Source organism: Microtus pennsylvanicus, chromosome 5 (genome assembly GCF_037038515.1).
Source record: "Microtus pennsylvanicus isolate mMicPen1 chromosome 5, mMicPen1.hap1, whole genome shotgun sequence".
Taxonomy (NCBI): domain Eukaryota; kingdom Metazoa; phylum Chordata; class Mammalia; order Rodentia; family Cricetidae; genus Microtus; species Microtus pennsylvanicus.
In genome coordinates, this window is record NC_134583.1 from 138,223,953 (window position 1) to 138,296,041 (window position 72,089).

Sequence of the window (72,089 nt, forward strand, 5' to 3'; positions counted from 1 at the left end):
CTTTTAAACACTGCTTGACCCATCTCTACCTAGCCTCTTCTAGGCTAACTCTCGCACCTGGACTAGCCCATTTCTTATCATCTGTGTAGCACCGGTCTTACCGGGAAGATTCTAGCCTAAGTCCATCTTGGGTCGGAGCTTCAGAGCTTCATCGCGTGTGTCTGCCCAGGAGCCGGGAGCATGGCGGACGTCTGCTCCCGAGAGGAGCGCTGTGGAGTCTGAGCTCACTTCCTCTTCCTCCTAGCGTTCTGTTCTGTCTACTCCTCCCACCTATCTTCTAACCAATGAGATGGGCCAAGGCAGTTCCTTTATTGCTTAGCCAATGAAATCAACAGATTGACATATGACACTCCCACATCAACAGCTCTTACCTGGAATGCAAGGGAGTCGGTCGTGAGGGCCTGATTATCCTGAAGGTCCCAGGAGAAGTTCATACGTGCACTGACCACGTCAAAGGAACGGAGAATCTGAACTGGTAACCGAGTGCTTATCCATGCCTGGTCCTGTGCTACACTCTACATGCTATTCTCAACAACTCTCCAGTATAAGCTCAGGACACTCCACAGAGGCCAGAGTGTCTGCAGCCCTTGTGTGCCCAGAGCCTGAAGTCATATTCCAAAACTGAGCTTTTCTATGATCGTGTCTTCATTCACACCGTAACTTAAAGACAGGGTTTCATGTACCCGAACAGATAGTTTTCTATGATCATGTCTTCATTCACACCTTAACTTAAAGACAGGGTTTCATGTACCCTGAGCAGATAGTTTTCTATGATCGTGTCTTCATTCACACCGTAACTTAAAGACAGGGTTTCATGTACCCCGAGCAGATAGTTTGAACTCATCACATAGCAAAGGATAAACTTGATTTTCAAATCCTCTTGCCTTCACCTCATGAATACATGTGATGGATAACCAGTAACTACAACCTGCAGGCCTGGATTACTTAAGGTACCACATATGGATTATTTTCTGTGTTCGGCAAAGCTGCTGAGTCACTAACAACCATGCAATGTCTAAGATTTAGTCTATAGTGTTCTCTATTAGATTGCATTAACTCATCTTCGCGTGTACCAGAATCACTTCAGAGGGAAAAGAGAGGAGGTGTTCAAGAACTGTTTCTCAGATATTACCAGGGTAGGAATCCAAAGGAACTCAAGCTTCACTGTTTCACCACTCCCTGTGACATCCACAATCACTTCTAGTATCATCCACCTTACAAATAAATACAATGGTATACTATCCATCAAATAATAAAACCTCGAGAGCTGAGACATTTAGCCTGGAGATAAAGTGATATATTAACTTCTTGATCAAATGCCAGAGCTTACAGATGAAATGAAACAGACATCAATAATTACAGCTTGTACTGTCGTTGGTTTCTAAAGCTCCAGGTTCAATGAACAAGTAATAACTGGACAGACACACCCTTCAGGAATGAGAGGTGGGAAAGGATTACCTCATTCCATGCCTGTAACTAAGCAAGCCCCTCACAGCAATTTAACAAGAGGTGGCCCAAAACTCAGGAGGTGCTCAGGTGGCACCATACACAGGGAGAAACCTGGCACAGGAGCATTTACTAGGAGGGGAAGCACTGCCCAACCCTTCCCTTTCTTTCCTGAATATTATTACCCTAAAAAGTCTGATCTGAATGTAAAAGACACATACTAAACACCCAATGTTCGAAAATGCCTCTCACATGGAAAATTTTATTGCTTTTTCTTGAATTTAAAATGGGATTACTAATATCAATAATATATAATTATGTCTCAGTTAATTCTTAATTTTACAAGCAGACCTGAAAACATAAGGTACTCTGTGGCATTTCATAAATTGTCCCACCAGAGCCAATAGCTGGGTTCCAAAGATCAGATTCACCAAAGCCAGAAAGGCAAGAAGCTACTCAGAGGGCACTGCTGTGGTTGAAGACCCTGGCGACAGCAACAACCACCCACAGAACATTCACCAGTGAGCAGACGCAAAGGACAGATGCCACAGAGGCAACTACTTTATCCCAACCCCAAAGCAAAGAGCAATGATTCCCAAGTTTCTTTATGGCCACCACAATCTGCCACAGTCGTTCTTCACTGAGGTCAAGGGTCCCTTCCCCAGTCAGTCTGCTGAGTATGTGAGACGTGAGGAAATTCTCCTTTCAAGGAGGGCAGTATGGAGAAACAAAACAAATACACACGAAAGACTGTACCTCTGCATATTTATCAAAGCCTACAGAGTACTCAATCGCCAAGGTGGAAGATGCTTAGTTTACTTTAGTATCTTATGGTAAAGAACATATATGCTCAAGGCTCAATGAAAATGTTATAGAAGATGGAGGTGAAACAGTCAGGGGATGGGAAGGAACGCTGTACATGCTATCTTCTAGACTTGAAGGCCAGTGTGCATATGAACCCACGAGGCATGCACAGGATCAAGCCAGTTAACATTCCAACACAGATGGGAAGAATTCATGAAGACCCACGCCTAGCTGAAGAGGTACTGGCAGGGGTTGGCTGTTGGATGAGGACATTTTTCGGAGTAGCGATCATTTGTAGGTTTCCCCAGCTCTGGTGGAACTAATCACACCCATATGTATGCAGGCAGCACTAATAAGACTCAGTAGGTTATCGTCATCATCATCATCATCACATTTAATTATGTAAATGTGAGGGAACATGTTGGCGAATGAGAGTTGGGGTGGATGTGATCAAGATATGTTTTATATATATATATATATATATATAACTGTCAAAGAACAAAAATATTCTTTAAAGGTACACATACACATTAATTTAAATGTCTCAATATGTTACTGAAACTTAAGAGCACACTGAGCTTGTTAGCATAAGGTTAAAGTTTGAAAATAAAGACGTGTTCTGATTAATTCAAGTGACCTGAGGAGATGGCTCAGTGCTGCAAGTTAGAGAGAGGCCTGGAGTTCAAATCCCGAGAATGCATGTAAAAGTTAGACAGCCATGATAGCCTCTGTAATCCTAGAACTCATAAAGTAGACAAAGGTCAAGCTGACTAGCTGAGCTGAATACACGCGTGCACACACACATACACACAAATACACACCACACACATATATACACAGTGAGTGGGGAAAAGCCATAAAATATGCTGCCCTGAGTTCAGAAAGCTCCCAGCTGTACAGTGTCCTGTCAGGTCTATGACCAGGTTAGAAGGCTCTGATGCCACAAATCTACATTTGCTTTTGGAAAAAGATGTTCATATGTACATTCTGTCTAAATACTGCTATTTATTTTATGAAAGTTAGAGCTAAGACTCTAGTAGAGTGTAAATTTAAGCCAATGAATAAACAGCTTTAAAAAATATTAAATTGATATGCAAAGTGTTTTTGCCCCTGCCAAAGACTAAAAATAAAAGCAAACTTTGCCAACACACAAAAAAAACTTGCATTGCATCTGAATTTGATGACCACATTTCAAAATGGGACTGGACATAACATCAATTCATTTTCCCAAACTTTATTATTGATTAAAAATTACCATCTGATTGAAAACTCAGCCTTGTATAATGTATTTAGTTATTAAGATATATATTTCCAAATACATAGCATTAATCTTTCCCTAACAAAATCATGGGGAGATGACTTGGTGGATAACAGAACTTGTTGAACAGCAGGACCTGAGATTGGATCCCCAAAACTCATGTAAAAAACAAGGATGGCCGCAGACAGGTCTGTAACCCCAGAGCCAGGGCTGCAGAGACAAGGACAAACCTTGATGGGCTCCTGTCTCACTCCAGGCTGGATGAGGTCCCAACTCAAACAAGGGGAGTGTTGCACTAGCACCCCCCACCCACCGACACCCACCCACGCACACCCCCACCCACCCACCCACCCGCGCACACCACACATACGCACACACACGGAAGATTCAACTTTCTCACTGGCTGTTAATAACCTAAGTTACTAAAGGACTTCAAAGATAGTTTAGACAAAAGGTGTAAGCCATATGAGATTTGAAGTGTGAGGTTTACAGCTGTAACCAAATGTTCCAATGACATTCTATCTCTGTCTGAGGTCTGCCCCTCCTTTATCTGCCTGCCCCAAAATACAGTGCTTGAGATTTATGATCAGCTGCAAAAATCAGAGTTTAACTGCTGATTTACAGTCTTGGCTGAGGTATTTAACTGTCATCAGAACTAATTATAGCCAGCTTGAGATTACATATTCAAACTCTCCCTTTGGTGAAAGAAATAGAATGTTCTGCTGAAATGAGAAACATCCCGAGGGCTCCTAAACAAGAATGCACTACCAACTTCACTTCTCAAAACCAGTGCAGTAAAAGCTGAAAATTACTGTTCCTCAGTAAGTTGTTCTGACCTGAAGTACTTAGACAATAAATCATGTAACATTAATGCCATACCAATGGTCTAAAACATATTAATCTCACTCAGCAGGAACTGACAATCACATTACTAATCTAATTCAAGCATTCTGGAGGTAGTAAATGAACAAGTTGAAGCTTCAGGAACCATAGTTATTACTGATCCACAAAGAACCCTTATTTCAGTGTAGCCCTGACTACATACATGCCTTGGGCAACACCGATACTCTAGGAATAATGCTGTCATTTTACTGTTCTAAGGAATAAGTTAAATTAAAGCTCATCCCAAATAAAACTAATTCCAAATAAGAGACGAGCAGATACAGAAAAAGCAGTGTGCTGCTTTCTCACCCAACCTCTCCTTCCTACCCTCTACCCACAGCAGTGCACCCACAATCCACATCCACACAAGTAGGGAACTGAGCGCTCTTCTCTGACCACCTTCCCTCAGTGAAGCTCCAGCTGTAAGAGCACTGGCTGCTCTTCCAAAGGATCCGAGCATCCACATAGTATCTCGCGAATATCTACATATCCTAGGGGATATGATGCCTCTTTTTTGGCTTCCACAGGTATCAGACAAGCACACGGTACAGACATACATGCAGGCAGAACACTCCATACATATAAAAGGGGAATAAATAAATCTTGAAAAGCAGAGGCAAACGGCTGGCACTGGTGTGGGTGAGCAGGGCCTTGCTGATTAGACGGAGGAGGAGTCGGAGGCTCCACGATCTGATCCTGACTAAAAACTCCACCAAGGTCTGAGAGGGGGGAAAGTGCTGGCTAAAGTACTAGCCTTAGTGAACGTAACGACAAAGAAAACAAGGTGGACGCCCAAGGAGAACGCATGTTCTGAGGACCTTACATAAGAAACCAGCCACATGAGGAACTTCGGGGGAAACATTCCTGCACTGTGAAGCATACATTCACTCACTCGGAGTACACAGTACTCAGGAACATTTATAAATGGACACCTTTCAAAAGTATGAAGACAAGTCGGTGGATATCCAATCTCCTAGATCTCAGTTCTCAACTAAATGGAAACAAGATTTGACATTTGGGTTTTATTATTATTATTATTATTGTTGTTTAGACAGGGTTTCTTTGTGTACCCTTGGCAGTCCTGGAACTCACTCTGTAGACCAGGCTGGCCTCAAACTCACAGAGATCCACCTGCCTCTGCCTCCTGAGTACTGGGATTAAAAGTGTGTGCCACCACCACTCGGCAACATCTGGCCTCTTAATGAGCAACAAATTATTCACTAATTCTTTATATAAAGAAAACTTACATATCGCCATAAGTTAATGAAATTGTTATTGCTTTAAATCTAAAAATAATATAACTAAAATCATGACTAAGTTTTTACAGTGTCCACATTTAGTCTTGCCAGTTATCAAATGACTGATTTCCATTAGGACTGTAAAACACATGCCTAAGGACAATGACTCCCAGGTATTAGTTCTCTCTTTAGCCTCATTAACTCATTTCATCTTTCAAGTGGCAGAGGAAGAGGTAACAACAAATGAGCTGTTAGACATCCAGAGTTGTGATATCATGGGTTACAACCCAGGATACAACCTGTCTAGCACAATTGGACCATTTCCTTTTCAAACAACAATCACAATTTAAAGAATGACATGGTTGAGAAATAGTTAGAAAGATATTTTCTAGGCAAAGCTGAAATCATTCTCCAGAGATGTTATGTCCACTTTTTACTGGAGTGGGAGGTCCTTCTGTCTATGTGTTGCTTTTACCATTTTACTGTAATTATGCCCACTGACATTACACAAAAATTAATCAATTGCTTTTACTATGTGACTACAAAATATGAATTCTACTGCCTCCATAAAGAATCAATAATTATTCTTATAACATTGAAGTAATTAAAGACACTGGTAAAGTCATTAACAACTGAGAATTTTTATATTTATGACTAATCTATTATAAACAAAAGCCAATCTGAAAAACACAATTCTAGAAAAAGTACAGTCATGTTAAGAATAGATAAGTACAAGGACCTCATAGGCTATGCTAGACCTAACAGAAGAAACACAAAATTGATTTTAAACTGTAGGTTTATACAAATAAATAAAACTCTTCCCATCTTGTACATATGCTTAAAATTTCTTACACAAATATAAAAATGCTTATTTCCTTTACAAACTTTCTAGAAAAAAGAATGAAAAGAATTTATAATCAGCTCCCAAGTTTTAGGCTTATTTTTTTCTACCCTTATCAATTTTCTGACATTTTAAACCTAAGCAGGAAAATATTTTTGGTAAATGAAGCAGGCCAGTCAGTCTCTCAATGAACATCCTGAAGAACTCTGCGAGGCTACATATATCCCATGTTGCTTTTAGTTTCCCATCTCTTCTTTGCTTCAAACCTAAAACGAGGAGCATAAAAATCTCAATTTATTTCTAAAATAAAATAACTTGTTTGGTAAGTGACCAAAGCACTGCAACTTCACAACTACCACAGGCTGAGGAGAGCCCTCCCCGTAATAACCCCACAGGCTGAGGAGAGCCCTCCCCGTAATAACCCCACAGGCTGAGGAGATCCCTCCCCGCTATAACCCCACAGGCTGGGAAGATCCCTCCCTGCTATAACCCCACAGGCTGGGAAGATCCCTCCCCGTAATAACTGCACAGGTGGGGAGATCCCTCCCCGCTATAACCCCACAGGCTGAGGAGATCCCTCCTTGTAATAACCGCACAGTCTGGGGAGATCCCTCCCTGCTATAACCCCACAGGCTGAGGAGATCCCTCCCCGCTATAACCCCACAGTCTGAGGAGATCCCTCCCCGCTATAACCCCACAGGCTGAGGAGATCCCTCCCCGTAATAACCGCACACTCATTCTACTGACACATACAACAAACCGGGTTCAATGAATAAGCAGACTTTCGGCAATTCCTACCAAGTAAATAGAACCATGACTTTTTTTCCTTCAATTTTTAAACATTATTATATGTTGCATGTCTGAGTGTTCTGCCTGCATGTATGTCTGTGTACCATATGCATGCCTGGTCCCCAGAAACCAGAAGAGAGCCTCAAATCCCTTGAATTGCACAGTTATTGAGTCACGATGTGTGTGCTTGGAATTGAACCCTAGTCTTCCTAACAGCTGAGCCATCTGATCCACCCAGGACAAAGTGAACTTACCCCCACGCCAGTTTCTTCTTCTTTCGAGCAGCCTGTGAGTTTTCAACCTCCTTTTTGGCTTTAACAAACTTGTGGCAGGCAATTGCTTTGGCAATTTTTACACCAAGCTAAGAATTATGGAAGAAAAAAGGGGGAAAAATGTAAAAAGAAATATCCTAACTAATGTAGGAATTAGTACAAAAACTTGGGCACACATAGTTCAAGAGCTGTGACTGAAAAGAAGAAATGCTACACTTGGGCCCCTGACAAAGCATAACCAACACACAGACATGGCTTCCCCTGCCCTTCACCACTCACGTCCTCTACTCCAGTTGCACCATCCATCCCCTGGATGAAATCCTTCCCAAACTCGGACCCTTTGAGGGTCCACAAAGGTAGTAATGAGGCCCTTCAAGCTATTCCAGCAATTCTGTAGGCTGAACAGGAATTTTCCCTGATAAGGCTGCGAACAGACTGACAGAGACATCAACTTTCTTTGCTCTGGGCTAGAATTACAGCAACTCAGTATGGTCACACCAGTTATCTCATGCTGATCAGAAGCTCTGATTGGCAGCCACAGATGGGATTAATGAAACATGGGGAAGCTAATTACTACTTCATAAATGCACTCTGCATGATGGGTAACAGCTTTTAAATCTCTGAGAGAGAAAAGAATATAAGGGGAGTCAGAAAGTAAAGAAGCTGAACTCCAGGACCTAGCTGTGTCCTGGGCAGCAGCCCTGTTCATGCTTCCCTGACTGCTAACTGCTGGCCCTAAAAGATTCATTTAACGTGAACCCCAATCCAGATGTCTTCTCTAGCTCAGCCTGTTAAGTTCTTGCCTCTGTATTTCTCTAGCACTTGCTACACTGCAAAGTATTTCCCAGGAAGCATCTCCAGAGCAGCAATGCCAGTATGCGACTTTCAGGGGGTATGTAAACTATGCATCCATATGCATGACTCAGATCCATGAAGAATCAAGGTAAGGGCAGGTGGGATAGTGGGATACACCTGGAATCCCAGGCAAAGGGACGCCGCCCAAGGAAGTAAAGCTGTGCTGCAATAATCAACACCAGGCCGCTCAGGCAGGGTTGCATAGCTAGACTCTGCCTCAAAAACAAAGGAAGCTTTAAATCAATGAAGGCTTTCGATCTTTCTGATGTTTCTTGGCATTCCTATTCCTTCATCCAACTAAGCACATATTAGGAGACAGGCAGACTTGCGGAGAAGAAACACAGGAAGCCATTCAAATTAGCCTATCAAAATCTGAGTTTTAGAGAACTGCCTGGCTGGGAGTCTAGTAAGGCATGGTTGGAAGTGAAGAGTTCAAGCGCAAGAAGTAAACTTAGGCAGATGAAGTCTGTAATGCTTGACACATCTCTCAGATGTTCTTGGGGAAAACAGAAAAGGGGTAATCAAGATCTCTGGAATTTACAAACTTGAGACAAACAGACCTGGCTTTTCAGTGCAAAAAGGAAACACACATTCTCTTTTCTCTCTCAATGGAAGAAAGGTAACAGTCACACTAAGGTGTTGACATGGTTACCAGCATTACAGCCATGAAAAGGACCAAGCAGGATCCGAATATCCACTTGATGTTGTAGGAGGCTGCTTGTTCGTTCCCTGGCCGCCCAGACCCCCGAAATAATTACACAGAAACCATATTATTTGCAATACTGTTTGGCCAATAGCTTAAGCATATTTCTGGCTAACTCATATCCTAAAGTAACCCATCTCTATTAATCTGTGTATAACTGGCTGTGACCTATCGGCAAGGTTTTGGCATATGTCTCTGGCGTCAGCTCCATGGCTTCCTTCTCCCAGCATTCAGTTTAGTTTTCCCGGCCTAGCTCTGTTCTGCCCTGCTCTGCTATAGGCTCAAAACAGTTTCTTTATTAACCAGTGGTATTCACAGCATACAGAGGGAAATCCCACATAAATTTAAGAAGGCAAAGTAACCTCAATATCTTCTCAAAATCCAAACCAATGCTAGCTGTACAACTGTATAAGAACATTTACTCCTAACCTCTATGAAGGCACAGGCGCTTGCTCCTGCCAGCCACTGGAGACACAGCACTAAACCACATAGGGCTCTCACACTGGGCCCCCACAAAAAGGCAAAGAACTAGGCAGGGAGACGGTTCCATAGATAAAATATTTGTCATACAAGTGTAAGGACATGAATTCGAATACCTGGACACCTCCCCCATCATAAATCCAGGTATGATAGCAAACGCATCTGTAATTCTAATTTGTATGAGGAATATGGGAGGCAGAGGCAGGAGAATCCCCAGAAGCTGGGCAGGGCAGGGCAGGGCAGGGCAGGGCAGGGCAGGGCAGGGCAGGGCAGGGCAGGGCAGGGCAGAGGACCATGACACAAGACACCTTGTCTCAAAAAAGAGATGACTCTCTCTTTACACCCAAACCATCCATAGTATATATGTATGCGCACACACACACACACACACACACACACACACACACACACACACACACACACGGGGGGGGGGAGACTGAGATTTAAACAGACTAATCATGAGGCTGAGCATCACTACACTTCAGCAAGAAGCTCAGAGAAAGTGTGGTGGCATCACTTTCCACTAAGATGGAATTCCCATCCACTGAAAATCTGTCATAAATGAAAAGAAATTAAGTTAGAACCTGCTGCTCAGGTTAGTGGAGTGTCAAACAAATCCCTAAATATCAATGACTTTTTGTTTCAGTTTAACTCTGAGAACATACATCTCGTATCTCCTTATGTGGCAGACCTGGAGGGTCTCTTAGGGGCTCATAAAGTAGCACAGGCGTTTCTCATCAGAGTTAATCACAAAGGTGCAGCTAAATGCAAGGAGAGTGGGCAGTGTGGGGGCAAAACTGGACACATGGGGAGCATTAAGTGGACCTAAGAAGCTATCTTCTGTCACAAAGAGCAGCTTGTAACCTAAGTTTAAGATGTACAGAAAGATGCCAAGATTCACATGGATGACTTAATCTCTTTCCTGCTTCATTCCCTGAATATCTGTATTTCTCTGCTGATTCCATTCCATTTAATACAAACTAAATAAAAGAATGATGCATGATACAGTTTACCAACTCCCTCAGGTCAAAGTCCAATTTACCTCTCAGCTACTTTTTATTATATTTAAACTCATCCCTCTCCCTTGGGTAAGAAACAATACAATGTGAACCATATTTGCTATCCACCATTACCACGAGTGAAAGTTGTTTTCCCAAACTGTTGTAATGTCAAATTACAGTTCTATATTTTTAACTTACTAAAGTTTCTCCTCTGAGTTCCCCAGATATAAGACAGACAAACCAAGGAGCACCATGGACAGACTACCCTACCACAGCCAAATAGAAATGCTTCCAGAATTGCCGCAAAGCTAAAAATAAAACCAAACCTAGAACCACCAGCTTCATGGCAAAGTTACAGAGGCTACTATCAAAACACAGTATAAACTTTTAAGAATTCTTAAACTGCAGAGTGGGCTCCATCACTTTGTGAACTAAATAAACTACCAGGTTTATAGGAGCACTTTCAGACAATGTTCCTATAAGGACGTAGTATCTACCTGCTTTAGACCATAGCCCAGGTTAAATATAATGTTCTTCAATTAATAAACATTAAAACAAGTTTTTTTTTTACAGAAAAAAAATACAATTTGTAATGATGAAAATCCACAGTGGTTTTTGACTTTTGAATGCTTAAGTGAATATGTTTCACTTATTTCTGTGGAGAAAGAAATGGAACAAGAATATCTGGAAATACAAAAAGATAATAAGGCCTTCCATGAAGAGGTAGTTGAGAAAAAAATGTATTTTTCAGTCGAGATGTCAAACCCGAGTTTCAGAATATAAAAGGATACTGTGCTGTATTTCTACAACAAACAAGACAGGCAGACAGGAATCACCCTTTCACCTCTATACAAGAAAAATGCATCTTCCTGCCCAATGTAAACATCCCAAAAGCTTGGTCAATGGCTTTTATATTAAATAAAAAAAGTGAATTAAAAAAAAATACAGTTCGGGGTCATCAGATAACTATAGTAACACAATGTAAGAAGACATTTTTAATGAATAAAAATACATACAGGATTTCTTGTATGTGTAGCCAAAGTATCAGCATTTTCCATATAGAACATCCAATATTTTGCTGCATTTTAATTAAGGTGTCTAAACATTATCACAAAGAACTGCAAATTGGTCGGAGCATGCGGTAAGGAAAATTAAGCTCTAAAGGCTTTTTATCACCATATTTCAGGAACCAAGGGTGTAAAATGTTCTAATTTGGGATATATTAAAAGCCATAAAAGGTCTTTCAAAAAGATTAATGGTACTTTGCTTGGATTTAAGATAAGGGCTTTAGCTGGTTGGAAAAGCAGGGCCCTGGCTGGACCCTTGAGGCATTCATCTTTACAGCCACTTGGAAGATTTGTAAAAGCGCCTGCACAACCTCAAGCAAATGCACCACGACATTTTTTTAATTCCTTTCAATTTTACAGGTTCAGTGTGTGTAAACCATATTGGGTCGTAAAACAGATACGATGGCACATCCTTATAAACACACTGCAGGTTCAAAAAAAAACTTCAAAATAAAGTTAGTTCCTCTTACAAATGTTCTCATAAAGTTTCCTGATAATCTTTTGAAGCATCTGATTCCAACAGCTTAATCTAGCACAGCTACGAACTGCTTATCCATTTTATAAAATATTTTAGTCATCTCAAAATTACTAGCTTGTAAGAGAGTTATGAAGTTTTCCTCCCTTTTGAACACTTTCAAGGCACTTATTTAAAAATACCAATTATCATACTTTAACTTTTTATAGAATAATAGGTCTCTATGAAAAATATTTATGCCGTTCTCTTTTGTTCTTTAATTAAATGAAAACAGATGTTTTCTGAAGTAAAGCGGAACCATTACTGGAGTACTTAAAGTGTTAAGGTCTTTAATTTTTATATCAGTTTGGCCGACAATTCCTGATTGTCTTTACTCAAGCTCAACATTAATGTCAAGCAAGTTACCTAGGAGACGAAAGAGATCAAAGAGACAAAAAACCCTCCAATGTCTGATTAATCAAGCTTGCAAACAGCTTATTTCTTTTAGCCTGCATGCAAGTATGAAAATGAGATTCTGGGAGCCGAACATTGTGCAGATTTGTTCATTCTTATCAGAACAAAGCCAGCGGCAGCTTATTTCATGGATCATTGGCACTGTCATCAGCGCTACACAGAACGGGTGACAGCTCCTCATTTTGAAGCTTGAACAAAATTAGCAAAAAGTCGGCACAAATTAGCCTCTCATCTTTTTAGTAATATGACATTATTCATTTACTTTTTATCCAATTTTTAATTTTTTCCTTGTCAGCTATCCCTTTCTAGTGTCTCTCACATGCCATCGTAAAATGCCTTCTGAGAAACAAGCACAGAAACAGTCAAAGTTGAAGTAACACACAAAGTTCAAGAGCAAAGAACAAGCATTTCCAATGGTCAGTTCTGTTGTGTTTTAAAACTTAAGTTTCAAAACTTTGCAATAATTGATTTTTAAAAACAACTCAGGATGCCACTGTATTTCAAGAAAGGATGTAACAAGGCTAATGGGTTTCAGGCAAACCCCAGCTTAAGGTGGCATCCGCCACAGTAAATGTTACACTGGTCTTTCTCTCCATGGTTACACCTGGGATGCCAGTGTTCTGACAACAGCCTACACAGCTCATCGTTAACTGAATTTTCTAACAAGATCTTTTCTTTGTATCACTGGCATCTTGTTTCAATGTTAACTTGAAGTGTGTGCATACACAGGCTGACATGTTTGTCTATGTTTGTATATCACATTAGTGTCTAGATGTACAACCAGATACATACGTATACATACCTATAAGTCCTGCCAGCTTACTTCAATGCATAACCAGCAACACTGATTTAAAACACACTAGGAAGATAGATGCACATATACACATATAATATAATCCATACACTCTGATTTAATAGCGAAATAGTTTACATAATGCCCATTTTTAATAACTTCAAATTATACCTAGATTACAATATTCCAAAGCAGAAGAAAAAGACATTACATTGCTGAAATTACTCCTGGATATTGACATTTATATTCAAACAATTTATTTCATTCATAAAGGGGAAAAAGCATTAAAAAATTAACCATAAGCTGTTAGATGCTTTACACAGCCCCATAAGAAAGACAGTTTTTTGAAAGAACTGTAGTACTGTTTTCAGCAATTTCTTTATCTCTGTTCTTCTAAGTAAGAAAGCCTATTAACAAGCTTTGAACTTAAAATCACATTTACAATAATGTGCCATCAACAGTTTTATAAGCTAATTAGAAAAAGATTAATTAATGACTGGCTGCTAATAAAATGGCAATCATGAAGAAAGAAACCAAGGGTGCTAAGCTTCAACTACCACCAATTAAGAGCTAATTACAAACAAATTATATATGTGTTTTGCTGTGGGCTTTAATTTACTAAAATGGTTTTAATTAAAAGAGAAAACATGCTGATTAATTGAACTGCAGAAAAAAAATCTACAGTATAAACTGTGCTTTGTCTGTCTCTTTAATTAGACTTGTAACAACTGAAATCTTTTTTTAAGGTTAGTTAAAAGCACAGATAAACATAATTAAGACAGCGCATAAGGAAAGCCATTCAAGGTGAGTACCCAGCCAGACCCCAGAGGTTAAAAGAAACCTTCACAATGCAATGAGATTCGAATGAGCACACCTGGAAACCACAGAGGGATGTCCTTCGCTAAACACCAATTTTACTTTTCTGAGGCCAACTCGCTTCGACTTCGAAGCTGCAGGGTCTTTATGGGAAGAAAACGTCTTTAAACTAGATGTAAAGGAATTCACCCAGGCCTTCTCTCATGTGGTCAGAGAAGCTTATCCATGCACCGTGTTCCTCGACATGCAACAAACAACTTGTTAAGAGTTAGGGAGAATAAGTCTTTAAAAAAATTAAAACTACCATGTTAAAACCCCACAAGTATGTGCAGACAAGAGGAAAACAGGGAGAAATGTCCGAATTAAAAAGCACTGAGAGGACCAAAGATAAAGGAGTCAGTCAGTCCTGGACGATCCTCAGCAGGCACATCCGGCCTCCAGGAGAGTGCCCATCTCCTCAGGGGCTGGTGGAGCTGCCTAGCGACAGCCCACTACCTGAGAGGGCGTTTCCTCCCCAGTGCTCCATCCTTTCCTACTGTCAATCCACCAGTAAAACACCACAAAGAAAACGCACTAAGCTGTTCTTACTACTAAAAAGAGAAGTCGATCAAGAAAACACCAGGACTGGAAGGCAGAATAGTATTAAAAGATAAAACATATTTTGCCAAAGTCTGCAGATATCCACACAAAATGACTGTAAGTAAAACCTACCATCTGTTTTTAGAGAAAACTCATGGTTGGCAAACACACTCCTGCTAACTGCAACACCTCCTTTCCATAAACATAAAATAGTGATTGGAATAAAGACATGACATTTACTCTTTATATGTGTGTGTATACATACATACACATATATATATATATATGTGTAAAAAATCTGTACTGTGCTCTTTTTACTCACTCTTCACATACCAGAAATCACAATATTTATAACTACAGAAAGAATCTGCCTGTCTTCAGCAGCACTAGATGTCCCAGCAATACGTTTTTATAATGGTATAATGGTTAACTGGAATATGCTGTTCAGCATTGTATCTGAGCAATTTTAACTTAAAAGCTTGGTTTCAGGATATTTCTTCCCAAAAAGAGTATTCATGAGAACAGACACTGGACAGGTGGAACTGAAGTACATATGAGGAACATATGCAGTTAAAGGAGGGTAGGTGACTCATTTGAGGGTGGGAAGATACTGTTTGTGACCAAGTGAAGCTCGTTTTTAACTGCACAAGCTAACAGAAAAATGTTTAGAGAAAAGTCCTTTTTCCAAAATGTAACAGTCACTCCAATTGCTGCCCACTAAATTAAATTCAGACTTTAGCAGTGAATTTCAAATTTGTTTCCACAGTCTCTTTAGACTGAAGGTAATGAGTCAGTAAGGACAGCAGCTAAGGAGGAAGGATGGAAGATGAGCAGAATGCTCTGCCAAGTCAGAGGTCAACGCCAGACACCTCCAAACAAGAGTTTAGAGAAAGATGGAACACTTTCATTGGTACACCCATCTAAGTCCTTAGAAACTGTTACAGCACCGAACAGGCAGATAAGCAGGAGGGGCACTCTCCAAAGAGTCTAGCTTTGCACAGCAAACCCTAAAATGATAGCACAGTCTAAGCTTAGACACTGACTTTAAGTTGCCCACTTTCCCCAAACCAGATTCTGCACAAACTCAGTCATCACAAATTTGAAGGACACGTTTCTGGGAAATTATGTGGTTGCTGCGTCACAATGAGAGCACACCAACAGCCTAATTTTGACACCCTCTCTTTGAGGGCTGTTCTCAAGGTCTATTCACAGACGTGGTTCTACTTTTAACTTCATTTTTCTCAAAATTGATGCTGCCCTACTCGCTTCACAGGCTTTTAAATGTTAAACATCAAAATGAGCTTCACCTATGGCTGGAAAGGGCTTTAAGAACTCTGGGGTCGGTGCCTCTGAGCAAAGGCTTTATCAGCAGGTCCCAGTCACTGCTTCTTGAGAAAAGCAAACGCTGCTGTTATTAAAAACCAATCTACCTGAATTTCAAAAGGACACCTACCATGCATATATACACTCTATTCATAAAAGGTTTCTGCCCCAAACTCATAGTTTTCTAGAATCCCATCTCATCGTCACGGTGTCTAGCTTGCACCAGTCCCTGTCAAAGCTCTTCTTGACTGGACATTCCTCACGGGCGCTCAAAGCGTGAGCACAGCACTGGAGTCTTCCTGAGTCCATGTCAGAACAGCAGAGATGACCCAGCTGTCCTTTCAGTTATACAGGATATAAATTACTGGTTTTTCTTTTAATTAGAATTCATTAAACTCAAAATAAATCATTTGAATTTACCAAAACATAGCTTTACATATGTATCACAGTAAAAAAAAAAGGACAATTGAGAAAAATGTTATTTTCACATGTGCTAAAAACAGTATTTCTAAAGCAATCTCATTTGTCATAGAGTATGACAGGAAAGGACAGATCTCGAAATAAAACTCCTAATCAGCATTATAAAATCCCAACTTCTAAAACAGCGAGATGAAAAGAAACCAAACTACGATACCAGTGTCCTCAAAGAAATCCCTATTTCTAAAAAAAACACTAGAGGTGCAGCCCTGAATGGGTTTTCAGGCAGTCAAACATGTACAGAGCAAGGCAGCTCACCAGGGCAAGGCCGGCCCAGAACACATGTGGAGCTCTTTCCACACCCAGCACACACAGAACACATGTGGAGCTCCTTCCACACCCAGCACACACAGAACACACGTGGAGCTCCTTCCACACCCAGCACACACAGAACACACGTGGAGCTCCTTCCACACCCAGCACACACAGAACACACGAGGAGCTCCTTCCACACCCAGCACACCATCCGGGAAATTGTCCAGGTTCGTGAGATTTGAAATGGATTTAGAAAACAATCTATAATCAAATTCCTCACACTGAAACTAAAGTTTAGTCTTGGTTTGCCATGTAAGAAAATACCGTCAAGTGGTACTGGAGGGGATGGTTCAAAGTTAAAAGCACTTACTGCTTATGCAGAGGACTACAACTCAGTTCCCAGCACCCACATCAGGCAACTTAACAACTCCAGCTCCAGGAGATCTGGACACCTCTCCTGCCTTCCTTGGGCAACTACACTCAACTGTGTATTGATGAACAAGTGAACACACACATATGCAATTTAAAAAAAAAATCTTAAGCCAGTGGTGGTGCACGCCTTTAATCTCAGCACTTGGGAGGCAGAGGCAGGGGGATCTCTTTAGTTCTAGGCCAGCCCCGTCTACATGAGCTAGTTCCAGGACAGCTAAGACTATACAGAGAAACCCTGTCTTGAAAAAAAAGAAAAAAAAATTGATGTGGGATATTCTTCTGTATATGTGTTGCTTTTATTGGCTAATGAATAAAGCTGTTTCAGCCAATGACTTAGTAGAGTAAAACAGGCAGGAAATCTGAACAGAGAAACAGAGAGATTAGGCGGCATCAAGGAGACGCCATGTAGCTGCTGAAGGAGAAAGACGCCCAGAACTTTACCCAGTAAGCCACAGCCTTGTGGTGATACATGGTGATACACAGATGAATAGAATTGAGTTAATTTAAGATTTAAGAGCTAACTAGAAATACACTTGAGCCATTGGCCAAACGATGTTGATATTAATATAATTTCTGTGTGATTATTCAGGTCTGGGCAGCTGGAAAACGAAAGAGCAGTCTCTACTTACAAATAATAATAATAATAAAATACAAAAAAATCTTTCTAAAAGTAAACGTTGTTTTAAAGACCTAAAGTCCTTTGGCAATCACAATAACTTCCCTATACAAAAAGAACCAGCAATAAATGCCGAATTAGACAAAACTATAGCAAGAGAGCATATGCAGCCATAAACTATCTCTCCATAAAGTATTTACTCACCACGGAGGGGAAACAGTGGAGAAACTCAGTGGTATCACCCTCATCAAAGTAAAACCATCAAAAGTGGCACAAAGAGAGAACATGTGCCTCTAGAGAGCCCGAGAGGTCCCATGTCACTGCTGTGACTCACCATGAGGAAATACTAGACAAAACACAATTGAGGGGTCTGTACTAACTGGTCTTGGAAAACAGGGACAGAGCAACTATTCTAGATCAAAGGAAACTGCAATAGAATGCAGGGTTAGAGAACAGGAAATGCCTTTGCTAGTACGGAAATTAATGGTATAAATGCATTATTTAAATAAAGTGTATGGATTAAAGAAAAACATTTTACAAATTTTGCAACTTTCTTTTTAAAAAATTTAATTTTCTTTGTGAGTGGATGTGTATACCCACATCATTTCTCCCCTTCTACCACATTGGTGCCAGGGATCAAACAACTCAGGTTCCCAACTGAGCCAACTTGTAGACACTATTTATTTATTTAATTAACTTCTTTATATGTGTATATGGTGTGGGTATGAGGGCATTCACTGTATGTGAAGATCAGAAGACAAATTTGTAAAGTTAGTTCTCTCCTCCCATCTTTACATGGATTCCTGTGTCAAGCTCTGGCTGCTACACTTGTGCAGTAAGCACCATGACTACCAAGTCATCTTCCTGGCCTCAAATTGCACAACTTCCTTAATAGCAAGTGAAATAATTAACCCTGCTAAAAAGAACTCAGAACTTGCAATGAAACAAACGCTTCTCTGCAGATTTCCCTTTTGTCAGGCAGAAGGGCTAAACTATGCTCTGCCCTATCTTTTCTTCCTCAGCAAGGCACACAGTCAGATACAGCTGACTGATGGAAGGGGTCCGCTGAGGCAAGACCCACAATGCCTGGGTCCTCCAAAAGAAAAATGGATGAAAAAGGCAAGAGTACCAGTTTGAGTCCTTAATCCTGTAGAGTGCAGAAGGGCAGACACAGCATTTCTAAAAATCAGCAGGCGACCACACACTACAGTCCTGCAGGTTTTCTTAAGTTGGACCTTGGGTTTTACTACTACTCTCCACCAAACCCAGACCAGCAACCAAACCAACACAAAACAGCCCTGGAACCTTTCAAGCCATTCAAAAGACACCTGTCAACAAGTAGCACAGGGTGAGTGACTTCCTCAGCAGAGATACAGTCAGTTAGCACCTGCTCCCTCAAAGGTTTCATTCCTGATCCACACTAAGCTGCCACTAGAGTTCAACCCACTGGTTGGCTACTACTGCCCTGTGTGGTTTCCAGTCCCCGAAAGCATCCCTAGATCCTACTCTTCCCTAGTCCCACCCTGACGTCCTTAGAGTCAGGGCAGGCATCTAACCCCTGAGGTCCTGTCCAAGCCCACAGGCAGTTCTCCTCCACCATTCCTTGTTTCTGTGACCACCCTGTCAAAACCTGAAGATGACATTCACTAACTGGTAGAATAGATTGACATATAGGGATGTTATTTCCACTGAAGAAGCCACAGATAACCAACAGGTAACAGGAAATCCGACTGAACTTGGGGCACAATTTAACATACCCTCGAGTTCATTTTATTAAATGAACTTTATCTTTCCCCTTTGAAATAGTAATGAAATACTATTGTATCTAACAAGCACTACATTTAATCAAAATATGGCACTCTTTTATAAAATAGAGCAATTGTCAAACTGTAAGCATAAAGAGTACTAGAAGACGGTTAGAGCAGACTACCTTTTAAGGAAAAAGCAAACAAGGATATTTCATAGCTCAACTACCAGGTAACCGTATCAAAGCTTTGATGGCTATGCTAAGTCATAGTACCCTCACAAATTAAAAACATACCAAATGCCTGACATGCATTTATTTTTTTCTTAAATAATGTAGTAATTCTATTTCTGGATATATATATACACAAAAGAAGTTCAAACAAGGATTCAAACGGATGCTAGTGTGCTCGTATTTACAGTAGCATGGTTCACAACAAACTGTGGGAGCACTGTCTACCAGCAACTCAATGTACAGAGTACCCCAGATGAGACAGAGTATCAATTCAATGTACAGACGATGGTACGGATTCCCCAGATGAGACAGAGTATCAATTCAATGTACAGAGGATGGTACAGAGTACCCCAGATGAGACAGAGTATCAATTCAATGTACAGACGATGGAACGGATTCCCCAGATGAGACAGAGTATCAATTCAATGTACAGACCATGGCACTAGTACCCCAGATGAGGCAGAGTATCAATTCAACTTACAGCTGATGGCACCAGTATCCTAGATGAGACAGAGTATCAATTCAATGTACAAACAATGGCACAAATACCCCAAATGAGACAGAGTATCAACCAGTTTGAAATGGAAGAAAATTCTGACATACACTACAACACAGTGATCACTAAAGAAGTTATGCCAAACAAAATATACTAGACACAAAAGCATAAGCGATGTCTTATATGAAGCAGCTATAGCAACTGAATGCAGAGGCAAAGTGGCGTGATATCAAAGCAGGGTGAAGAGGAAATTGCAGAGTAATGGCTTAAGTTGCAGAGTTTCAGTTTTTTTTTTAAAGATTTATTTATTTATTATGTATACAACATTCTGCCTCGATGTATGCCCACACGCCAGAGGAGGCCAGATCTCAGTACAGATGGTTGTGAGCCACCATGTGGTTGCTGGGACTTGAACTCAGGACCTCTGGAAGAGCAGCCAGTGCTCTTAACCTCTGAGCCATCTCTCCAGCCCCCAGAGTTTCAGTTTTGCAAAAAAAAAAAAAAAAAAAAAATCTGGAGCTGAGTAGTAAGAGACTGCACAGCACTGTGAGTGTCTTTGATGTAACTCATTTACACACTCAAAGTATCTACGAGCATAAATTCTACTGTACGTTACCACAATACAACAATTCACAAAATGTCAGAGTCTGTTTTGTTTGAAATAGGGTCTCACACTGTAACCTACGTTGGCCTTGAAATCAGAGTAATCTTTTTGCCTCAGCTTCCCAAATGCTTGCATTACAAGCAAGAACCACCACACCCAGATTAAAATGTCAACTTATTTTTTGTTTTTTTCAAAGCTATATAATTGTCATTTATGCTATTTCTACCTAATACCCTTAATATCCATAACTCTGAAATTTCTTTTATATTAGCCACTAACACACATGTATAAACATTATACACAGAATAATGTGACCCATTATTTTTAAAGACTATGAAAAGGCTGCAGGGTGTGAGTGCAGAGCACAGCTGTCCTCAGTGAGGATCAACTGAGCTAGACACAAAAGGAAAATGAAGGTGCTCCTCTAAGCACACCTAAAAAACAATACCAACCTCAAACAAAATAAAGCAAAAAATGAAACAAAACAAAACAAAAAACCTGCTGAAGCCAGGTAAAACTAGGGTCAAATATCAATTATGCTACAGAGAAACCCTGTCTTGGAAAACAAAACAAAACATATCAATTATGCATAATTTTCAGCCTACATTTTAGACCAGAATAAATTTAAAGCATTAACGTCAGCACAAAACCTATCATTTCAAAACAAACAGTAGGAAGGGAGAAAAGAATAAGGGCAGAAAGAAAATCAGAATCAGTCTGACTTACCTCTCGAGTAGCTAGCTGGTTGCTGAGCTCTTCAGCCTTCTCAACATCCCATTCCTCCACAGCCTGGTCTATCCTCTTTTCAAGGCCTGACTAGAAAGAAAGAAAAAACAAAACAAAACAAATTATGGCCAGGAAAGAAAGTCAATCATTTGCTAACTAAGACTATGTCACAGGACTATAGCAAATGCAACATCCATTCAGTCCTCTCAATAACCCTATAAAGGCTTGCATCAATTTCAATTTATAGATAAAACATTTCTGAAACATTCAGTGACTAGTCAAGGTCCCCAAATTTCTCAAGCTAACAGTAAATGAAGATGCAAATTTAGATGGGGATGGGGGTGTAGAACAAAAGACTGCTATTCCCTAATAATGGCAAAGTTAATTACAGCAATGATTCAAAATTATGGAGCACTTACCACATGGTAGAACCTGGGGGCTTATACTACTAAAGCTGTCATTGCATCCTTATAACAGCTCCAATCAATGCTAGCTTGTTTGCAAGAGGTAGAAACAGTCATAAATTGCTCAACTTGGCTGACATGCATCTTTAAGTTGTAAAGTCATCCCACACTCAGCTTTGCACAAACTCTGAGTTCTCATCAACAGCCCATTCCCACAGCTCAACACTCTCACTCCCAAGTCTCTCGCCATCTTCAAACAGGGCTATTATGCTGACTACACAGAAGAAAGCAAGAAATAACAATTATTTTTATTATCTTCCGATGGAAATATTTTAATTTACTAAAACTACTTCAAGAAATCAAAAACTTAAAGGTCATGGAATCACCAAACTAGGTAGGGTTTATCAAGACACCATGATATAAACAAGGTCTAGTTGTGAATTGTTACTTCAGAATATAAAACATTTAAGTGGTCTAGAATGTGCTTCTTGAAAGACAATTTTATTCTAACAACTACCCCCTATCCCTTCATTTCAACACAGTGTATCTTGGACCTCATACAAACTTCCTCCTCCTTATATAACAGCAAAAGTGTTAAGAAAATCTCTTCCACTGTCAGATCACAGCAGTCAACAGAGGGATTTTGTTCCTATACTGATGTTGAAATGAAGACTTTATAAACTACAACATAATCCACCAAAAAACAACAAACTGGAAGCAGAGGCCATGGAGCATCTCCCTGGATGTCTGACATAAAAAGACTCCTGTATCACAATCCCATCTGAGAACCTAGGTGGTCAACCTGCTTTCCATAGCAGCTAAAGACCTTCATTCAACTAACAACCCTTTGTTATCTCTAGCCTTAGGCCACACGATTCTAAGGCCATCTTCTACTCTTGTACAATCTCCAGATCTTCCCTGCCTTGTCCTCTGTAGAACTGTTCTCAGGCTGGTGCAGATAACACAGCAGACTCTTTCCCAACTCTTTTCATTCCCAGGAAGCCAACTCTGTCTACTCTAAGCCTGTGCCACTCCAACTGAGATCTATGTACCAGTTCTTTCCTGCCAATGTGCGAATCTACTATGCAAATGTTTTAATTATAAAAATACTTCAAGAAATCAAAATTCTAAATGTCATAAAATTACCAAACTAAGTAGGACTCACCATACACTTATCAAAAGTCTATTATTTGGGTTCATGCAAAGAGCTAAGCTAAGGATCATTTGCCAGAATGCAGATAAACTACCTGGTTACCAGGTTTATCTAGATAACTCTTTCTTAGCCTCATCTATGGCATTGTTATAATTAATAATCTCCAGCCACAAGTGCCATCTTATTAATGTTCCTACTGCCTCTGATACACTTCCCTTTAAAAACAAACAAACAAACAAACAAAAACCTTTCCCATCTTTTTAGTATTCCAAAATCCCACCCAGTTCCTTGCACACAGGAGGCACTCACTCAGCCTATCCTACTGCACTGAACGTTGCAGTACAATAATCCACGTCTGCATTAATACTGAAGTAACCCACCCACACTGGTAGCCCCAGATAAGAATTCCACAAGTGTAACATTGAAGTAATGATACCATTTCAGTCTAAAAGGGGTAACATACTGTCATGCCTATTTATACAAATTTATGTGCAACAAATAAAAATGTATTTCTTGGAGCTAGAGACCAAAGGCTCAGCAGACAGGAATATTGCTGCCATTCAGTGGACCACAGTTCAGACCCCAGTACCAGCATTGGGTTCCGGAGGATTTGATACTTCTGGCTTCTGTATTTCTTCTGGGCTCAAGGGTATCTTTATCTTGAGCTCCCAGAGTATAGTACAATTAGAAGTTTATATTCTCCATTTAGAACTTCATATTTAATCTATAATAAAAATGAAGCTATTTATTTACAAAATGCTAAAACAATAAATAGCCTATACTCCCTTTGCAGAACAAGAGATTTCCTCAAAATGCCTCTGAGACAGATGAAGTAAACATTAATATCAAATTCAATTTTCTTATATCACAAGGACTGAGGTAACCAGATACCTCAATTCAGTATTACCCAAACAATCACCTAGACAAGCTCCACTCTTTCACCTTAGGAACCTGTCCACTGATCCTCTCTTCAGACATGTATGTGACGCACAGCAGCTGTGCTCCCTTCCACTACCCTAGGCTCTTGAGATTGGAAAGGCTGGGGGTTGCCTTCTGTATACAGTGCCCAGAGTAACCCAAAGATTCTTAGACACGAATTACCTCCACCTATTGAACCATTCTACTGAATCAACTTGTTAATGTCCCTCTGGTACACAGAGCTACAGCTCAGCCCTGAATGTCACAAAGGGAAAGGAAAACTCCTATGAACTGCTGAGCTTAAACATAAGGTTAAGTTTCACTTTAAAATTAAACCAGAATAGGAACATCCCTTAGTAGTATTGCCTAGCATACAGAAAACCCTGGGTTTAATCCCTAGCACTGCACTAAATCTGGAGTAGTGATGACACACACTTGTAATCCCAGCATTTGGGAGGTGGAAACAGAAGGACCAGAGGTTCAGGGTCCTTGAAGGTCATGATGGCACAGGCCTTTAATCCCAGCAAAGGGTAGCAGCGGCTGGCAGATCTCTGTGAGTTCAAGGCCAGCCTGGTCTACACAGTGAGTTTGTTTTCTTCTTTCATACAGTACTTTTGTCTTTTTCTTCTTTTCAATTTCATTGAGACAGGATCTCACGCTGTACCCAGGCTGGCTGGGAGCTTATGGCACTTCTCATGCCTCAACCTCCAGAGTCCTGAGTTTACAGGCATAATCTATGTAAGATGCCTAGCTATAAAAATTTTGTATTTAGAGACATTCAAAATTCTTGTATTATAAACACTCCCTTCAACATAAGAAAATATCATTCTGCCAAAAACTCTGCTGAGAAAGTCAAATGAACTAGAATTTCCACCCAAGAGTTGAGCAATCTGGGGAGGGTCTCTAAACTTCTACGGCAGAAGTTCTCTCGTTAATGTCAAGTAAATATAAAGCTGTGCTCATTACAAAATGATGATGAGGGTCAAGAAAATACATGTGAACTATTTAGCTAATATTTAGATTACAGTAACCACCCAGTGGTGTTACTGGTTCCTCTATCTCTAACATCAGGTGACTTCCAGGACAGGTTACACACCTCATCACACTTCTTTGGGGGCTCAGATACAAGTATCAAAAATTTGACTCTGGGTCAGTAAATTGTCTCATCAAACAAGATTTAAGTATCCAAGCTTTTTAAGATTTTTCAGACAGGTCCCAATGTAGCTTCTGATTTACACAGGATCTTCCACACAGAAGACCAACAGGAGCTGAAGGGTAATATTGACAGCAACAGTGCCTTGGTACACTCTTCACACTTTTTACTCAAGTGAGACTTATCTCAGAGAGCAGGTATACAGAGGAATGGCAATTTACCCACAAGTGGGTATTTTACCTGAGGGCACCTATATAACAGGTTCCCGTAAGACAACAATTGACGTCTAATCAATAAAGCCGTCCTACAGTTGTCAAGATGGCACAACAAACAGGTGTGAGGACTTCATGGGCTCAACCCACATGCGCATATAAGATATCTCTGTGACTAAAGCTCTTTAAGGCCAACAGCATCACAATATATTTCTCCACAAATCTCAATGCTAAATGTTTATTTGGATAATATATTCAATCTTTAAAGCATGATAAATTATTTTTGGGAATTTGCTTAATAATGATATAATTTAAATATCTAGGAGCAAAATGAGGCAATTTCTCCATAAAGAAGAGGAGGGAACAACATTTAAATATAAACATAAGTTAAATATTATACATAAATCATACAAAATTCAGAGAAATTAAAAACTAAATTTATCTATTACTTTAGAAAAATTTAGACTGACAACCAAAAAAAAGTTTAAAGTAAGACTTTAAACCTACCTGCTGTTTGTTTTTTAATGCAAATATATCAGAAGACTAACACTGGCCCTTCCTACAGAGATCACCATGGGGATAAGAAAAAACACCATGATTGTTATTTCCCTCCCAACACAGTCAAGGCAGTCAGGTTTTGATGTGATCTATATACTAGAGTTCCACATAAGGTCTAGATGGAAAAAGTACTCTATCACAGAAAGAACAAGTGTGAAAAAGATATTCTATGCAGTAGCAGTTGAACAGCTTTATACAAACATCAAGGACAGTGATCCTAAAAAATAATGAAAGTACCTGTAGTTTTCATACCAAAAGTATCTATTTGACATACCCAGGACTACTACTTCAATAATGACAGCTACCTAATAAAACTGAGTCAACTATAGAATACTTGAGATATTTATAGTAAAACTAAAGGGCAAAATTTATTTTGAAGAAATTCCCACATAGATTAAAAATAATTATGTTATGATTACAGAATTACTAACAAACCCCATTAACTGCTGCCAGGAACACAGTGATATCTGCATTTAATACAATGAACACCTTAAAACAGTGTTGAACATTAGGAAGACTATATTTTAAAAAATGCAAGCCTCTCTGCACTGTCTGGCAGGCAGGTGACAGCAGTGTTGTGATACACATTCTGGGTTAAGCCAGTTTTTGCTTGGCAGGACTCCAAGGGGGGGGGTGATAGTCATAAGATTAAGAAGTTTTGTTTTGCTTTACTGTTCTTGAGGGTTGAGCGAAAACAAAATAAAAAGACTTTCTGATATTGAGACAGATCAGCCTCTGCTCCAGAGAATAAAATGCTAGACTGGAAATCCATATTTGTTTACACTGCACCACACGTCTACACAGTGCTACCAGATCCCTAACTATCTGCTGGACTTAAAGTTATTTATAGCTTTTATCACCATGTCTCCAATGTGGACATTTTGCTTTTCCTTTTTAAAGCTTATTTGCTTTGCTGGACTCACAGTACGACCTCAGCAGGACAGCAAAAGCAGCATCATGTAAAAACCATGATCCCAACCGAGAAAGTGAGTGCAGAACTGCCGGCATGCAGTTATACTCGACTCCCAAGAGAAGCTGAAATAACTCAGCTTTACTAAACCCTTTCTTTCCTTTCATGCTTACATTTACTTGTAGACTAATAAGTGCTGGCAAAATATAAGTCTGGCCAACAACAGTTTCCTTGATTGGACGACCCATAACTTTCCTCACCATTCATGCAGAGCAATATCTGCAGGAAAAAAGCCCAAACTTCCCAAATGAATGCACCTGTGACTAGTCAGGCTCACAGCAATTTCTCTTCAATAGAGTTCACACTTTTAACTGCTGTTCTGGTTTCTCTAGGATGCATGTAATGCATGGTGAGACAAGGTGCTAGGTCTCAAGATGGAGTTCTTCAAACGATACTATGAACAACCCTTGTAACTTCGTAAGAGCTAAAAGTATCTAGCCAATATTTAGACGGTACAACTTCAAACAATAGGGTAACAACAGGATTCTAGTAAGTTGTAAAAAAAAATCTCTGCTTTTTAGAATGTTTACAAAATTAATTTCATGACTTTAATGTCTCTTATCAATTAGATACTTTGAAGCCAATACCAATATGGAAGATAGTAAATATTGCAAATAACTGAAAAATCAAAGGCCATTTAGTTCACATGTTTAAAAAAAATAATTAAACTAATACTTAATCATTCATGCACTGAAGGATCTAGTCCAGTGGTTCTCAACCTTCCCAATGCTATAACTCTTTAATACAGTTCTTCATGTTGTGGTGACCCCCAACCATAAAATTATTTTCAATGCTACTTCATAACTGAAAATTTGCTACTGTTATGAATTATAATGTAAATTATCTGTGTTTTCTGACGGTCCTAGGCGACTCCTATGAAAGGGTCATTCAACCGCTCATCCAGTCAGTGGCTGGGACTCCACAGCAGGTCTACCAGAGACGCCTCGTGGCTCAGGGCAGTTAACAAAGGTCTTCCTCCCAGCTTCAGGGCAGATTTGGCAGTCAAGAGCAACTTAAGTCAATGTCACATGACTGCTCCCTGCACACATGAACCACAAGAGTCAAGATCATGACAAAAACGTGTCCAGAAATGCACTACCTATCACAGTGGGCCCCAACAAAAGCACCAACACAATGTTTTATGACTCAGATTTTACTTGCAACTCTACCACTGGGCTTTGTGGGAAATGTATTATTTCTGTATCTGCTTAAAGGTTACTGCTCAGTAGTACGTGCAGAAAATGAATCGAGGGCCAAGTACCTGGTGTAATAGGGACTATTTTGGAATTAATTCTTTGCAAAACTGGAGAGAAAAAGCCACATGAAGGATGCTGTGACTATAATCCCAGTCATAGACTGAATCCATAGGATCACTTGATCAGGAGTCCAATACCAACCTGGGCAACATAACCAGACCTCTCATCTAAAACAGAACAAAACTCCAAACATAACACATACAAATTTGTTGTGAAAGGCCCTTAATTTACAATCTTCTCAGTGAAATATCACCACCTAATTAAGGATTTAATATGAAAGGTTTTTCATGAGAAATACCAACCAATCAGAAAACAGCAAAGGTCTTTAGGTACATAGTACTCAGCAGTAACCCATGTAAAGGTATCTCCTTAAAGCAAGCACAAGACACACAGGTCCCACTTGCTCCCACAGGCCTCTATAACCCCACCTCGGAACACAGGATTCTCATTATCTTAGACTCTCCCAACACCACTGGCCACCCCCACCATGAATATGTGCGTTATTCCTTCAAGGCCTTTTCTAATTCTAAAGAGTAACAACTATAAATAATACCTCAGGCTTAGACACTGCTCTGAGCCCCCACCTCATACTAAGCAATTATTTACTCTTTTCTTGTATTCTGATTAACACTTATGCCCCAAACAGAATTGCGAATAGGTCTACTCTCAATCTTTTCTCTTCCTGATTTTTCTCAACTTTCTAACTCACTTAAGGAAAAACATGACAATTCTACCTTCACATTAAAACATGAAAGCACTCACACATTTTTTCCATCTTCATCAATACCACTGTCAGTCAACAGACCATTATCCTGTGCCTAGTCTGCTGTTTTCTCATTATTTTTGCTACATCACCATCTATTCTCCATGCCAACAGACAGGGAATCTTTAACTTAACTTAGATCCCGTCACTCTCTTAAAATCCAAGTGCACTGTAAATAAAGTCCATTTCCTACCTGCTCCCCGGCAGTTCTGTAAGATTATCGTGAGTCTTGAGCTACACTCTTCCTCACTGACTCCATTCCAGCCAGCCTAACCTTCTCACCAAAACCCTCAAAGTTCTCACATTAACCCCTCCTTTAGGGTCTTCACCTGTTTCCGTGGCCTCCCAGTGACCATTATTTATGTAAACAGCCTTTCACCACCCTTCAGGTCTCAGGGAAAGGGCCTCTTGCAAGAACAGCTTTCTTCACCCAAGGCAAAAAGAGTGAGGCCCTCACAATGATACTTTCACAACTTAATCTTCTGAAGAGTTTTAAACTAGGTATCCATTTGTTTATCAAGCATCTTTTTCGAACACAGTTTCTAATTATATAATTAATGAACTAGTATCTTAGGCAAGGTTAACAGCAAATACATCCTGCTGGCTAATATATGATGGTATTATAGATAAATAAGAAGATGGATCTTACTTTCTCAACTTTTTTCTGTTTAACCGGCGGTTCAAATCTATCATTGGCTCCAAAGTACTGAGTAAGCTCCTTCCACTGTGTTTCACTTGAGGACTGTTCACTGCAAGACGATAAATTAAGACAAATTATGACTCTTTTTGCTTTGACTATTTTTAACTAGTTGCAATAATTACACTTCAATGACTACTTTTCATGTTTAATCATTATCAAGGTAAGTAGTACAGCAATCTAGAAAGTTCCACAACACTGCTGAATAGTAACTAGTTTAAATTCCACCCACCTGTGGGATTCTTTTTCATTCTCCAATTTGCCTAAAATGAATTTAGAATACTTAATTATTCAGCTATTATTTCAAAATCATGTTTTAAGAAATTATCCCAACTAGTCAATTTAGAGTTAGTACAACTAACAATCTAAATTTAAAAATAAACACCTTTTTTGGAGCGTTTTCTTTTTTTCTGTCTGAATCTTGATGTTGAGTTTTTCTGTTCAGAATGTCTTTTATGCAATTCTTGAAATTTCTATGTAAAAAGAAAAAATAGTATGGGTGTGTGTTAAAGATTAACATACATTTTAACATGTAAAATGTGTTAAGTAAAATCCTTATGTTCTGCCATTTCTAAAGTCACCAACTAAGGAATTTGCTCTTGGGATACATACTCCAGTCCTCACAACTCAGGTGAATTGGGATATTCACTGGTTTTAACACAAGCTATTTGATAACAGAGAATGACACTAAATGATTTATAATTAAATGAAGAAAAAAAGAAAGAAATTCATTTGCCATGCTAGGCAAAGTAGAGCAGGTAATCCTATGACATTTTCCTTCTTCTACTTATGTAAACTAAAACTAGAATCAGAGTATCCAAACGGCTAAATGAGCAGCAACTATTATGAGCCCCCTGCTATCTGCTCCATCACAACATGCTCTGACAGAGCACAGACACGGAGGACACACACACACACTTTCCTAACACAGAGGAAGCCTACACTCCACATGTTCAGGGAATTCTGGAAACACGCACTTTCCTGACAATAATAAGAAAACCTACGTTCCACATGTTCAAGGGAATTCCAGAAGGACACTTCTCATACGCATTTGCATCAGCCGCTGTTTCCGGTTTTGGCTTGCCTGCTGGGAAATCTGACATTCTTGGCTTGCTACTGTTGTCAGTCTTTCCATCTTCCTGTAAATTAAATTCTCTAAGTTCTGGATTCTCTAGTGTGGCTTCATCTTCAGAATCTGACTCAACATCGCTTTCATTTAGCCCAGGAGGTAACAGCCCACTCCACATCTTTTCTTCTAGAAGGAGAAAGGGAAAAATTACTTCAAATAGTACCCACAGAAACTATTTTAAAACCACTAACAGATTTCCCAGAAGACCAGTATATCTACCAATGACTGAGGAACAGTCAATTTAAACTTTAAAATCTAAAATGAGATGAACCCTCCATATAAAATAGCTAAAATCAGTTGTGATAAGTTGAAAAAAAAGTTTAAAATTATCTAACAGTTTAAGTATGTTACAACATGCACCTTCAGACAAAGCAGAATATTGATTCTCTAAAGTGTGGGTGATTCCGCTTAACTGAAACAGTAACAGTAAAGCACACACCGCTCAAGAATGTCACACACTTAACAACACACTCTGCAGGAATTTAAAACAAGGTACTTTTTAAAATTTTATTTTGTTATTCTTTTATTGAGACAGCGCCTTACTCTGGAGCCCAGGCTGGCCTTAAACTCCTAAAGATCCTCCTGCTTCAGCCTCCTAAGTACTGTGACTATATATACACACGTATGAAACATCACAGCCAGCTTAAGGCTTAAAATACCGTGCTTCGCGTTGTACTCATTAACGAACAAAATGGGTGGACGCATCATCTATATGAAGCACATTTAACTTTCAAAAGGCTTATTGTCTAAGAATCAGGCTGACAAAGAAAAAAACTTTAAGTTGCATACATATGTTTAAAGGGTGCAGTAGAATGGGCGGCAAGATGGCTCAGCAAGTAAAGGCATTTGCTGCCAAACCCCATGACCTGAGTTCACCTATACATGGTAGCTGAAAAACAACTCCTGTAAGATGTCTCTGACTTCCATCTGTGTGTATGCAAGCACATCCACACACAGAATAAGTGTAAAAAGTTACTAGTAAATAAAAGGCATGGTAGGTGGAAAAGATACCCTAGTTTTAAATTTTACACTGCTGAAATAAACCAAATGAAATGTAATTCTAAAACCTAACAAGCATTCTGCTTTTCTGAATAATAATACTATGTACTTGGGAAACAAAAGCTCAGTACAGTATTCAACAATATCTGTTATAGCCATTAGTATAATCATTAAATTTCATGAAAATGACTTTTAGAATTAGTGTAATCATTCCCAAGATTATGAAAATTTCATTTCCATAGCACAGACTATTTTTTCATACAACTGAATCCAAAAACAGTTACATCTCTCAAGATTCGTCGTCACTCAGAAGGACCAGTAGAACAGAAAGCTGCCTTGCTGAAAGTCCTGTCCTCTTTTGAAATCACTCTAGGAAGAAAACCAACCCCATTCTTTTCAGGTCCCAGGTATCAGGGATCTTTGCATTAATCTAATTACATACGTCTGCTTTCATGTAAGGACCTCCTCTTAGATTTAAAGAAAAGGGTTTGTGTTTGTACATTTTTTAGGCCAGGTTTACCAGGACTTGATTTTCTGAAACACTCTCTTGGCTTTTTAAGAGAACCCCAACTAGACTCCTGACTCCAGTTCTGCTTAGGCAGAAGAACATCACTTAACAACTCTGACCCTCGGTTTCTTCACCTAAGCACAGGATAAGACAATCACACTGATTATCTTGAGGATTAAATGAGATACAACACTCAGGAGCATTCAGTTCAGGAGGTTCTAGGGGCTCAGTGAATGTTTGGTGGTGAAAATCTTTTTTTTTTTTTTAATAAGCTTGAACCATGCATCAAAACACAAATGTGCATTGGCTCTCGCTATTATTTCTGTGGCCATGAAATGCATTTTATCATTCCTAATATGGATAGTAGGGCCCGTAAGATACCTCTAAATTTTCTGATATTTGTGGTGCTTCATTTATCAGCTGATATAAATCATGTTCCTCCCTGATCTCCATAGCCTGACACGAAGCTTCTAAAAATAAACCTGGTATTTGGCTTCTGAACAGGGCAATAAAACAAGAGGCAGACTACCAGACCATTAATGGAACTCACATATTAATATGCTTTATTTATAAAGGTCTTCTCTAACCATTATGTAAAATTTTCTATCCAGAATTTACATTCAACTCCAAGTAAAGACCCAAGTTATATGTGTTCAGCCTTCTAAAACCTGCATCTACTCCTGAACTTCGTGTGTATATTTTAAAAGTTGAAATAAAGGGATTCTTGAGATATTCGGTAAAATAGGCCAATGGGGCGAATGGAGTAGTAACAGCCTCCAAAACATCTTTATGCTCATTATCTGTAAAAGGATACTGAAACGGTAACAAATTTCAGACATTTTTTAAAGCATGCGTGGGTGTCTACTATAGAAAGTACACCCATGGCATTTTCTATTGCATGCTAGACATTCTCTGAGAGTCTGGGAACAGAAGCACACAGAAGACGACAGGCTCCGTAGCCTCACAGAGCAAGGCTAACCCCATGGCAAGGAAATTCACTCAGCCTGCACTTAGAAAGCATGTGCCCCTACGAGAGCTCTGTTTCAGTATGTCGGGAGTTTCACAATCTACATGCTGGGCACTCACATGTGCTTCCGTACAGAGAGCAGTCTCAGTTACCCTTGTCAGTTTTCAGACAACTATCCAGTTTTCATGGCTCTTTGACCTTTTTCAAAATTACTTTATCTACTGCTCATATGGCTTCCAAAATTGTCCTCAATATGGTATTTTCCTAGCTTGATAGTATATTAAATGTACCTGAAGAAAGAAGAAAAGTTAAAAGAACCTCCAAATCCAAAACAAAAAATTCAAATGAAGTATATTTTTTAAATTTACTACTTAAAAATCTTAAGCCACACATCAGTTAACTGTGATATTGGGAGGCGGCACAAAACAAAAAGGAAACCTAAACAGACGTAAGGGAGATTCAGGTTTCTGCTGATAAACCCAGGTAACTGCTGGAAAAGAGTCTGCAAAATGGAGCCATCCATTAAAGCAGCAGCCCAATGTAAACCTGCCAATATGGAGAGGCTGCTTCCTTCACTGTGTGTCACTCATATGGTTCCCTGGCCACCTGCTACTCCTGCTGGGCTTCTTTGAAGGGAGATTCTTTATTTCTTTGAAGTGTCTCTTTCATTCCTTTCAGGATATGTATCTTTATTTTAAGGGAGAAAATCCTAAATTAGTCTCTGAGAAAATTCACTCGTCCAATCTCAAAAGATGTGGAATAACAGACAAACAGAAAGAAAGCAAATTACAGCCAGGCCCATAGCACAGCCAATGAATTATTTTGTAAGCTTTCAATTTTTAGCCTATAACTCACTAATATTTAATTTAATCATGATAGTCTCAAGGAAGATGTAAATGAGCTACAATTCCCCTTTTCTGTAACGTTTCAAACATCACCTTCATTCCATATACTCATCACCACTGCAGTTATGATTTATTCCATCCTACAAACGATTTTGTGTACAAAATGAGACACATCTTTTAGTTCTGGGCAGACATTTGCTATGACCTGATGCATTTCTGCACTGTTCCAAGTCTAAATAAAAAGGGCTTTCTTTCACCCTCAAAAAACAACCATAGCCATACTGAGCACACACTGGCAGAAAACAATGCATTTAAAACAAAGTGGTTTGGCGGCTGGTAATCTGTGGGTTTGTTTCTTTTCTTTTTCTTTTTTTTCTTTCTTTCTTTTTTTTCTTTTTTTTACAAAGTTTTATAATGAATGCACTGGAACTCACTAAGCTAATTATCAGTATTTTTTTAAATCAAAATTATTTATTTTCCTCCTGGTAGCACAGCATAATCTACCACTAGGTAAGAAAACTTAAATCCAATGAAACGTTATCCTTCTATTGTAACCAGAGATGTTGACTATACAACTTAATTTTTATAAAATATGAAAAAAAGGTTTAGTAAATATCATCTCTCAAAATACAGAAACCATAGCGATATCAAATCTCAGTAACAGAAGTTCTAGCTTGTGTCAGACCTGGAGACCGCTAGTTACAAGAGCAAGAATAGGCTTGAAACTCAGATGACTTCCAGCCTAAGCAGCTTTTGCCTGGGTCCCCATCCTAACTAAGCTTTGAAGTGAGAGTGTGATCAGTTACCACGGAGATGTCTCACACCTTTGAAATGTTTACTGTCTTAATACTGACAGTGTCCCAGATGCCCAGAACAGCCTCGCTCTTTGATGTGAATGTAGTTTACATCATGACCTGTAGTCAGTAAATGCAGTTTCTCTCCTCAACTCACAACCCAGTCAAGGTTACCAGCTTTTAGAGGCTGTGCACCCAGGCCACTGAAAAGGGACAGGACACCCAATTACAACAAAAGACACAAAGCAGTAGCGAAAAAAACAAAGCATGCTATGTCCCACATGACACACAAACCAAGAGGCAGGCATTGATCCTCATCACGACACTCATTAGAAATTAACACCAACCCTTTAATATCTGCCCTAAATCACTGAGATCCACTTATTTTACAAAAGTGGAGTCAATTATGGACTTTTAGAGGGCAAAGTTAGTGATATATTCTTGGGACAAAGATTTGGGAGACAGGCCAAAACAATGACTCTAGGCTGTAATTATAAGACTGCTAAAATTTACTAATAATTTTTCTGCACTTTTTACATATGAAAAACCAGGCAAGATATCACAGCAAGTAACATACTGAGAATCACACGTAGAAACACCAGAAATGTATTTTCTAGACCACCCAACTACTTACAAGCAATAACCAAGATAAAAATTTGAACATCTCAATGGATAAGCATTTCCTGTCTCTAATATGCCAGAATTTAAACTGCAATATCATCAAATGACCATGTTTTATTACAAATTGTGTCTTCAATTTTAAATAATCACGGACATCTAAATTTAATCTTATTTGTGAAATAATTATAACCACCACAGTCTAATCTGTAATATCATAATAAAGTACTTAATTAGCTCATGAACTTTGGAATTAGTTAATTTACGTACCTTTGGGCTTAAAAGATCAACATTAATGTAAAGGTCTTATTTATTGCTAGAAAATGTGTTCTTTTTTCTCAAAACACCACAGAAAGAAAACAAGCGGGCCTGAGTTCGAATTTATTTCACATACACTATTTACTTAGCGGTATTTCTTTTTGTTGTTCCTTTCCTAGAGTGGGTGAGTTTGAAAGAAGGCAATGTTTGTTTACAGACAGGACACGGAAACTACCTCCCCCGCCCCCCAGAGCCTCTCTACCTTGTACGCAATGCTCGCCACCGTGCAAACACTTACGAAGTTCAAGACCGCGCCAGGGTGGCTCTAAAACGGTGCAGTCTTCCCCGCTGACAACCTGGAGCTCTGCGGTTCTGGGGGCGCTGAGGGTCGCGCCACCTCGGGGTGCGGAGAGCGTCAGAATGCCCGCCGGGCCGCCGAGGGGCTCGCCGCACTCATCAGCAGAAGCCGCTCTCCCCGACACAGCCGAGCGCACCCACGAGCCCGCTCCTCCTCGCTCGGCCTGGGACGGGACAGGGACCCCCGGTAGCCACTTCACGAGCCCACTCGGGGCCGGGCAGCGTCCGGCGGGGCCGAGCGGCGTCCGGCGCGGCCGAGTTCTCCCGGCCCGCTCCGGTGTCCCCGCCGAGGAGCTGCGCGGCCCGGCTGCCCAGACTCCTCCGCCGCCCTCCGTGCCCAGAACCCAAGCCCGACAGGCCCGCCCACCCGCCCACCACGAAGCCGGCCGCCAACTCGAGCCTAGTGAAGCCTAACTTACCGGCCGGGAAACAGGGGCTCGGCAGCCATCTTAGAACCCCGGCAACATCGTGCCTTCTCATTGGCTGTAACGGCTCAGCCAATAGGCTGCGACCGTTCTGGTTCTGTGGTCGCCCAGGCAACAGCCAAGCTGCCTACGCTCTTCTGCCAGGAGGAGGAGGCTATTCTTTTTGTTTGTTTGTTTGTTTGTTTTTGTTTTTCCCCGCTCTTTCCTCACTGTCTTTCTCTTTTGACCCAGCGGGTTTTACTTTCGGTTTTTGGTTTTGTTTTTGAAAAAGTTTCGTTCTTTCCTCACTCTACCTGCGCTGGTGAATCTGGCTTAGAAAAGTGCTGACCTAGACGCTTTCTTGACTTCAATCAAGAATTATGGTAGATGGTGTCTCCAGGGTTTGCATTAATCAGTCCCTTTTCTTTCCTTCGCTTCCTCGCTCCTTTTTTTTTTGTGTGTGTGTGTGTTCTGTGTATAGTTTAGTGTTCACTGTGTTCCAGGCCTCATGTGATTCTCAATCCGATTCCTGTTCTCTGGGTACTCACCATCTGGTTGCCCGGATCCAGCTTCAGCATCCCTGGTCTGAAGTTTGTTTACTGAGTTGTTAGAGTGTACGGGTTCTAATGATGGGCTTGGAGACATATAAATGATGAAAAGATCTGAAAATATCACCGTGTGAAGACAATAAAAACAGGCAAGGAGACGGAGATGAGTATAGGACTAATTCAGAAGTGCTTCCATTTTCTGAAGAAATGTTCTGTAATCAGATTATGTTTCTGTTTTTTTTTTTTTTTGTGGTGGTTATTTGAGAAAATACAGTGCAAGGGAGAGAGCTCAGTCAGTGAAAAGCTTGCCTAGCAAGCAGGAGGACCTGAGTTCATTCAATCCCCAGAATCCCTATTTTATTTTTTTTCAGTTATTACCACACATATTTTTTTTATTCCTTGTTGAATTTTCTTTTTTTTAAATTTATTTATTTATTAAAGATTTCTGTCTCTTCCCCGCCACCGCCTCCCATTTCCTTCCCCCTCTCCCAATTAAGCCCCCCCCCCCCTCAGCCCGAAAAGCAATCAGGGTTCCCTGTCCTATGGGAAGTCCAAGGAACCCCCACCTCCATCCAGGTCTAGTAAGTTGAGCATCCAAACTGCCTAGGCTCCCACAAAGCCAGTGCGTGCAGTAGGATCAGGAACCCAGTGCCATTGTTCTTGAGTTCTCAGTATTCCTCATTGTCCGCTATGTTCAGAGAGTCCGGTTTTATCCCAGGCTTTTCCAGACCCAGGCCAGCTGGTCTTGGTGAGTTCCCAGTAGAACATCTATTTTAAAAGCCAGCGGTAGTGTCCTATACATGTAATCCCAGCACCGAGGAGGCAGACAAGCAGGTTCTTGGGGCTCCTTAGCCAATCAGACAAGCCTACTCAGCCAGCTCCAGGCCAGTGAGCACAAAAGATAGGTGAACTGAGGAGCTATGCGTGGGAGCTGTCTTCTGAACTCTATAGGAGCCCTGGAACCCGCTTGTGCGCCCATGCACACACAAAATACAAAGCCTTTAACAAGAATTTATTTGAACAAACAGCTGTTTTTGTGAATGGAGTAGGGCTATGATCCAGTCAAGTTCAGAGAGTTCCACCGTTGATTAAGATTAAGAAAAGGAAAAGAAGTAGGGAAGTGGTGGCTCCCGCCTGTAATCCCAGCACTAGAGAGGCAGGCAGATCTCTGAATTCTGGGCCAGTATGGTTTATAGCGCGAGTTCCAGGACAGGCTCCAAAGCCACACAGGGAAACCCTGTCTCAAAAAAACCAATATATATGAAAAGAGATGATATAATAGTGTGTTTGGTCAAATCTGGGCCTTTACCTAATGTAAACATGGTCTGATCAACTGTCACACTGACTGGCTAAAAGCCAGCTACTGTGGTATGACTAAGACTCGGCAACATGATACAAGAATACTAATGCACTATTAAGTTAGGTTGCCATACAAAGTATTTAGTTATTCAAAGAAAGGAGTTAGTTGTAGGTCAAACAATGTACACAATGCTTAACCTACAATAATTTTCACTTACTAACATTATTGACAAATGATTTTTAAAAATATTCTGATGGCCAGGCGGTGGTGACACACGCTTTTAATCTCAGCACTCAGGAGGTAGAGGCAGGAGAATCTCTGTGAGTCCAAGGCCATCCTGGTCTACAAGAGCTAGTTCCAGGACAGGCACCAAAGCTACAGAAAACTCTAGTCTCAAAAAACAAAACAAAAACCCACAAAAAATATTCTGACGTATAAAATTTTTGTTTGTACTTAATATGAGTGGATTTAGCATTATTAGGTAGTTAATCCTACTACTTAATCACCTAGTACACCCATACAACCTCCAATATCTCATGGAAGATAGGCCAAGTTTATGTTGTAGTGATATGTCCTAATTTGATAAGTTTGCATGGCTGAGGTTCCCCTCTCAAGCATTCCCTGATTTAGAGGAAAACAAAGTTGAACAATTCAAGGATTCATATAAAACTCTCCAGTAACAAGACTGTCTGACTTTTAAATGGGATTTCCTTCAGCTCAAATCCTTAAAATATTAAGAAAGTATATAAAACTGGCTTTGCAGTTGTCAGCATTGAGAGACTTAATTGTTGTGTTAGTCTGCTGTGAGTTGCCATAACAAAATACTATAGACGGAGAAGCTTAAATAATCGCTGCCTCCCTCGCGCTCTGGATACTGTAAAGTCTGCTAGCATGGTCTCTTCTCTTGGCTTGTGGGCTCACGTGACCTGTTTAGGAGAGCTCTCTGGAGTCCTCATAAGGGCATTAATGGTTCCAGGTAAGGGACCCACTCTTTTGATCTGATTGCACTTAACTTACTTCTGGCCCCATCTCCAGATATAGCTGTGTTGTGGTTTAAGGCTTCAACATGAATTTGGGGAAAGCCCACAACAACTGCTAAAGGCAGATGTGTACCCAGAATGTTGAGAAGACAGGAAGAAAAGCCATAGCATGGGGTGGAAAAAAGTGACGCATAGTTTAGTATCTGAAATACTTCTCAGTACATATTCCATTCACAAATGCACATTATTTACTGCATATTACTGTACCTTGGGTAGAAATGGATAAAAAACGCCAAAGATAATCATTAGCATATACACATTTGTATATGTATGTAATTACATATATGCTTTCCCAACATTAATATGAAATTCTTAAATATCTACTTATGACACTAATGACCTGATAATAAACATAAGTCATATCTCAGAGTTTTGTTCTGCTTCAAACTGTGAGATGTCAACTTCTGCATTTTATGTTTTGCAAGTTTTCTAAGGAAAAATGTCAGTTATTTGATTTATCTTAATCAATAAATTTATCTTCCCTCTAGAAAATTCCCACTCTGGAAACCTGCCAAGCCATGTGTTTTGTGAATGAAATACTTGTATTCTTGAGATCTCAGTGAAACATAGAATTGTTGAATACTTTTTAGTAAATCATAGTGAAATATACCATGCTTCTAGTGAATTGTACTGGAATTGTATTGCATCTGGCACTAATTTCAAGCATGTAAGTTTCATTTAAATTCTTTATATCTTCAAAAACACAAAGCAGTGTTTCTTTGCTGAGGAACATTAAGGTTTATGAACAGTTTTCCGTCATATTTAATACTTTTAGTGTAGAGATTATAAGTCATACCCATGATATAAAAGATTAATTGTGGAATTCTTTTTGGTGGCTGCTAAATCTCTGATTGATGAAAATGTTCTCTGAATATAATGAAGCCTCTCAACTATTTCTCATTTGGATAAAGTGAATACAACTCTGTTGAACATATAATAAATGTACTTCTTGCTGAAACTGAGAAAGAATAATTAATTTCCTTCTATACAATGTACTTCTTTTTCAAAATTGCAAAAGTATGTTCTAGTGACTTTGGTAGAGAGATTGAAACCAGGGAGTTTGGAATTTCATAACTGTGTTACTATCCATCATGATTGAGAAATAACAATTTATATGAACTTTTTTTTTACATTTGCAGAGTAAAACATCAATAAACAATGTTAAGTATTCCAAGAATATACTTAAGAACTAACAGTTAACACTAGGAAAGAAATTTTCTATAATATGGGGAAATGCTGAAGAGAAGCACCTTTTCCTGATTGTCCATGTCTAGTACTTTCAAATTCTTCAGGTCTAATGGGGAAAGACAGCAGAGGAGGGCCATTTAAGGAGCATTTGTATATGTTTATATTTTGCCTCTAGTATCTTATGCAATCCTATGAGGTAGGTTTGGGTGCATCATTCTTATAGACAGGAATTGAAGCAGCTTGTCTAATGCCACACATACAATGCTGTGCAGAACCAGGACAAGGCATACAAAGCTACCAAACAAATACAATGGACTCACTGGAGGCTGAGTTACTGCTTTCCCCCACTGTTACATACTGCCTCAGAAGTGGAGGTTCCTTGACAATCCCAGGGCAGAACAGTCAACATGTAAACATCCATGATGGCCAGTGCAATGACATCACCAGTGGGGATCTTGTGAAAAGAGAGGTTTTGGTTTCTTTTCTCTCTTCTTCCCCATCACCATATCATAACTGGTCCCATTCTATCAGAAGCCTCCAATCATTCCTGGTTTGATGCACCAAAGTCTGTTAGTCTCTCCCTTTTCTTTTGAACACTTTCATTTTCAAAAATATTCCCCTACCTACTTCACCTCTCTAGATGAAACAACACATATATGTTTAATACAAAGCCTGGTATTTGAGAAGATGTCAATAAGTAGTTTTCTGATGTGTAAAAACCAAGATGCCCGTGAATGTTGACAGATGATTGGATTACACTGTCGGCACTTTTCTGATCATTACTATGTGTCCAGTGCCATCTCTGTCTAAGGTGTGTGGCTACAGAAGTACATGAACCAGCTTACTAAGATACTTGGCAGGGGTGAAGATGAAAGTGAATTAGATAAAGAGAAGTGGGGACTGTGACTTAGAAGCATCACGTGAACAAGTAGTGAATGCCAGGAATAGGATGATTTAGAAAAATCGTAAGAAATCATCTTAGAACTGGGATAGTGATACCTGTAACCCTCGAGCCTGTAAGGTAGAGGGAGAAATATTACAAGTTCAAGATCATTTTGGGCTGATAGTTGAGTGCCGCGCACCGCGCCCCCATGTCTGCGCTCTTTGCGCTGGCACCCAGTTTGTAAGCTTGGGGCAACGGGGCTGGAGGTTAAAATACACAGACAGACAAACAGAGAGAGAGACAGAGACACAGGTCATCCTTGAATTCCCCAAGAATGCCCCCTTTATTGTGTTCAGGAGCAGATTATATAGAGATAGCCACATCCCAGCCAAACACACGAGAAACCACTCTCCTGCCATCAGGAACTCCTGAAGGTCTCGTGCTCAGAGCAGCTGTAGGCACTCAAATCAGGGTATTACAAGAAATTCAGGATCTGGGGTCTCACTGCTCCCAACAGTTGAGACTCTATCTCAAACAAATATTCTTGGGTCAGATTTGGAGCATTTCCTAAGACAAATGCTGATGTTCTACTTGATCCAGTGGAAAAATTTATAGTATTCTGGTCAAGAAAACAACATGATGATTTAGGTGCTCAAGGGAGGTGAATGTTAAATAGTCTTGTGCGTTTGAAAGGTAGACTTGGAGCTATGTGAAGCAGCATGCGTAACTAGAAGATCATTATAGAAGAATGATTAGCATCTAGACAAGTCAATGGGAATATAGGGTAAGAGGCAATTTTGAACATCAATTAAAATATTTTCCCATTTATTTTTATTGCCTTCCCTTCTTCATTTCTTTTCATAATTATTGAGTGCTTCTTTCTTCTTTTCATGCTGTTTCAGTTTTATGAATTCAGCCTGGCCACAGGGGCTACCTCCTTTACTGTAACTTCTATAAAACAGCATTAATTAAATGTGACTTTCAAATACCCTCTACCGTCAGTTGTTCACCAGATCTGAATTCCTTTCTACCTTCTGTACCATATGGTGATCTTCATGGCTTGGTGTCTTGACCTGATTAAGGGTAATGTGGTATGAGGGAAATGACAGATACTAAAGAAATAACAGACATAGGGACACAGAAAAGTTGGGGTCAGGTAGTCTGTGTACACTCTCATGGAGTGGTTCAACTACCTCAGCATGTTTATTTTCAATAGCACAGAAGAGAGGACTTAGCTAGCCTTGGTAGGGGGGTCTCTGTAGGCTGTAAACATCTCAGGTCTTAGGCTATAAACATCCAGGAAGAGGAAGTTGCATCTGTTAGTTTTGCACCTATTAGTCAATCATAAACACTTGTACTTGTACACACTGGACAGTCATTCATAGACACTAGTACTTGGATCCCAGTTGTTGACAGAGGTGTCTGTCCTGCCCTTTCCCGCAGCCATTTGGTCCCAAAGAAATATACAGAGGTCTACACTAATTATAAACTGGTTGTTCTAGTAGCTCAGGATTCTTAACTAATTCTTGAATCTTTCATTAACCCATTATTCTCATCTTTGTTAGCCACATGGCTTGGTACCTTTGTAAACGAGGGATTCTCATCTTACTTCCTCTGTGGCTGGGGACAACTGCAGACTCACTCTTTCCTCTTCCCAGAATTCTCCTGTTCTATACTTCCTATACTTCCTGACTGGTCACCCCCCCTATACTTCCTGCCTGGCTATTGGCCAATCAGCGTTTTATTAAACAAGTACAAGAAACAAATCTTTACAGGATAAAACCATTGTCCCACAGCACCAGTATGACTTTACTGATTTCCCATGAGTCTTTAACTTGGTCTTTGATATGGCTGTGCCCTTGTCAAACAATACACATTCACTCAGGACTTCATCCACTCTTTGTAAATCCATTTAGGGCTTCATTGGTTCTCCATAGTACCATTTCCCTGGTTTGTTCTAAACCACAATAAAGCTATGTCAGGTAACTAATGACCATGCAAGTGGTCTGTCTCCTGGTAGTACTTTTGGGGGCTGAGCAAATATATTTTCTTTTTGCTATAGATAAAAAATATCTAAAAGTTATTCTCTGAGTCTCCTTGCATTTTTACAGTCCGCTGTGATTGTCAGTTAGTTGCTTCCTCGCAGGAATGGATCAGTTAGGTACAGACACACCATCTGGCAACCTCTATCTATCAGGTAACTCTAGTGTAACTTGTTCTCCACCATGTTTTTTGTGAGTAATAAAATACCTGGTATCTTAACTAAATTTGGCAATTATAGTGGTGAGAGGAAGTACCGTAAAGAAAAAGTTGTAAGTTAAAATAGAAAAATAAAAGGCATCCAGAAGACCCTCTCATAACCTTTTTCAAAGTCTCTACTATTGAAAGCAGCAGGAGAAGGGAATGGAAATCATGTCTTACTTAGGTTTTAACTGTCTTGTTTGTATTGTGATGTAGCATTGTTTTCTAATGCCTGAGAATTAGGTTACCCAGAACACTGTCTCTACTGAAGAAACCACATTTGCTAGATTGAGGGTATCCTGAATGATCTGCCTCATAAAGCCTCACTTACTGTGCTCTCTCTTAGGAAGTTCAAATTGTTTTCTGTGTTAGCTTCTTGTCATAAGAAATTATCTGATATAATTTATAAAAATTTGGGAGGAAATGGGTAACTGTTTTTCCCTGGATCATAGTTTCAGGGGTCTAAGGTCCCATGTTGATCCTATTGTACTGTCCTATGTAAGGCAGTACACCATGGCATTAGCATATGGCAGAACAGAGATACTCATCTCATCATAGACAAGGGAACAAAAGAAAAGGGAATCTCTTATTAGGCATACTCCCAGCAACTCACAGACCTCCTTTGGGGCTCCTCCATCACCCAGAAGCACAATCCTAGGTAACCATCGGATGTTGTGAGGAACCTTTAATATCCAAATGATAGCATTTGCTTTCTTTAAATTCTGAGTAAGTCTACTTAGCATTTACATTCAATTCTAAAAGCACTCTTACTCTATGGTTTCAAATTACTGATACGTTCTCAGCCTACCTGACCAGATCTAATGCTGAACCACACAGACCTTTGTCATCTTGCCTGCTCAGCTCTGAGATTTGGCCACCTCTAGAGCTGTCTTTCTCTTTTGCCCAGGCTCGTTTCCAGGTGCTTTCTGAACTTGCATTCCAGTATATACTATTGGGTTTTATCTATGTCCCTTTGTAATCCTATTGTAATCAGTCTGGGGTTTACAGTTTTTATCCATAACTTCTCACATACTACTTAGAGGGCTTCTTTAGCAGTTCATGGAAATATAAAAATCTTGGAACTACACAAGTCTGTATAATGCTTTGGACCCATCCTAGAAGTTGTCCTACTATTATATCTACATGCTGTGTGGATCTCACGATGAGGTCGCTTCTTTTTCTTTCATTCATGTATGTTCTTCACAGGAGTAAGGAAAAAATAATTTTTTATATTTACTTATATATATTTTATTTGCAACCATCTATGCTCAACCCCTAGACAAATGTTTGCATCTGCTTTCATTTATCTTTATTCTAAAGACTTTCCACCAGCTTATTATGTAGTTGTAAGTCTGTGAACACCATTTTCTTAATTTTTCTGTTATCTGAAAATGTTTTTATTTTACCTTATTTTTCTCAGTTTCAACACTGTGATATAATTTACACACATGCACCTTATACTGCAAGATTTGAAAAATAAATGTATTCACATAAACACCATGATAATCATTACATGATTATCTCTTTAGCTTCTTTGTAGTGAAGAACTCCGACCCTCTAACTCCTATAAACAGCTGAAATATTTTATAGTTTTGACATTTCCTAAATAAATTCATATAAATAAAATAGAATAGTAGGTAGATTATTGAGTTTGGCTTATTTTATTTGGCTTAACATGTGGAAGGATCATCAAAGTTGTTACATGTATCGGAAGTTTGTACCTTTTGTTACTCCATAGCGTTTCCTGAGTAGCGATCACACAATTTGTCTGTTCACAGCTGGAGGCTGATTGGATGGCTTTTGAGTCTAAGCAATAACAGTGAAAATGCTGAGGACCACTCTACATAGATTCTGTGTGGATAAAGGTTTCAATTCCTCTTTGGTAAACTATTTAAGAAATTGTCACGCTGTGCGTTCCCATCTGCAGTCAACAATGTACAAGAGCTCATGGTGCTTTATGGTTTGAGGACAGGCAGATAGGTTTGCAGATAGCTATATCTAAATATATTAATTTTAGTATCACTAGTGCTTTATGACTTCTATGGTTTTTGATTTTGATTTTCTTCACACTGGATTTCAAGGAGTGGATTTTCTTTTTATGAACTTCAGTTTACTGATTATTTCTTTTGTGGGTTAGGGTGTGTGTGTGTCACGTGCACGTGTGTTAAAAAGTTACCTTACTCAAGGTCACAAAGATATTTTCTCTGTTTTATTTATAGAATTTTTTATACTGTTAGATTTGGGGTCTATAATCTATTTGTGTCACTTCTATATATGGTGCCAAGTAGAAGTCAAGATTCATTTTTGGGCACCCTGATGTCCAGTTGTCCCAGCAAGATTTCTTTAAACTCCCCCACTCAAGTCGCTTTGTACATTTATGGAAACTCAAGTTGATAATATAGATACGAATATGTATTCTAGACCCTGCATTCCCTTCGATTGGTCTGTCTCTCCTCCAATATTACATCGTCTTAATTACAGTGGCTTTATACTACATGTAAGCAAGGTAGTATGAGCCTTACAACCATTTGTTACTGTTGTTTCAAAATAGTTTTGATCATCTTAGCTTGCTTGCTTTTTAAAACAAAGTTGAGACTTTTTTTAATTTCTACAAAAACTACCATGAAGAATTTGGTTGGATATACATTAAATCTAATAGATGAGTTTGGGGAGAATTGATATCGGCATTGTTGAACTGGTACTTTCTATTTAGTTTTTTTTGAATTCTTTGTATTTCTTAGCTGAGGTTTCCCATCCTTTCATTGTTTTATTTTCCTTTCCACCCTAAAATATAATTATTTTTAAAATTCTCATTTTTTATTCAAACAGTGGATAATCTCAGGATTACTATTCATTGATTTTTATGTTGAAAATGGCTTGTTCCAGCAAGATGGCTAAGCAGATAAAAATACTTACTGTCAAGTTTGATAACCTGAGTTCATTCCCTGGAACCCACATGTCAGAAAGAGGGAAATGACTTTTTTTGTTTGTTTTGTTTTTGAGACAGGATTTCTCTATGTAACTTGGCACCTGTTCTGGAACTCGCTGTATAGAGCAGGCTAGTCTCATACTCACAGAGATCCCCCTGCCTCTGCTTCCCGTGTGTTGGGATTAAAGGTATACACTACCACTCTCCAGCTAAGAAATGACTCTTACAAGTTGTTCTCTGGCCTCAACATGTGTACTATGGCTCATGTGCACACACATGTGTGTGCATACACACAAATGTAAAAATCTAAGGAGAAAAAAAGGATCATTCATGTTCTCTATCTCTGTATAATAAGTATGCTGGTTTTCCTGTCAATACAAGATAGATACACCTCAAAAGAAGAAAATTCTTGTTTTTCTTATAATTTTAGAGGTTTCAGTTCATTATGGTGAGGAGGATGTGGCAGGTCAGTCATAGTGACCAGAAAGCAGAGACAGGAGCAGGTCCTGCACTAACAGGTTCCCTCCTTTTTCCTCCTTCATTCTATCTGCAGCCTGGTGGTGAGATGATACTTTGTGCATTCAGGGCAGGAGTTCTAGTTCTGTTTTATTTGCTGTAATAAGATACCATGACCAGAAGCAACTTAGGGGAGGAAGTTTATTTCGGTTTATGGTTCCAGAGATGTCTGACCATAATAGTGGATAAGGCATGGCATGCCAACAGGGACATGCCAGAAGTCGTCTGGCTATATTTTCATCCACACACAGAAAGGGAGACAGAGACAGAGACACAGAGACAGAGAGATCAGGAAGTACGTGTGGTACTTCCTCTAGCAAGGCTGCATCAAAGGCTTGGAACAAGTGTTCCAGTAAATGAATCTAGAGGGGCTTTTCTTATTTAGAGCACCACAGTGTCCCTGTCCTTTAGTTGGTTGATCCTCTCTGGAAACACACTCACAGATACACCCAGAGGTGTATTTTCATAATCTCCAAGGCGCCTTTCTATACAATCTATCACTGCAAATGATCTTGGATTCTTTCCTGGAAATTGTGAATGATGTGTCATAGAAATTCTGGATTAAAGTATGTTCCTCCAAAAAGAATAGTTGATTAGTTACTTAAACCAGGGAGTTAACTTGGCTGAACCAAATATAAGCGCTGTCTCTTCAGAAACAGGAGGCAGTGCAGATTTAAGTTCTGGTGTTTTTGCCTAGCTGGATTTCTTCAGAGTCTGCCCTTTGTTTGCATAGTACGTAGTTAGTTCTGAAATTAGGCTGTGTAAAATTTACGATCATATTCTCTTCTTTCTTGTGCTTTCTAGCAATAGCTGGGACCAAACTCTCTCCCAAGTAAGATCAGAATCCTATTCCCTTTCTATTTCCCCTATACCATGCTGATTTCAGCTTGCCTTGAGAATAAAACCCAGAAACAACAATGAACTATACCTAACTGTCCTCTCCATCAGTGTCTGATCTTTCCAGTACATACCTGCTCTTATTTTGTCCCCCAATACTGATGTTGTCACATAGTTATTTTGCCTCTTTCAGAGTATACAGATGTTATATGTGCAGATGTTGGTCAGAAAGCAACTTGTTTGGCTCTGATAAGTCGAAGCATTGTCTAATGCATACAGATGCACATCCTCCATGCATTTCTCATGGAGTTTTGTGTGTGTACACGTGTGAGTGTCAGAAATCAACATCTTGAGTCTTCCTCAATCTCTCTCCCCTTTATTTTCTGAGATAGTGTAGGGCTGGAGAAATGGCTCAGCCATTAAAGGCTAGACTCACAACCAAAAATATAAGAGACAGTCTATCATGAAGCCTGGAGTTCACCAATTCAGCTAGACTGGTGATTCAGCAAACCATAGGAATCCTCTTCTGATTATCCAGCACTAGAATTAGAGGCGTGTAATGGCATTTCAATTGTATTTTAATACATAAAAATTACCTGTAGATCTGAGAGTTAAACAGTCTCACTGGTCAGCCTTATAGACCAGGTTATGGTAGCACACACCTTTAATCCCAGTAGCCACAGTGCCATGTACCTTTAATTCCAGTGGTGCACGCCTTTAATCCCAGCCTTAGAGAGGAATATACGCTGAGGGGAGACAGCTCTCAGACATAAAGTCTCATTGTGAGATTCCTGGAAGCAGGATCACCATTTCAGACTGAGGTTGAGGTAAGAGCCAGTGGCTGGCTATTTTGATTTTCAGATATTCAGGTTGAACCCCAAATTCTGACCCTGAGCTTTTATTTAATCATGCTTCAGAGTTGTGTACTGTGTATGTATTTTTACGTGTGTAATCAGGATCCAAACTCAGATCCTCATGCTTGGATGACAGGTTCTCTACTGACAGAACCATCTTCCCAGCCCTCTTTGATGGAATCTCTTTTGTAAAAAAAAAAAAAAAAAAAAAAAGATTTATTTTTCTTTCAATTTGTTTATATGGTGAATTACTTCCAGGAATCCTGCTGGAGAGAGGGAGGAAGAATTGTACAATGAGTAAGGTCATCACAAAGGAATCCACAGAAGCAGCTAACCTGAGCTCCTAGGAGCTCACAGACACTGGACTGACAGCTAAGGAGCCCTAGGCCCCCCACACACGTGTAATAGTTGTACACCTTAGTCTACTGTGAGGCTCCTACCAGCGGGATCAGGACCTCTCCCTGACACTCCGGCATGTTTGGGGGCACTTATTCCTCTTATCCAGTATTATCCAGTGTTCCTCATACTGGATTGCCTTATCCAGCCTTAATACGAGGGGAGGAACTTAGTCCTACCTCGACCTGATATGCCATGCTTTGTTGGCATCCATGGGAGGCCTGCCCCTTTCTGAATAAGACAGAGGAGGAGGGGATGAGTGGATTCTGCAAGAGGATAGAGCAGAGAATAGGAAGAGAGAGGAGGGAGAGGAAACTTTGCTTGGGATATAAACTAAATGAATAAATTTAATTAATCAAAAGATTTATTTTTATGTTTATGTTTTGCCTGCATATGTATGAATATATGTATATATACTAAGATATATAATAGGTTAATTAATAATTATTATATAATAATATTAAATATTTTACTATATAATTTTTTTTGGTTTTTCTCTGTGTAACAGCTTTAGCTTTCCTGGAACTCACTTTGTAGGCCTCAAACTCACAGAGATCTGCCTACCTCTACCTCCCAAGTGCTGAGATTAAAGGTGTGTACCACCATGGCCTGGCATAAGAAATAATTTTTAAAATCAGTTATACACACATAAAAATGAAATTATCTATAATTGTGATTAATGACAGAATTTGTGTAATATCTTTTTACAACTTTTTTATTTAGTGAATTCTTCTAGAATCTACTCCAAATACTCAGTTTTTCTTTATTGTGATAGTTCATTTACTAGCATCTTGTTAAATCATTCCTAGAACACTTTTTCTAAATAATACCATTGTAGTTTTTATTTGTCTATTGATGTGGGAGTGTCATATATCAATCTGTTGATTTCATTGGTTAAGCAATAAAGAAACTGCTTGGCCCTGATAGGTTAAAACATAGGTGGGAGGAGTAAACAGAACAGAATGCTGGGAGGAAGTGAGCTCAGACTGGATAGCTCTCCTCTCTGGGGCAGATGCCTCAGAGAGACGCCATGCTCCGCTCTCCCTGGCAGACGCGCACGATGAAGCAAGCCGCCAGGTCAGACATGCTGAATCTTTCCCTGTAAGACCGGAGCTACACAGTTTATTAGAGATGGGTTGATCGGGGTATCAGAATTAGCCTAGAAGAGGCTGGATAGAAATGGGCCAAGCAGTGTTTAAATGAATACAGTTTGTGTGTTGTTATTTCGGGGCATAAGCTAGCAGGCCGCCGGGGTGCTGGGGATGCAGCCCCGCCGCTCCTATTACAACAGTCTATTTGCTTCGAATTGCAGGAAAATGTTTGTGTAAAGGAAATGGCATTCTGGCTCAGAAACATAGGAACTTAACTATTTAAATGTCAACAAGTTAACACCTATATTTGGTTATGTCATTGTCAGAAACAATTTTGTATTTAGAAAATTGTACCTTTGACCCTAAATATCTGTATTTTGCCTTTATTGGAATTGATAACCATAATTCATTAACATGTTCCCATTGGGTATATAGCACATTGCTAAGTAGACACCATCTTCTTAATTTTCACAACAAAACATGACATATTTTAACCATCTCTTTTTTACCCTAAAAGAAATGAAAATTTATAAAGATTATGTGCTTACCATCATGTGGCCCAGACCTATGCCCAAAATTGTAGCTGAAGGTTTTTCTCTGTCCTGCCAGTTCCCACATCTGCTTATGGAATAACCACTCAGAATCTCAATATCAATTACAATGGTTCATACTGGCTAGATCTACCTATAAATTAACCCATTCCTATTAATCATGTTTCACCATGTTTCTGTGGCTTACCGGTAATGCCCTGGCATGTTACTCCTTTGGTGGCTACATGGCATCTCCCTTAACCCACCTTCCTTCTCTCTTCATCTTTGTTTGGATTTCCCACCTAGCTATATTCTGCCTGCCTGAAACAGCTTTATTCATCAACCAATCAAAGCAATGCATATTTGGAGTATACAGAATGACAAGGGCATCCCACATCACAGAATACCTGGCTCCTAATCTCCATACCACACCTTCTCCCTTAAAGAACGAGGAGGAAGTACAAGGGGAAGAAGACTACAAAGGAATTGAGCTCCACTGCAATGTCTGCACTACTCTAAGTGTGTTTATACTTACTTAAAGTATATAACACACTGTAGTAAGGAGGCCGCTTCTTTGTTCCCGGCTGCTCAGTCCTAAAATAACTATGGAGAAACTATATAATTTGCAATAATGTTTGGACAATAACTTAAACATATTGCTAGCTAGCTCTTACATCTAGAATTAACCCATTCCATTATTTTATATTTTACCATGAGACTTGTGGCCTACTGGCAAGGTTCCAATTGGTAGGTTGTGTCTTTCTCCTCTGACGGCTACATGGCTTCCCACTGACTCTGCCCTTTTTACCCCAGCATTCAGTTTAGTTCCCTGCCCCCTGCCTAGCTCTACTCTACCCTATCACAGGCCAAGGCATATTCTTTATTCATTAACCAATAAAAGCAACAAATCTAGAAGGACTTCCTACATCACACACTGATTTAATCCTCATAGCAACTATGAGATAGCTTTTTGACTATCCCATATTCTATATGAGTAGACCAGGCCAAAATGTAAGTTGTAACATGGACCAAGAAAACAACCCAATCTTCCAGTTGCCATTCAACACTTCTACAATGTCCCTGATGCTTGAGAACTTTGAGCTAAGTCCTGCCATTTGATGATCATTATGAACATTACCTTAGCTCACAAACATTGGCTCTAGGATTAATCTTTGTCAAAATGAAACTATTTCTGGGGATGAAAGCACACTAAGATTTATTAGCCAACTGTATGAGAATGTGTTTGAATGACCAACATGTTTCGCAAAAGTGGTTTTCATGAAGTAATGGAGGAGCAATGGGCCACAGGGCACTCAAGAAGAGGCAGAGTTGACTGGAAAGAGAGATAAGGAGACAGACCCGAGGGTAGTTGGTGTACAGAAAGCCTACCCTGCCCACTTTACATTCTTCTGAGCTTAGTTTTTTGAGAGAGAATCAAACACTTGGAATTCATAAATGGAAATGAAACAATGAGACAGATACACTGTGTTCCAGAGAAGATGCTAGGGTGAAGTACATCTAATCCTTCCTTAAAAGCATATCACAGTTTGGGGGAGATTATGTGTTAAGAGTCTCCTATCTGGCTCTGCCAAATATTAACTCAGGTTAATTGCAGCTGCTCCATCTATCATCTGCATGATGGTTTCATAGATGAAGATGGCGCATTAAACAGTTCCTCTAATTGGATGCTACTTCCAGGCTGTAATCTATCATCTGTATTTCCATCTTATTGTGTGGGTATGTAACACCATGAGGCATGAGGAGAAGATTCAGGAAATCTGGGACATGTTCTCTTAACGCTGCTCTCAAGTTTGATCTTCAATGAAGTTAATCTGGGGCGGTCATTTTCTTAACCGTGGACAGAAATTTTTTAAAATTCTCATTCCCAAGAAGTTGTTTTGACTTCTAAATAGAGAATACTATAAAAGATAGACTATTATAAACTCTCCTGAAGTGAAATATTTACTTTATGTAAATCACCTTCTCAAGACCATAAATAATTAAAGAGCTTCTAAATAAAATAATGTATGAGGTTCTGAATTTCTAACCAAAAAGGTTTCCAAAGACTCAGCTTGGGAAATGATCTTGCTTTAAAGAAAAATACTAAAAACCCACTAAATGTCCCCTCCACCCCTTGTGCCAATGTCTCAAGTGACAATTAAAAACAAGGATTAAAATAAATAGTGTTCACATCAGAATTTGCAAAGATCCAGGCACTAATTCTTATCTCTAGGCACATTACATCAGCCCCTTGACCCTAGATGTTCTCATCTATAAAGCTATATGACAACATACAATCTGAGAATCACAGAAAACCAACAGCAAGTGTGAAGTGTCATCTGTACCAACAGCCCCTCTGCCTGCAGAATATCTGATGAGGGCCAACACAAAGACCTTACCATCAGATTGTGCCTCAAGTACACAGGTGCCAAAGTAACGTGAAAATGGTCTTGAATGTTCTGCCGAGGAAGGAGTGAGTGGAGCTAAGGGCTCAGCACAATAAAATCAAAAATAACCCAACTGTAGAGAAAGGCACAGCCGCCATTCTGAAAGTAAGCAAAGTCATAGTTAGAGACAAATGGGACAGGCTCCCTGTGTGCCTTCCTTAGAATGAGTTGAAAAAGGACATAAGACTAGTGATTTAACCTTTGTTTATCTGTGCATAAATGGGTGTGTATGTGTATGTATATATGTATATATATATACACACACAGGGTCTTATTGGATTATATATTTGTTTATATGTACACACACATATATACATACATGTATGCACACACACACATATATACATACATATAGTAAGACCCTGCACACATATGTATATATGCCCAAGTTGACCTGGAACTCACTGCACAGCCCAGGCTAGCCTTCAACTTTCAGTGATCCTTCTGTCTTAGCTTCCCAAGTGCTGGAATTACAGGTATAAATCACAATAACAGTCTCTTGATATCCTAAAAAGATTCTTAGTAGAATCTTATGTAGAAAAAAGTCTATAAAAATAGATACCAGCAGCAGTTGTGGCAGCAGTGTGGTGGGAACAAGTGTGATTCTTATCTACTTTGTGTTTATGTTAATTCTTCCACAGGAGGATGCATTACTTCCACAATAAACATTATTCATATAAAAGCAATATAGAGGCTAATATGTCATTCTATATGTTAAAACTCCCAGATACATTTTTTCAGTGGCGAGGCACACAATTTTGCAGGTAACTTCTTTAAAGTGGTAAGTGCACATCTTGTTCGTATGCAATTACTCAAGACAACCAGCCCTTTTCCTTTAGTCGTCAACACAGGGCCTGTCCTACTCAAAACAGGATTGGCTAGGTGAAAGGGTGTGGCACCAATAACCCTCAGGAATACAGGCCACAGAGCTAATGAAGAGCCCCAAGGAAAGAACGACCTACCCATCAGCTCTGAATCCTCTCCCCACCATGCCACAGACCTGAGGGCACATGACCTAGGAGTGTGTATCTGAAGATAATACTACCTTCAGAGAACTCTACTTATAGGTAAGTAACTCTCCTTTATAGGAGGTATCTTTGTGTGGCAGACTGTTTATGGGAGCAATTTGAATTGAACTTTAAATGAAAAAGGCATATCTCTGTAAGTGGTAATAATTTTAGTCATCTCGCTGTGGCTAGGGGTTGTGGAATTCATTAGCACAGATTAACATATAAAGTGGGTGAGATATCTAATAGCAAACGGAGAGGTTTAGGGGCCTTAATTCATCACTGAATGAACAGCGTGTACAGTATTAGGGACTATGAAATTTTTAATTTACACAAAGTGTCCAAGAATATAGGGAATAAATTTAAACCCAAAACAGATAATGGAGCTATGCCCTGCCTGGCTGGCAAGTTGAATTGTTTTTACACTGAGTGAAGAAAGCTAATTATCCCAAGCACAAGGAGACTGCTAAAAATAATAAGATTATAAGGAATAATTTGCTGATATAATTACAACAAAATTGGGTACACACAATCGTCAGATACATGTATTGCTTGACCTGGGTGAGAAAGTGAAATAAATCCTCCTTCTATAGCCTTCGTAAATTTGTTTTTATCATCTCCAAGTGGTGTTTGCACAGGCAGCACAATTTGCATGTGTAATGTGGCTGTACAAATTGACAACAAGTAAATTATTCAAGGAAATAGGCTGGTCGCGGGTCTGAACTATCTATTCATTTTGAAGAATCACTGAGACGTGAAGCTCATACATCAACCGTTTTCTGACAATCCTCAGACTTATTGTCTCCTAAAATGTCATTACGGCTATTATTTATGAAGCTAATTCATTTATTAATATATATTTAACTCTGACTTGTCATGCACCTTAGCAGACATTCTGTGCCCTGCATATTTTTGAATAGATGAAAGACTTTTGCATGCTTTTGTGATTGCTGTAAGCTGCTATAGATTTACAGAATTCGGCTTTGTTATCAACTTGCATTAATATTTTTCCCTAACCTTACAATTTTTTTCTTGCTTAAGGCCGTCAACTATAAATGGCAAGTGACATAGTCGAAACATTGTGGGGAATAAGATTTTCTGAGTGTTTGTTGAATTTTGGAACAAAATGACTTATCTGTCAGTTAAGGCCTAATTCACCTAAAAAGATGGGTATATACCAATTATGCTGAATTTTTTTGCAAAATATAGTCTGTAGTTTTTCAAGAAAAAAGGAGAAGATGTGTGACTCTTTAAGCTTTTTTCTCTTGTAAGAAGACAGCCCACCCTTTCGTGTGCTGGAATTGGGAGACGTTTCTCAAGGCAACTATAAGACAGCTCTGAGCTTTTTCTTGGGCCTTGTAACAGGCCATTACATTGTCATTAATCAATAAACATTTGTTGAATGAATGAGCGAATAGACAAATGACCCCCCCTTCTTTTCAAATAATGCCATGAGTAAAAGCAGAAGAATTAAACATTTACCTAGAACACTGGTCTATAGACTTCTGCTTTCTATGTTTAGGGCTAACGTCTAGACCCCCTAGAGAATGTCTGTGGCTTTAGGTATTTTGTAGAAATAAATCCTATGTACATGAAATAAAAACATACAGTATATTTACTGTATACATAGCATTATATTTGTATTGAACATGTACCACTTATGCACAATGCGGACTCACTTTGTGTAATGGCAATGACCTCTCTCTCTCTCTCTCTCTCTCTCTCTCTCTCTCTCTCTCTCTCTCTCTCTCTCTCTCTCTCTTCCCCCTTCCTGCCCCTCCCCTCATTGGTGAGGGGATCTGAATAGAAAGTAGGAGTGATGCAGCTAGCTGCCTGAGATGCTCTGCTTTGAGTCTTTGAGTGTGGTTCATGATAAATGTTCAAACATTCGGCATCCTTCTAATGTAACAGTCCAGCATCTGTATCGGCATAAATAGAAAAGTAACAAAGAGAGGGGCTGCACAGGCAACAGCATTCCTGTAAGCTGATCAATGACCCGCAGTGTTTTCAACCAGGTGCTTCATTTTAAAGGTAAAAATCCCACCAAGATTTGCTAAATGCTATAATCTGACTATGGTTTCGAGTGTACTCACTGTAACAAGGTCATAAATCACCAAACCTTTAAAACAATTAAAATCTGTATTAAAATGCCATGCATGCTGGCACAGGCCTGTAATCTAAGCACTTAGCAGAGTAAAGCAAGAAGACTGTGAGTTCCCAGCCAGCCTAAGTTATGTAGCAAGACCTTATCTCAGAACACCAAAAATAAGTAAAGAAATAAGTAAATAAAGTTTTTAAACACTGCTTAATCTATGGAGTAGAAAGTGGGTTTGTGAGGCGCAGGGCTGGTTAGGTAGGAAGAAAATTGTGAGTGGCTGCTCACGAACACGGGATCTCTCTCTCAGATGATAAAAATGTTTTCAGATTAGGTTGTAAGGCTGATTGCACTGAGTCCTGTATTCTAAGCGGGTAAACTACATTATCTCAACAAAGCTGCTTGAAAGCTACTGATTTCTATGTATCAAAGTTAAATATTTTACTGTATGTCTAATCTTGACTAATATTGTAATGAAATAATTTCTTAAGTTACATAATAGTGTATAAATAAAATTAAATTAAAATAGAGACGTGATCTATCCACAGAAGAATATACTTTCCTTGTTCCCAAGATTGAATCCTTAATAGAAATGGTATTTTTGTTGTTGTTGTTCAATTGAATGAAACAAAGACCCAAAAAAACCTGTGTCTCAAAGTCTCACCTAAACAACTAAACAAATGACAGATTTTTTTAAATGTAAGACAAGTCTTTACCAAATCATAGAAAGATTCTACTTTCGTGTAGGATCATTGTTAAAACCAAGAACTTCTAAGATAAGGTAGTTTTCTTATATTATGCAGTCTCTCAAAAGGTCCTATTAGAGGTAGAAAGAAAACCACACACGCACGTGTGGGCATGCATACACACACACACACACACACACACACACACACACACACACACACACACACCATCGTTTCCACCTGTGTTACCATGGTGGGAAAGGCTGATGACATTTTTATTAGTAATATTAATCACACACTTAAAGGGAAAATTTTCTCACCTTTCTAAGGGCCATAATATTTACCTATTTACACCTTTTAAAGTTTCAATAACTCTAACTTAGAACCTGTAACCCTCATAACCTTCAAAAGACAAGTAAAATGGAAATTAATAAATGTTCCCTAGTGTGCTATGAAACACTAATTGTGTAGACTGAAAGGCTGTAGCCTAATCAGAACCATGCCTTCAACAGAAATTGGAAAAGTCACCTGATGCTCATGCTTAATGATAAAAATGTGCAGTCAGTTTTCAATGAACCCAGGAGTGTTTTAGCTCACAGATCTTGCAGGTACCTGAGGACCTTTGAACAGTGAAGAATCTGAAGTACTGAAATATTCCCAGCATGAATTGAATAATCCATGTAGAAAGAAGCCTGATGAGAGGGGCAATGGGATTCCAGCAGTAACAGACGATCAGAGAAGGATTTGGCTGGACACTCCAAGAAAGCACAGGCATGTTGCTAATCTTACAGCAGGACAATTTTATCAGCAATAGAGAAGAGATATTATAATAGGGAGGCAATGACATTATGGACCATGAATCTCACATACTTTAAAAAAAATGAACTCTGGGATTGTGAAAGAAGGAAGCACCATTCATTCATGTGAGTAAATGTTTATTTAATTCTCATTATGAACAAACTGGACTGAGGTGGATATTCGGGTAGTAAAGTGGGCAGATGGAGAGAGAGATAAAGATGAATAAAGCAGTCTTCTTGGATAATTTAAAATCATCAGAAGCATGTGATATAGCCACAAAATTTTGGCATCATTGTTTGAGCAACATTTTATATGAAGGCATTTGGGTAGAGAGCTGTCTCATCAGTAAAGAGGCAGGCATAGGACTCCAAGTTGACCTCAGAGGTCACATAAAAAAGCCCACTATGCTAATGAGCACTTAAAACCCCAGTGCCAGGAAGGTGGAGACAGATGAATTCCTGAGCACACAGGCCAGTCTGCCTAACCTACTTGTCGAAGTCTAGGTCACTGAAAGACCCTGTCTTAAGAAAAGGTGAGTGGTACCTGCGGAATGATAGCATTTTCTGTTCAAGGTTCTCCCTTCCACATCAAGGGCTGAGCATGACCTTGTGGCCCTTTGTCTTGATAAACTTTATTTCCAAAGGACAGTTATGTGTCTGCGCCCTTCATGGACCAATTAGCCCCTCTGACTGTGTCTCTTCTATTGAATAGCTTGCATTGGCATCAGATCCGTGTTACTGACATCTGGTTCCCTTATTAGGTACCCAAAGCAGTAGGGCTGCTTGATCTTCCTTAGAGCTTCCGTAACCATAATCTAAACAAACTGTTTCTTTTTGTAAGTTAACTGCCTCAGGTCTATTGAAGATACCGGGAAAAAATTCAGTGGGATGTGACAGCCAAAGCTAAATAACCATCTGAGCAGAAAGCAGGTGAATTAAAGACGAGGACCCTACTGCATGTGCCTGGGGCATAAGTGAGCAGGAAGGAAGTGCTATGGGAACTCAACAGGCTGAGAAAAATGAACCAGAACCAACAGATGAGGGGAAAGATGAGAATGAAGGGTTCTGCAACGTGTGTGGAGTGCATGTACTAGGGAGAGGTTTTCTAAGAATATGAAATCCAAGTGCAGCTCACTATTATTAACTTAGTATAAAAACTCAGCAGATTTTTTTAAATAGCTGATAATTTTTTTGTAGAGAAAATACTTTAAAATTTTTAGGTTATCCTTGCTGAGTTACTTCCGAAAATATAGCCAGTCAATGGTGTACACAATGCATGCACAGAACAGGTCACCTCACACTCCGAGGCTCTCTTCTTTCCAAGATATCCCCTTCACTTTCCAGTCACTGCAGCCACGTCTCCCCTGTATCCTGTCTGCTAGTGCCAGAAAGGCCACGGGAATTTTTAGCTATGATATAGCAACTTTGTTTGGCCTGGGTGCTAATTTCTAGCATGGAGTTAAAATGGGAGACATTCTACTGTTCCCACCCCCCATTATGACTTTTCCTCCATTGTCTGTCTGGTTGTTCTACAGTGCTTTGCATAACAGTGTTCCATGTCTTGTCCAAAATGTAGATTTGTTATACATAGGAAGCTGAAAGCAGTCGGAGAGCCTGCTCGGTTTCTTTTTTTACATTGTTTATATACCATTGTTTTCCTGCTCACCATTTACCACGTTTTACTCCCTGGGAACAAGGGCAGTTCTTTTGACACCTAGAATGTTTCCCAGCCTCTCTTGAAAACAATTTCAACAGGACTTAGCTCTCCAAACCCATAGTGGGCTGTATCTTCCTATACTGGTTACTAATCAAGCCAATTAATCACAGATATGCCCACGGGATATTTTTTGCTAAGAAATTTTTCAAGTGAGACTTTTCTTAGATGACTCTGGGCTGTGTCAAGTTGGCAATAACCTAACTAGGACCTTTGCCACGTTTGAGAACTATTACCCTAGAAGTAAATGTGTGGGTAGCATAAGAGAACCTGTGTTTTGGTTGTTGGTGATGGTGGTAGTGGTTTTAATCCAGGCTGGCCTTGAAATGGCTTTGTGTGTCAGGCTGGCCACTACTTCTCCATCCTCCTGCCTAAACCTGCAAAGCGCTGGGAACTATAGGTGTCCACCATGCTCAGCTTCAGTCCCTGCTCCTTGGTTGAGTGAGGTCATCAAGAGTGATTGCCCTTGCATGCACTCCCACCTGTCACTGCACAGAATCCTTATCTTTCCCATTCCTATCAACACGGTCTCAGAATTTTTAATATAAAGTGGTTTCTACTACAATTTTATCTTAGTTTTCTCGGAGCCTAACAAAGCTCACCACTGTCTTTCTCTTCATTTGGTAGGCATCCATATCTCCTTCACAATGATGTCTATTTTGGCATATTGTTCATTTTTACTGAATTTATTTTTTTTTATTATTTAGATCTCTGTCAGTTACATGGTTTTTCAAATGTTTTCAAGTCTGTGATTTTCCCCTTATACTTTTAAATTATAGTTTCAAATGACGTTTTGATGTATAAGAGTCTTCACTGTTTATAATCTATTGATTATTTTTTGTGAGGCTTTTGTTTGTTTTTAAATCTGTCTTGAGAACCCTTTCCTCCCATGAGGCAAATATTTCTTTTTTATTTTCTTCTAAAAGTCTTAAATTTTGCTTTCATATTAGGTCTTCAATCCACACTGGCTTTATTCTGCACATGTAATAGAGGCCCAACCGTTAGCCGATTGTCCCAGTTACTGAAATCTATAAACTTTGGGGAAGAGAAACGACATCTTTGTCTTACTTAGTTTTTCTGGTCTATGCACAAATGTAATCTGTCTGCTTCTTTAACTGAATCTTTTAGAAATGTATTCTAATTATGTTGTATTATTTTGGTAAACTTATTTCTAGACATCTTTTAGCTACCTTGTGCAAAGTATCATTTCAAAATCAAAGTTTGGTGCCGAAATTTAAAAATGATTTTTGTGGTATAGTGATGTAGAAGAGACTTGAAGTGGTAGAATTTATGCTATAAAAGGCTTACTAATGGATTTGCTTAGGAGACCTTAAATCACATGAGTCAGAATTTAGCTAAAGGAGCACTGTCTCCAGAGTTTCCCAAAGTTACATAGCATGCTACCCAGGCCTGTTAGGAATAAGCAAACACATATTTATATAAATATCTGTTCACCAAGATCGGCCAGCCATTAGGCTCAGTTTCCATAACAACCAACCTTACAACCAATCTTTAGGCCCATCCCAAAGAACATGCTTCTGACAGCTCAAGTGGCAGCCCAGTCTGTTGTCTCTGTTGATATTGTTCAAAGTATATCTTGGGACCGTGACACGGAGATTTAAGAATGACAGACATATGGAATGCATAAGCCTTGGATGTATATGATAGCAAAATCCTCTATTCAAGGCCAACTCCTCTTTGGGAACTAGCCAGAGCTCGATGTGTGCTATATTAAAGAGCCTTCTCCTTTATTAATCTCTAAGTGTGAGAAGACATATTATTTCTGTAACAATAGTCTAATTAGCATCCTTGTTTAGTTACAAAATGATACAAACCAGACATTTTCTACTATTGAAGAAATTGGAAGTTGCTGGAGTAACATCTACAGAACTTTTAGGAAAAGATTTGGGGATCTGAGGGTATTCTGTTTAGGAAAGTTATTATTTTTCATAAATGCAAAAAAGAGACATGCTCAGATATGCAAACCTTCAAACCTTTTGTTCTCTTTTTCTGTTTGCTTGAGACCAGAATATAAAAGAAATGAATTAGAATTTTAAAATATTAAGTGGAGATGTTACCACTACAATGGATCTGAGCTAACCCCTTCTGAAACAGGAAACAAATAATTGCAAGCTCAACCAAGGTGTGGTTAAAAAAATAATAATAATGGTGAACCAAACAGGTATAAACACCTTGGAATAAAATGAGAGTGAGAAAGTGCCTCAATATCTTAGATTCAAAGGTTCTAGATCCAAAGGAAGGAACAAAGGAAACCAACATGCAGATTTCCGTCTTCTGGGCACAGCAGCATCCTGTCTTCAGGGTGCATTCCTTCACTCGGATGCATTCCCAGTGCTAGTGGTCCTATCTGACCAGCTAATAAAAAGCAAAGATGTTTGCATTCCAAATTATCCCAAAACATCAATGAAACTATTGCACATGGGATTAAAAGTGCAAAGACAGGTAGCAAAGATGTATTAAGAAGAGAAAAAGAGCTTTATGTAATTATTATAGTGAATAAATTTCCCATAGACTCGTGTCAAATAAAAACAAAATATTTTATTCAAGAGTTTTTTTTTCTCTTTCTTTAAACTTAAGCACTTCAAATGCGATTGAAAATTGACAGTTGCTCCATCCATATAAAATCCACTAAGAGAGTAGTTTTATTCGGGAATAGCTGTGAAGTTTTGTTTTGGATGGCTACGGAAGCCTATGTTTAACGTTGACTACGAATGGTTCCTATTCTCATTTCTTTTGTTTATCAAATATTTATACAGTGCTTACGACAAGCCAGCTATTGTTCTAAGTGCTTCAGAACGAAGACCTGGTCCTATAAATCAGGATCCTGGCAGAAAACAGATGGCACACACAAATTGGATACATTGAAGTGCAATGAATAAAAAGACAAAGCAGTTCAATGCTCTGGGGAGCTCAGTAAGGGATTGTGCAACACCCTGCCTCACCGCAGCATGGCGCCTGTCACCCCCCCCTGCCAGGTCACCTGCAGGGATGCACAGGAAGAGCCCGGAGGTACACCAACGTGAGCTTCTTTCCAGAGGCAGTCTGGCAAGAACCTTGGGTTGCAGACAATGCCTGGCCACCTGGCAGAAAGAGAATTTAAACAGCTCTAACCTCACTTTCTTCCTGCCTCGGGCTCTCTGGCTGCTGCCTCCTCTCAGCAAACCAACAGTAAGCCAGAAGGCAAGGCGAAGCACTCCTGGATACCCTCAGTATGGGCTGGGCTTCCAAAGCATAGAACAGGAAAGAGAACTGTTGGAATCTGCACTAAAGGGACAAAGAGAAGATCATCTAGACACTCACGACAACCCCACCTAGGATGTCCTATTGTACATGCACTCTATAGAACGGACGCACAGAGAAGTTAAATAACTCGTCCAAAACAGAACAACAAACAAAACTTGTTCAAGGTCACAAGTTCATAAGTGACAAATCTAAGCATTCAGTTCTTTCATAGCTCATACCATGCGCTTAAATATCTTCCTATACAACTCCCTTAATTTAAAACAAGAACATTTCTTTGGGAACTGAAGCTATGGCTCAGCAGGGGCTCAGGGTCATCACAAGGGAGCCCACAGAAGCGACTGGCCTGCTCATGGGAGCTCACAGACTATGGGTTTACAGCTAGGGAGCCTGCACGAGACAGGCCTAGATCCTCTGCATATGTGTAACTGTCGTGTGGCTTGGTCTACTTGTGGGACTCCTGGCAGTGGGAGGGGGTCCTGGCCAACTTTTAGGAACCTGTTCCTAATGCTGGGTAGCCTTGTCCAACCTTAATACAAGGAAAGGAGCTTGGTCCTACCTCAACGATATGCCTTGCTTTGTTGGCACCCATGGAGGCCTGTCCCTTTCTGAACAGAGGTGGAAGAGGGGTAACTTGGGAAGGGGGGGGCAGAGGGGAGGTGGTTGGAGGGAATGGGTAGAGGAGGGAGAGGATGTAAAGTAAATGAAAATTCTTAATTAATAAAAAATAAAGAAAAAGAAAGCGATGCCTCAGCAGTTAGAGTGCTTGCTGTTCTTGTGGAGGACCTGAGTTCATTCCCAGCACCCACAACAACAGCTCACAAATGTCTGTAACTTCAGCTCCAAGGTCTGACACCCTTTTCTGGTTGTCACAGGCACCCACACAAATTTAGAACATACATACACACTCAAGCAATAAAATAAATTATTTTTTAATCCTTAAAAGACATTTCTTCTAATGTCTGATAATGAGATGTAAACCTACTTTTAGAAACCTCCCTATGAGCTGTACCTCAGTCTTCTCTCAACCACCAGTTTCAGAGTTGTGAAGCTTTGCTGTTATTGTAGGCACACCTATCACAACTCCCAGCACAATTCAAAGAGCAAGGCTTCACAGCTCCGATTCTCTCCTTCTATCATGTAGGTAGGTCCTAGAGAGAACTCAGCGCATCAGGGCTGGTAGTAAGTGTCTCTACCCGCTGAGCCATTTTGCTGGTCCAGATTGTAGCTTCTTAAAAACTGAAAGCATAGACCTCTGAGGAGTTTTCAGAAATTATTGGATGAAAAACTGTTGCTGGGCCTATTAGGGAGAATTAGTACTATGATTATGGACCTCCATAAGTAAACTTGAAGTCCCCCTCAAGGGGACTTGTGATTTTCTGTGGCCGCCACCTACAGAAAGAGACTCAGATGAGAACTGGGTGTGGAGTGCATGTCTTTAGTTTCAGCACTTGGGAGACGGAGGCCAAGGGATCAAAAGTTCAACGGTACCCTCTGCTACAAATTGAGATCAAAGTCAGCCTGAAGTACAAGAGAATTTGTTGAGGGCAGGAGAGGGGGAGACTCAGAGGAGAGTCCAGCAGAATGGTAAGCTGTGTACCCTGATTTACAGTTTACTAATTATAATATCTGTGAGTCCAATGGAAATCTGGTGTAGCCTCATTTGGAGGTTAGGTAGATTACCTATGATGCCCTATGCAACTAGATATTCTCTAATTCTTAATGAACTGTTTGACATTCTGTTTCTTATAATGAACCCTTTGATAAATTCAACCAATTTGGGACACAATAAAATTATGTTCATTCTTAAAACAATATAATTATCTAGGTATTATTTCTCATTACTTATCCATGAATAAATATTAAAATCAGAATATCTTTAGTTCATAGTAACATGAATAGAGATAAAATTTTAAAAATACTCTTCAGGGGCTGGAAGTTGTCTCAGCAGTTAAGAACACTGAAGAGGACCTGGGTTCAGTTCCCAGAATCCACATGGTGGTTCAAATCACAGTTGCAGGGGATCCAGGATCCTCTTCTAACCGCCACAGGCACCAGGCACATAATGTATTGCGCATACACACATCAGGGCAAAATACTCCCACACATAAAATAAGTCTAAAATAAATTAAAGAAAAATACTCTTTAGGGCTGGGAGGTGGTGGTGCATGGATTGAAGAATCCTAGCATTCAGGAGGCAGAGACAGGTGAATCTCTGTGAGTTCAAGGCCAGCCTGATCTATGGAGCAAGTTTCAAAATAGACTTCAAAGTTACAGAGAAACCCTGTCTCGAAAATACACTTAAATATACATATATATATGTATATTTAAATGTATATATATTTTTCAAGGCCCCATATTTGACAGTATATGATAAAGGTCTTAGAGAGATTAGGGATACAAGGGTCATACCTAAATATAATAAAAGCTATTTACAGCAAGCCGACAGCTAACATTAAACTAAACGGAGAAAAACTCAAAGCCATCCCACTAAAATCAGGAACAGGACAAGGATGTCCACTCTCTCCATACCTCTTCTGTCAGGAGCCGTTTCCTCCTAGGATTATTGCAGGAACCATCACCCTGGGGAGTCTGCAGAGAACCCCACACCCCTAATTGTGTTAGGAATTGTTCTATTGACAGAGCCTACCCCACACCCAAATTGGCTGTTAATAGAGAGCTATCTGTTAGCGGAACCCGCCCCACATTCCAAACTATCTAGAGAACTAGGTGTGTCAACCTGTGAACTCCTGGCCTACGTGACCTGACCAAACGTAACCTCTTGGCCTACGTGACCAACGTGAACCATGTGGCAAGAGTCCAGGCCCCTGTGCCCATCCCTCAACTCCTTATCCTATATAAGCTGTAACTTGTCTCTAATAAACGGAGGCTTTGACAGGAACTCCTGCTTAGCCTCCTTCTTCTCTCTTAGCCCATTATCTTCCAGATAGTGCCTCTCCGGGACCCTGGAATAATTGACTGCAGGGTGGGTTACAACCCCTAGACTGAGCAACCCACCCCAAAGCGGTTTATACTCTTCAATATAGTGCTTGAAGTTCTAGCAATAGCAATAAGACAACATAAGGGGATTCGTATTGGAAAGGAAGAAGTTAAGCTTTCGTTATTTGCAGATGATATGATAGTATACATAAGCAACCCCAAAAACTCTACCAAAGAACTCCTACAGCTTATAAACACCTTTAGTAATGTGGCAGGATACAAGATCAACTCCAAAAAATCAGTGGCCTTCCTATACACTAAGATTAGGAAACAGAGAGGGAAATCAGAGAAGCATCACCTTTCACGATAGCCACAAATAACATAAAATATCTTGGGGTAACTCTGACCAAGGAAGTGAAAGATCTATTTGACAAGAACTTTAAGTCTTTGAAGAAAGAAATTGAAGAGGACACCAGAAAATGGAAGGATCTCCCATTTTTGTAATTATAAAGAAAGTCCCTTTAAAAGAGAGATGTGGACTGGGCTCAGGTGCCTTCCTTAGACGCTATCATTTCCCACCATTCTGAGCTTTCCAGTTTCCATCTTTATGGTCACACAGTTTTCCTGTCTGCTCACTCAGGGCTTCCCAGGGCTCAGTGCCCACCCACTCCAAGTTCTGTCTTAGAGAAACAACAGTTTTGTTTTATTCTATGCTCCAGAGGCTCCTAGCCTTCCTCCATCTATTGTATTAGGAACGGGACAGAGCAAGGCCAGGCTCACGTATCATGTTGGCTGCCGTGTGTGGTGCTGAAGGTAGTCCTCAGTTTCTGTGTCTGCAGCCAGCCACGCTGCCAGGTGAGATGCTGTCTGGGAACATACACCATAGATGGTGCAACAGCACATAAGGGGGAAACACCACCCTGATCTAAACTTTAAAAAGAAAAACCTTTGCAAATCATTTTGAAAACAAGAATGTGTGCCCAACGAGGAAAAGCGTTCTATGAAAGCATGTCAACACATGACTTGACGCTCAGTAGCGTTTCTCTTTTCATTTCCAGAACTACGTTCCTATTTATGGAGCGTTTGTGGCTTTAAAAAAGTGTCATCACACACACAACCACCACATACCCACACCATCACATTCACCATACCACACAGTACACACAGACACACACACAGATACAGACATACATGCACATGCACACACATACGCACAACCACGACATACCCACCTCATCACATTCACCATACCACACAGTACACACACACACACACAGACACACACACAGACACACACACAGGCACACACACATACACACAACCATAACATACCCACACCCTCACATTCATCATACCACACAGTACACACGTATACACACACACACACACATGCACACATAGACACATGCACACACAGAGACACAGACATACACGCGCACACAACCATAACGTACCCACACCATCACATTTACCACACACACAGTACACACATACCATACACACACACACACACTGAGCACACCCTAAGTATAGTCTCCCCTACACTCTATACTTTAATAAGCCTTACTGGTTATGGAAAAAAGTGTTATCTAAATCCTCACTTAGATTGGCTAATGAGTCGGAATGTTTTTTTAAGTTACTAGTTTGGCTTTTGGTATTTTCTGTCCTGTAACCTGCCATATGGCATCCATTTGCCTTTATCACTAATGTGAGTTAAAGTTAATCTTATTGGGGGGGGGGGTTGGAAGAATTTCATAAAATCACTTGAGGCAGCAGAAAGTGAGCGAGTGTTGGGAGACTCTGATCCAGACTGAGGCTGGTAGAGGACCTGGCAGATCCCTTCCTGTGCTTTTGAGCTTTCTCTCAAGTACAGTGCTCACTGCAGAGTGTCTCCCTAGCAAATAACAGTTAATCCCAGCACACTGAAAATCATGCTCAATTCTTTAACATTTCTCTGAAGGTAACTCTTGTGATGAAACCATGATTTATTTTTCTTTTGGTTTATAGCTTTTGGTCAGTAAATTATGACTCATTTGGTAGTGTTTTAAATTATATCCAAAATCAACTCATAGTTTACTCAAATGAGTGATCACAAGACATGAATAATTTACAACTAATAATTTATAACAGGATCAGTTCTTCCATTAAAGAGATGCGCCAGGGATTAAAACGCCTAAGATGAATGATAAGAGCTTTTCTTTGTTCTTAGCACAATGGCGACTCCTACATTAGTAACTTGGCTTTAATGTGGCAAATTTCATTTTAGATGTTTAAAGTACTCTAGACAGAGTTTGGAAAACAGATCAGTACTAGGCAAGCACAAGGCCCGGCCAGGGCTTGATCCCCAACACCAAACAAGTAAATATATAAATAAATAAAGCGAAACACCACACATTTCCTTTGTTACAATCCACAGCATTCTGAATGGTTCACCTTAGAAGACGGTGTCTTTCATTAAGAGTTAAAGGTTAGGACTTAAGTTAGCAAACCTTTGAAGGGGAAACAGGGTTATACCAAATTCCAGTTGGTGAATCCCCTCCAAGCTCCTGAACAATGCCTCTCCTTAAGCCTTGAGGTGAAGAAGCAAGGAAGGCCTTTCCTATCTGCTTTGGAATGTGATTATTCGCCAGATGTTAACCTTCAGAACAGCTTCTGGCTGTGAGCACAGAATAGGTCAGCATGGAACTGGGCTTGGAAATTGTTACTCAGTGAGTCATAGTCTCAAATTGCTTCTTCCCTTTGATTCTTTCAGTTCTCTAAAGTAGCCCCCCCACACACACACACAACATGTTGATTATGTATCCTCTAAGCAGTAATTTTCTGCTGAGAAAACTATGGTATATCCATCACATTGACTTGGGTGAGAGCTGCACACGGTTTGAGTTTTTCATTTTGCTATACCAGAGAACTACCGTGAAGCTTGGTGCAGAGGAATGTGCATATGTTTACACACATGTATACACATGCTCACACATACACCTCTGTTCACACAGAGGTGCGCACACACGCTTAGACCTACATGCACGGGTGGTCACTTGTGTCTATGTATGTGCATGCATTTATGGAAATGGTCACACACAGCGGTTATTAACTGATGGACCAGATAGGTGATTATCATTAAGTCCTGGAGAAACTGGGAGCTCCTTAAACACCTTCAGGTGTGCCAAGTGTAGCAGTTCCCAAAGCTGGGGCTAGCGCCCTCTGGTCCTGACAACTATCACGGAGATGTAGCGTCTTCAGCATCTCCAACAGCTTCTCAGTTTACTCATGCATCCACTTGAACCTCTACAAGGCCGTGTCATTCAAGCTCAGGCTCCTCGAACATGAGCTTTTCCATTCATTTGCATTCAGCAGAGATTATCAGTGCTTCCTTAGTTACCTTAGTCAGCAGATCTGGAAACTTTGCACCCAAAGCCTCAGCAGACAGGGACAAAGCGCTGTAAGATGCCTCGTCTGGCTTTCCTTTTATGGATGAACAAGATTTCCCACTGTCAGTAGCACGTATGTGAAACCTAAGGAAGGTTGAGACACTGTGTACAGGTGGAAGTGCATGGGTAACTGGATTGGCTGCGTGACTTTGTAAACAGATTGCCTCCTAATGTTAGCTCTTCCCATACTGCAGTGACTCCTGTGGGCATCGAGCTAGCAAAGCAAAATAAAAAACACGACCTCGGCCGGTGTTTATATGGTATATCCCTGTTCCATGAACAGAAATGGTGCCCTTTCAGATTTCCAGGTTATCTTCAGTTTTGTAAACACACTCATAATTAGTGTAAATTAGCATAATTAATTGAGAATTAATTAGCAAACTTTATTGAGAATTGTTTATTCAGGAATTGTGAACACTGTGGTCTTCTGTTTAAAATAAGCTTAGAGTGTTGATCAGCCCTGAAGTACCACACGTCTTAGGAACCCTCGCTTCTTTGATACACTAAAACTCTTACCTCTGATTTTCTGAATAGAGACAAAGATGATTTCCAAGCATTGTTTTGTCATTCCAAATTGATACTTGCTGCCTAGCTTATATGACAGTTACTAGTGATTAGAATCTTAGCTAAAAATAGTCTCATTAAAATATATGGAAATAGTAAATATTGTCTTAATTATCTCAAGGAAATGAGATTAGAGATGACTTCTCTTTACTACAGCATAAATCTGTGTCATAATTACATGTCTGAGGCGTCGCACATGTTTAGATTCAGGGTAGGAGTGAGTATCTGGGATATAAAACATATTGATTATAACACAGCAAATTGTTCTCACACTCAGAATCTCCATGTACTGTCAATCAAGTGTGATTTCCTTAGTTGGGGTCTGAAAACCATAGATCATTCACATGGTTCCTTCTTCTTCTTCTTCTTCTTCTTCTTCTTCTTCTTCTTCTTCTTCTTCTTCTTCTTCTTCTTCTTCTTCTTCTTCTTTTTCTTTTGAGACAGGGTTTCTCTGTGTATCTCTGGCTGTCCTGAAACTCCCTCTGTAGAGTAGACCAGGTTGGCCTTGAACATACAGAGATCCACCTGCCTCTGCCTCCCTGAGTGCTGGGATTAAAGGTGTGCCCTTAACCTACCTCTGCCTGGCCATTCACATGGTTCTTTAAAAAAGATTTTCAGACTTATTTATCTATTTGGGGGAGGGCATGTGATACCATGTAAATGTGGAGGTTAGAGTTGGTTCCCTCCTTCTACTACTCACATTCTAGGAATCAGACCCAGGTTGTCTGTCTTGGAGACAAGTGCCTTTACCCACTGTACCATCTTACCAGCCCTGATATTTTTCTGTACTTCATTGTGGAGATGGGGTGTGCTCACACTCTGCATTTGGAGGTCAGAAGACAGCTTGTGGGAGTCGTCCTTTCCTTCCTCCATAAGATCCCTGGTTGCAGGTTGTCACGAAGGAAGCTTTCAGTGCTGAGCCATCTCATTGACCTTCACAGGGTTCTTCATGCAACACGTCAGTCACTCTATCATGGCATTCAGGTGTCTAGCCAAATGGAGAGCCAAGGGGAAAGGCAGGGAAGGAGATGATGACTTAGTGCCTGCCATTTTAGCTGGTTTTGGTGAGAACAAAGCTACAGTGTGGGTCCTGAGTGTCAGCTGCAGCTCACCCTCATGGGAAGTGTGATTTTCTTGCTTTTGAACTTCATCATCTGTAAGACTGGTAATGACAGTACTTAGCAGCATGAAAACAGTAAGCAGTAGCTAATGTTCACCAGGCATTTGCTGTGTCACTGTGTCAACCTCCTTACACTCGTTATTTATCTTAATCCTGGTATTTATCTCATTTTCCACATAAGGAATCCAAGGCTTGAAAAGATTAAGAACCTAGCCTCAAGTCTCTCATTCACCTAGGCCTCAACTAAGTGAAGAATCCACCTTGAATACGGCAGGTGTAGACTGCACTCAGCACTTAAAAGTGACCACTGTGATGATTCCCATAGCCAGATCTCAAAGGGTTATGCCAGCAAGTACTATGTCAGGATCAGAGAGAAGCATAAATCTGCCATTCATTCTTGAAGCTGGCTAGCCGGCGACTTTCAGTAGATAAAAAGATTCTGGCACTTTGCAAAGCATTGTGGAAACTTGTCTTCTTTGTCACCTAGCTCAAGCTTCCATCTTCCTTTCCAATAAGTAAGGCTCTTGGATGGGCTTGGGGATGTTTGTGCTCAAGTCCCACGCTGGGTAAACTGTGTTTCTGTACTCAGGTTTACATCAGCCTTCTGACATCTTGGGTGTTCTCAATCAAAGCATGCTGCTTCTTGACTAATATTTTTTTTTCTCTCAGGGGTAGCCATCATGAATTATTAGGCTGTGTACAGGGCAGTCAGGTAGTGTAGGACGCGACAGAGGTCTCCTGGCTTTCCCCTCAGTCAAAACATTGTTTGAACTAATCCACATACAAAAAAGAAAACGTGTATTACTGATCTTGATTTTTAACTTCATTTCTTAATTAGAAAGTGATCTTAAAAACCAGTCTAGCAGAAATTCGTGATAAGAAAAGACACATTTTATAACTTAGAATTATTTTAAACTAATAAATTAGAAACTGTTATGCTTCTGGTGTATATTTTTAAAACCTGTGTATGTGTGTGTGTGTGTGTGTGTGTGTGTGTGTGTGTGTATGTGTGTGTGTGATGATGTGAGTGCAGACATGAGTGTGCCAGGACTCGT

At 39.8% G+C, this 72,089-nt stretch overlaps 1 protein-coding gene across 5 annotated transcripts; it reads right to left on the reverse strand.

Moving 5' to 3' along the window:
* Nucleotides 1-6,253: 6,253 nt before the first annotated feature.
* Nucleotides 6,254-36,710, reverse strand: Fam204a (family with sequence similarity 204 member A). 5 transcript variants are annotated; one of them, XM_075974563.1, is made up of 9 exons: nt 36,638-36,690; nt 33,897-34,033; nt 30,748-30,998; nt 30,129-30,216; nt 29,976-30,006; nt 29,696-29,795; nt 21,660-21,749; nt 7,513-7,619; nt 6,254-6,735 (listed from the first exon to the last, which is right to left on the reverse strand). In XM_075974563.1, exons 3-9 carry the CDS (start codon nt 30,988-30,990, stop codon nt 6,684-6,686), a joined length of 711 nt encoding a protein of 236 aa, XP_075830678.1. In that variant the 5' UTR covers nt 30,991-30,998; nt 33,897-34,033; nt 36,638-36,690; the 3' UTR covers nt 6,254-6,683. The 5 variants fall into 5 exon arrangements, with proteins under 5 accessions (XP_075830678.1, XP_075830677.1, XP_075830675.1 ...); XM_075974562.1 differs by lacking the exon at nt 36,638-36,690 and adding an exon at nt 36,160-36,370; XM_075974560.1 differs by lacking the exon at nt 33,897-34,033 and having other exon boundaries at nt 36,638-36,710.
* Nucleotides 36,711-72,089: the final 35,379 nt, after the last annotated feature.

Bases quoted from the DNA above. Each gene is read 5' to 3' on its own strand.
- Fam204a (XM_075974561.1), bottom strand. From the start codon at position 36,698: ATGAGAAGGCACGATGTTGCCGGGGTTCTAAGATGGCTGCCGAGCCCC. The intron at 30,217-30,747 runs GTAGGTTTTCTT...CTTTTTACATAG, and splicing joins TTCCCTTGAACATGTGGAAC to AAATTTCAAGAATTGCATAA. The intron at 21,750-29,695 runs GTAAGATCCATC...CTTTCTTTCTAG, and splicing joins AACAGAAAAAAGTTGAGAAA to TCAGGCCTTGAAAAGAGGAT.